The 71,804-nt window shown below is 48.2% G+C and overlaps 1 protein-coding gene across 2 annotated transcripts; it reads right to left on the reverse strand.

Annotated features, from left to right (window-relative positions):
• Window positions 1–3,660: 3,660 nt before the first annotated feature.
• Window positions 3,661–44,055, reverse strand: KCNG3 (potassium voltage-gated channel modifier subfamily G member 3). Of its 2 annotated transcripts, none has more exons than XM_007533882.3 (2): window positions 42,607–44,055; window positions 3,661–5,752 (listed from the first exon to the last, which is right to left on the reverse strand). In XM_007533882.3, exons 1-2 carry the CDS (start codon window positions 43,194–43,196, stop codon window positions 5,107–5,109), a joined length of 1,236 nt encoding a protein of 411 aa, XP_007533944.1. In that variant the 5' UTR covers window positions 43,197–44,055; the 3' UTR covers window positions 3,661–5,106. The 2 variants fall into 2 exon arrangements, with proteins under 2 accessions (XP_007533944.1, XP_016048342.1); XM_016192856.2 differs by having other exon boundaries at window positions 42,568–44,055.
• Between the last annotated feature and the right edge of the window lie 27,749 nt (window positions 44,056–71,804).

Consider the following 71,804-nt stretch of genomic DNA (forward strand, 5'->3'; position numbering starts at 1 on the left):
TCACCCTCTGTGGAAAATGAAATGGCAAAAAAAAAATGTCAGAGAATGTTGAGTCTTGTATACTCCAAGCCCCATTCATATTTTTTGCCCTGGTGGCAAAAAAATAGGAGGAGAAAGAAAAGAATGGAGGCAAGAAAGAAAATAAAACATGCACCCCTTTCTTGTCTTAGAGTTCAGGGTTTACAACTCAAGAGTTCTCTGCTACAAGAGAAGCTCTGCCATCCTCTGTACCATGCAGGAGAGGCAGGAATCCCAGCAGAGCTGCCAATATATATATATATATATATATATATATATATATATATATATATATATATCACTGTATATTAACGCAGCAGATAGAAAAACTGTCATCACTCATGCTTCCTTTCTTTCAAAGAATGAGTTGAATTATAGGTTTCAATGCAATTGACATACTTGAAAGTTGGGGAGAGAAGAAGCTACCTAGGTCAAGACTGAGGGAACTTCTCTTTGCTGCTTTAGCAAGATGCTGCATAAATAAGCAGGAGTTCTCCTTCAGACATGATGACAGCATTACTTAGCCCCCAGCATGTGAGCTCCACACACTATCTATTTTTTCTCTCAGTCACTAACTATCCTTGGTGGAGAACTGATATTTTAAAATAGAAACCAAATATTTTCTCCAAGTTACTAAGAATCCATTTAAGTCAGAGCATAAAGGCAGAGTGTCCAACTCCTTAAATTAAAATCAAATGTGTTGGGAGTCGGGTGGTAGTGCAGCGGGGTAAGCGCAGGTGGCACAAAGCACAACGACCAGCGTAAGGATCCTGGTTCGAGCCCCCAGCTCCCCACCTGCACGGAAGTCACTTCACAAGAGGTGAAGCAGGTCTGCAGGTGTCTGTCTTTCTCTCCTCCTATGTCCTTCCCTCCTCTCTCTATTTTTCTCTGTCCTGTCCAACAATGATGACACCAATAACAACAACAATAACCACAACAATAAAACATGGGCAGCAGAAGGAAATAATTAAATAAATAAATGTTTTTAAAAAGAAAGAAAAATTAAAAAGTTAAGATTGAAAAAAAAATCACAGATGTAGTCTGGGAGGTTGGCGCAGTGGATAAGGCACTGGACTCTCAAGCATGAGGTCCTGAGCTCGATCACTGGCAGCACATGTACCAGAGTGATGTCTGGTTTTTCCTCTCTTCCTGTCTTTCTCATTAACGAATAAATAAAATCTTTAAAAAAAAAGTCATAGGCAATGACCAAATCCACACTAGTAGCTGAAAATTTTTCAGTGTTTATGGCAATATCTGTAAAACTTTCCAGTTCAAGCACAAGTAGGGAATGTCTGCAGGTTAATTCTGAAATGGGATGACATGATCTCACTTGTGGATGATTAAGGAAAGAAAATCATTCATTTCTTTTGGGGCGAGCAGCTGTGCCCAGCGCTGCAGGCAGATGGACCTGGGGAGGCAGGAGGCAAAACACCATCTGAATGAGGGATGCTGAGCAGAGAAAGATGCAAACTTCCGGGACCAAGCTGGAGCCCTTCCAGAACATTCCATGGAAGCCTCGGCCTGAGTGCCTGCTGCCCGACACCATTCTCCACCTGCCCCTCCTCATTACTGCTACACCAACAGTGAAATCACCACATGGGGCTGTGTACTTGGGGACGGGTACACTCAAAACCCAAGTCCCTGCAACCAGGGAGGCGGCTCCACAGGTAGAGCACAGGACTAGCACGTGAGGCCCCGGGTTCAATCCTTGACACCACAAGTGACAGAGTAGTAATCTGGTTACTCTGTTGAAGAGGGATGGAAATTTGAGTTCTCTGTATACCCCTCCTTTCTGACATCCACAAACACATTTGATTGCTATCTTACCTAGTAAGACAAGGTGCCAAGGTGACAAGGGAAAAACTTCATGAGAATACTTAGAACAAAGGAAACACTTTCAATATTTGAGTCCTGTGGCTGGGGAAGCGGCACAGTGGCAGAGTGAAGACACAGAAGTGTATGGTTCTGAGTTTGATCCCCGCTGTTGCATATGCCAGAGTGAGGTGCTGATTCTCTCTCAATAGTAGATGAATTAGCACATATTCTTAAAAGATATCTGAGCAGCCCGGGAAGTGGGCAAGGGGTGGAGCACAGGACTTGCAAGTGTTTTGTTCCTGGCACTGCATTTGCCTGAGTGATGCTCTGGCTCCCTCTCCCTCTCTCTCACTCTTGTGAAATAAATCTTTAAAAACATATATTAGGGAGTTGGGCAGTAGCACAGCAGGTAAAACACACGTGGCTCAAAGTACAAGGACCGGCCTAAGGATCCCGGTTCGAGCCCCTGGCTCCTTACTACCAGCAGAGGCGTCGCTTCACAGGCGGTGAAGCAGGTCTGCCGGTGTCTCTCTTTCTCTCCCCCTCTCTGTCTTCCCCTCCTCTCTCCATTTCTCTCTGTCCTATTCAACAACAATGATATCGATAACAACAATAACAACAACAATAAAACAACAAGGGTAACAAAAGGGAATAAATAAATACATTAAAAAAACATCTATTGGAATCCTCTGTGCCTTCTGGCACTGCACAGTGGATCTAGACACAATGACCCAAGCTCTGCAGAGCAGTTCTCTGAGACGATCCAACCCTGTGGTCACCAGGTGTCCCTGAGAACACGACGTGGAATTGTAGTGAGAGGACGGAGGCATGCCGTGTCCCTTAGGTGACAATGCTCAGCCTTCAGCTCTGGGGCACAGGGCACTATTCAATGCTGAGCGGCTTGGGGTGGGGGGCAACATAGACCAGAAGGCCTCCAGGGTCCTCAGTCCTGATTTCCCACAGCCTCTGACCTCTGACCCATCTGGCTGGCCTGTACACTGCACATTCTGGGCGTGTTTGTGGGGGTCAGGAGCTGCTGGAACGACTCGGTGAAGCTGCTGGTTACTTGGCATGGAGGGCTAGGGGCTGGCAGCTCCTCATCTTCCATTTCTACAGAGAAGAGGAGAAATAAGCTGCTTCTGAAAAAAGCCAATTTTATGCTTTTTTATGTGACTTGTGGGCGTGTGTCCTTTGTGTGTGTACCTGTGAATACGCATGTGCTTCTCCCCTGTGAGTCTCATAGCCACTGGGGGCAGGAATGTGAGTTCTGGGGGTGGGGGGCAGACCTGAGCATTTTGCCAGCTGGGGGGCTCCCACCAGCAAGGTGGGTGGCTGTCCACTCCCCCTGCCAGGCCAGGCATTATCTGTGGGAGCCACAGACCTGTGTCCAGGCAGCGGGAACCAGAAAGGCACAATCTCCCGACGGCCAAAGGAGAGGACAAGCAGATGGGGTGGCAGACAGGCAGGCTCAAGGGCAGCAGTGAAAGGACCCCCCCCACCTGAGAGGGTAAGCAGGGCCCTGAGAGCTGCAGGTGAGTCTGCACCCTCAAGGCTGGCCTGACCTTCTCCGTGCCCATGCAAGGCTGGAGCTTGGTCATGGCAGTGCCCACCGAGCCAACACTTGTGCTTCCTTTTCCTTGAAAACAGAATCAGGTCCAGGCCACCCCGCCCTGAGCCCCTGTGTGTAGCACTTTGACCTTTTTCATATATATATAAATTTCTTTAGGATAGAGGCAGAGAAAAATTGAGATGGGATGGAAGGATAGGGAGAGAGAAGAGAAAGAGAGGCACTACAGCCCCGCTTCACTGCTCATGAAGTTCCCTCACACACACAGGTATGGAGTGGGAGCTTCAGCCTGAGTCCTTATGAACTGTAACAAGTGAGTTCTACTGGGTGTGCCACCACCCGGCCCCAGCACTACTGGTTAAGACCTTTCTGTGCTGGTTCACTAACTCCTTTGCAGCAACCGTGAGCAGAGCTAAGCCCTAACCACCCGCCAGAGCTCAGCACCACCCATCACATGCCCTGGCCACCCAGCTGGCGTGACACAGCACTGCTGACTGTCTACATATATTCACGCACATATAGATGAGGATTACCATATATATACGGTAATCCAGTGACAATGTTTAAATCTGGTTTGGGTATAAAAAAAGGCTACATGAGTCTTTCCTCTGCTAAATTCCATTAAACCCACAGTGTTGTGGGGGGGGGGGGGACTAAGAGAAAAAGAAGACAAAGCTGGGCTGTGACAGGAAGCTGTTGCTAGCCTGGTTGTTCTGTTGGAAATGTGCTGTTTGGACATCTGAGTGTTAGGACAATTATCACCCCATAACTAGCAGCAGAGGATCCAAATAAAAGGAACTCCAGTCAGAGGCTCAGGCACCAACTTCCAGCTCTCTGGAGTCATTTAGTTAAAGAGGGAAAGGAAATCAGAACTGGGAATGAGAGAAACACCCGAGCTCCTGTGAAGTCACAGGAGAAGCTTGAGAACAGGAGGGGAAGATCCCCCAAGCACTACGCTCCTTGCCTCAAGCTCTGCTTCCCAGTTTAAAATCTGGCCACATTTCTCAAGTATTGGTTAAACAGTTCCTGTGCATGACATATGTTTCCAGCATGCTTCTGACATTGATATGCTAAATGATAAAACATGGAGAGATGAAAGTGTGACTCTCCAACATAAAAAAGCTTGCTGACTTCCAAGTTCCTTCTGAATTCACAAGCCGGGAAGGGAGGGGGGCACACTTGGAAAAGAGAAGCTTTTAGCATTAAGACATTCAGATAATCTGCCTTCACAGACGCAGAAAGCCTGAGTCCACCTGCAGAGCCCCTGCTCTGGGAGATAGGGACAGCTCCAGGGCCTGTCCCTGGCCAGATTCCCCATGCGCTGGGGAAAGGTCCTGATCTAGAGATGGGGACAACTCCATGTCCTGTTTTCCCCAACCCCCACAGGAGTCCCTGTGTGCTGGGGGGGGGGGGGGGGGCACAGTTCTGTCCTGGAGGTGGGGCTAGCTCCATGTCCTGCCCCCCTGGCTAGAGTCTCCATGCACTGGGGGGACAGTCCTCTCCTGAGAGACAAGGACAGCTCCAGTGCCTGCCCCCCTGGCCAGAGCCCCTATGCACTTGTGGAATAGTCCTCTCCTGAGAGACAAAGACAGCTCCAGTGCCTGCCCCTCTGGTCAGAGTCCAATGCACAGGGGGTGGGGGCAGTCCTGCCCCGGGAGACTGAGACAGCTCCATATCCTGCCCTCAGCCAGCACTCAGCCAGCACCCTAGTTCAGGAACTCAGCTGAGAGGCTACGGCCACAACGAGCCGACCGGGACTTGAGCTCGTGGTAGCACTGCACGAAGCTGTGGTAGATGAAGGTGATGGGCAGTGCCAGGAGCACAATGCCGCTGACCACGCACAGCCCCCCCAGGAGACGCCCAGGCACCGTCACCGGGTACATGTCGCCGTAGCCGACAGTCGTCATGGAGATGATGACCCACCAGCAGGCAGCCGGGATGCTGGCAAAGTCGCGGTTGGAGGCATCCAAGTCCAGGCCGTGCTCTAGCAGCTGGGACAGCGCACCGAACACGGCCATGGCCACACCGACGAAGACCAGCAGCATGGCCATCTCGCGGTAGCAGCGCCGCAGCGTCAGGCCCAGTGTCTGCAGCCCAATGAAGTGGCGGGCCAGCTTGATGAGCCAGAAGACGCGCATCACACGCAGGACACGCAGCGTGACGCCCGCCCGCTGCAGCTGCGGGTCCTCGCCTGTGACCAGCGTCATGAGTACCGACGCATAGTAGGGTGCGATGGCCAGCAAGTCGATGACATTCAGCGGCCTCCTGACAAAGTCACACTTGTTCCTGGACACAAGGAAGCGCACCACACACTCTGCCGTGAACCAGCCAATGCAGACGGCCTCAATGATCCTGCGGGGATGAGAAGGGACTGTCAGCTTATTGGGCCAGGCCACAGCCGGACACAGAGCACACACACATCCAAGAAATGAGAGACAGACCCACACAACACCACTGCAGACACCAGGCAGCACAGTCCCCCTAGGTGACTCTGCAGGCAGAGCCGTTCAGACTCTCAGGCAAGCCACTTTCTCTCTCTCTCTCTCTCCCTCTCTCTCTCTTCTTTTCTTTCTTTCCTCCAGGGTTAGCTCCTCAGTGCCAGCAATACAAATCCACTGCTCCTGGCAGCCATTTCTTCCATTATTGGATAGGACTGAGACAAACTGAGTGCTGTGGTCTCCCCCCTCCCACCTATGAAACTGCAGGCTGATAGCATGAAGGTCCTTAGAGACTCGGCTGCCCTCTTCTCAGGCCCGGCAGCCTGGACAGCCCTGCTCACCACTCACCCGGCCTTGTCTTGGGAAGCTGGCTTGCAGATGGTGAGCACCCAGCCCTGGCATGTGCTACCAGAGCCACAGAGATCTCTGGGCCCAGGCTGGCCTGGGTGGCAGATGGGGCATGGGGAAGAGTGTGTGACTCTCAGTGCTCTGCACCCCACACTGAGGGCCCTGTGCCCCCTTGACTGGAACTGAAATGCACTGATTCCCCCTGAAAACACCCCATTTCCCTCTGGCCAGGCATCCAGCTGCCCCCACCTGTCAGCAGGCATGGGTGTGGTCATTGGGCAGGGGTGTGGCCACTGGGTAGAGGTATGATCAGTGGGCAGGGTATGGTCATTAAATAGGGGTGTGGTCAGTGGGCTGGGTTATGGTCAGCAGGAGGCTCTAGGGCATCACAGTCCTGACCACCAGTACTTCAACCAGAGCACAGTTTCTGCTCACCACAAGTGGCTGAACACTTGCTGCGTCATGGTCCCCCCCCCCCCCCCCCCGCAGCCACAGCCGCTCAGACGGAAAACTGGAGTGGGGCTGGGGCTGGTTAAGCATACATTATCATACTCAAGGACCTGGGTTCAAACCCCCACTCCTTACCTGCAGGGGGGAAGCTTCATGAGTGAGTGGTGAAGCAAATGTCTCTCTCCCTTTCTGTCTCCCCATCCCCTCTCAATTTCTCTCTATCCTATCTAAAAAATAAAAGGAAAAAAGTGAAAAAGAGGGTGGGGATGTGAGTGATGTACAGCCACCTGGGCCAGTGTTTCACTGAAGCCATGCCTACAGATGCAGCTCCCTGAGGTCCATGCCAAGGGATGTACTGGGAGGCCCCCAACACCCCTTTTTTATTTTACCCCAGACAGCCAGGTCAACTCTCAGTGCCTGACACCCCCAACTTTCTAGTACCTTCACCCCCAAAGCTGCAGAGAGAGCCAGTTCACCCGAGTGCAGGGCAATCTGTGCACTGAGTGACAAGTACTGTCTTCATGGCGGTGCACCAAGTCCTGGGGAGGGAGCACATGCTCCCAGGCAGAGCTGGAGCAGGCTCCCTGGATCCAGACACCGCTGCCAACACCCCTCTCCTGACAAAGACTGAGGTTTGCCCGCTGGCTCAGAAGAAGCGCCAGCCTCCTGCTGCCCAGCTCTCCCCACCCCAGGCCCCAAGCAGGCCAGGATGGCCCTACCAGGCCTCTCACCGACTGACTGGCGCGGGCTGCAAGCCTTGCTCCCAGGGCTGTGGAGATTTCCAGCAGGAGCAGACTCAGGACTGGAAAACTGCTTTGGCATCCCCAACTTCCCCCTCACTCTCCTCCTCCCCAGCCAATGAGCCATCTTGTTTTGGAAGCACTTCAGAGTGGACTGCAGGCATCAGACAACACTCTCTCCACACTCGAGTGGTCATTAACCAGGCCCGGTGCTCGCTTCACTGGCTCCCTTTGAGGATAGCGTGACCAGCGGTGGACAGCACCAGCCCTGAGTGCTAATTGCTCTGAGTCTTCTGACTGTGCAGCCCTGGATCCTCAGTTCCTATGGAGACAGGGCTCCCTACCACCCAGACATGCCTTGCTTATGCATCCTGGCCTCCATCCTCACTCCCCAACCTTAACTTTCCAGGGGCTTAGTGGCTGCTCACTGGAAGAGGCTGGTGGAGCTCAGGCCTGGGAGGACCCCCTCATGTCCCTCCTCCCCTCCCTCCCCATCCAATCCTTTCTCCTCCCTTCCCCCTCCCCCCTCCTCTCCTTTTCTCCCTTCTTCTCCTCTCCCCTCCCCTCTCCTCTTTCCTGCCCCTTTCCTTCCTTCTCCCCAGCCAGGAAGGCCTCCTAAGTGCCAGAAAGCCTTGCAGCCTTTCCTTAGAGCACACCACCAAAAACAAGGTGGAATTCTGCCAGGCCTTAAACTTATACCATACACAAAAATGAACTCAGAGACCTGAATGTGAGGCCTGAAACTATGAGATCCAGGAAGAAAGCAGGGGCCGTGGGGGGGGGGGGGGGCAGGACTGAGCAACCAGGGACTCCTTGGCTGTGACTCCAAAAGCAGACACAAAACAACAGGACTCCATCACACTTCAAAGCTTTTGCTCATGAAGAGCACAAGCAACCGTGTGCAAAGGGACACTCCAGGGTGAGGGAAATACTAGCAAATCATCTGTTTGAGAGGAAAACATAAGCCTCAGCTCCTCAAGAGCAAAGAAATGAAGTAACCCAGTGAGAATTGAGCAAAAGACATGAGTAGACATTTCTCTGAAGAAGAGAACACAGGGGAGTTGGGCGGTAGCGCAGCGGGTTAAGAGCAGGTGGCGCAAAGCGCAAGGACTGAAATAAGGATCCCTGTTCGAGCCTCCGGCTCCCCACCTGCAGGGGAGTTACTTCACAGATGGTGAAGCAGGTCTACAGGTGTCTATCTTTCTCTCTCTCTCTCTCTGTCTTCCCCTCCTCTCTCCATTTCTCTCTGTCCTATCCAACAACATCATCAATAACTACAACCATAAAACAACAAGGGCCACAAAAGGGAATAAATAAATAAATAAATAAATCTTTTTAAAAAAGAAGAAGAGAACACAGATAAGGAAGAAGCTGGTGGGGGGGGGTGGGTGCTGCCATCACCAGAGAAACACAGATCATACAGCATGGAGACAGCACCCCACAACCAGAAGGAAGTCCACGATCAGAAAAAAACACCCAGACCAGAGGCCCGCAAGTGTCCTCAAGGGCACAGTGGCCTAGGAGCCTTTGTGCAGAGTGGAGAGAGAGGACAGTGGGGTGGCTGCTATGGAAAGGAGAGTGGAGGCTTACCCGCCCCCCCCCCAAAAAAAAAAAAAAAAAGAAAAACAGGACTGCTTCCTTTTTTTCAAAGATTTATTCATGGGCTGGGAGATAGTATAATAGTTTTCTGCCTAAAGCTATGAGGTCCCAGGTTCAATCCCTAGCACCACCATCAGCCAGAGCTGACCAGGACCCTGGTGTGTGTGTGTGTCCATCTGTCTGTGTCCTTCCCTCCCCCAACTGTGTGTATGTGTGTGTTTCTCTCTCTCATAAAAATAAAGATCTAGTCATTTCCATGTGAGGGAGACCAGAGCCTTTCTCCACCCCAGCAAATGAGGAGCACAGACCCTCTGGCAGGCACTGCACTTCCCCCAGCCCTGAGGACAGACCTGAATGGGGGCCATTGGTGCCACCCGTGAGTGAGTCTAAAGAGCTGAAAACAGGGTCCCCGAGGGGACTTCACACCCCACACTCCTGTGTCACAGCAGCTCCAGTGGCCCAAGAGGCCACCAGGGGGATGGGAGGGGATGACAGGCTACAGAAGTGTGGAAGTTGAGGACAACTGTTGCTGAGCTAAGCAGCCACAGAAGGGCTTTGTGCTTCAGGAGACAGAAGGGGGCACCGAGGCCAGCCAGGGCTGGTGAGAAAAGGCGGCTTTGTGTGTGGGGTATAGGGCTGCATATTCACAAGAGGAGAATGGTCTGGATCTGCTGCCCAGTCACGTGAGCACACCTCGCCCTGCTGGACTGCACAGCGAGAGCTGGCAGAGGCTATGGCTGGGTCTTGGCATCTTTTTTGCACTTGGAACTGGGGAATGACTAAGGACCTCACGTTGCACAGTACCATCAAGCAGATGCTCTGGCCCAACCTTCCTTCCCTCTATATTCTGAGAGAGATAGAGATAGAGAGAGATGACAGACACCAGAGCACCACTCCACCATCCACAAAGGGGCCATCAAAGTGCGTTTGACTGGATACAGCACCACTCTGCCCCCATTATTTTCTTAATATGTCATAATATTGTACTTGCTTTTGAGTGTAACTTTCTTATAATTATGCATGTGTGGAAATATATAGGCCGTGTAGTATAATGACTATTTCAGCTGATTTTCTCTTTTTCTGTGTGTGTGTCTAGTTCACTTAGCTTTTCAGGACAGCTATCCAGGAAAAGAATCATGGGTTATTTTCATATTTTAATTTCCTAATTATCTCTGTAATATTGAATTTCAGTTGAGTTCTGCTGGGCAGAAATGACAAGAGCAATCTTCTTGTTTCTCTCTGAAGCCAGGCAGTGCCTGAGGGGGGGTGGCGGGAGGAAGAGGGGGTTAGTGTCCTGTGTCCCCTTCCCCATACCCTAGGAGGCAGCACAGCCATAGGCGCAGGACTGGGGGAAGGTTCTCCTCACTTCTGCAAGGACAGTACAGTGACAAGCACATGACAGTTGTCCAGTTCCAGTCAGTGTTGGGAGTTCTGATCAGTAGCAGGATGTGGGGGGGGGGGGAAGTTGCTCGGTGGCAAAGCACCTGCCTTGCCCTCAGGAGGCCTTGGCCCAGGCCTGGCAGTATGGAAAGACAGAAACAAATACAGCCTGTGGATGGTAGAGGGGAGGGGTGTCCTCCCCTGCCCCCTCTCTCCTCCTCCTCTCTCTCTTTCTCTCTCTCTCTCTCTCTCTCTCACACACACACACACACACACACACACACCAGCTGTGAGGATGAATCATCAAATACAAGGGGGGAACTCCAACTTGTAAACCAGAGGTCCCCGAGACCACAGGTTCAATCCCAAGGCCCACCCTATGCCAGATCTGAGTGGAGCTCTGGTCTCTCTTTGTGTCTTCCCTTATAACAAATAAATCTTTAAAAAATTTAAAAAAAAATTTTTTTTTATTTATCTTATTTATTTATTCCCTTTTGTTGCCCTTGTTGTTTTATTGTTGTAGTTATTATTGTTGTTGTCGTTGTTGGATAGGACAGAGAGAAATGGAGAGTGGAGGGGAAGACAGAGAGGAGGAGAGAAAGATAGACACCTGCAGACCTGCTTCACCGCCTGTGAAGCGACTCCCCTGCAGGTGGGGAGCCGGGGTTCGAACCGGGATCCTTATGCCGGTCCTTGTGCTTTGCGCCACCTGCGCTTAGCCCGCTGTACTACAGCCCGACTCCCAAATCTTTAAAAATTTAATAAATTACTTTTAAACTGAAATAAGACTTTATGGCTCAAGTTTACAGGAATAAAAATGGAAGACAAGCTCTTTGAAGACATGTGATCCCTGAGTGAACAGATAGACACCAGAGTAAGCCGGACGGCACCAGGGCACCGACTGAGGTAGAAGCAGTACACTATTGGTTTATGGACAAAGCCTCAGGTGCTGAGATGTTGGGAGACAGAGAAACAGGCAGCCCTTGTCCCCACAACTGCCTGTGTCTGAGAACACCACTCAACTCCCACCCTCGTGGGTGGAAGGGCCATGACACCAGCAGGGCCATTTCAGGCTGCCATAAGCCTAGGGACACCGTGAAATGACCAATGGTGATGACCCTGTAGCTTCAGGGAGCCTACCTCTGGGCTGGGCTCCCCTCCAGTAAGAGGACAGGCTTTTGGCATGGCAGAGAGAGAGGGCAGGAACTCCCCGCCTCCACCCTCCCCCTCTCAAGAAGTCTGCCTTGTTCCCCAACAGCCACTGAGACACAAACTGTAGGAATGAAGGAGGGTGGCTGACAGCATCTGCCAAGCCCACACTGTGACCCCCAGAGGTGGTGTGGTGGGTAAGGCACTGGGCTCTCAAGCATGGGGGTTGATCCCCAGCATCACCTGTGTCAGAGTGATGCTCTGGTCTCCCCCACCTTATGAATGACTAAACAGATTTAAAAGAAAAAAAATACTACAGATGATCCTGGTGGCACAAGCCTGCACCACCTCCACACACCCTCAGTTACACAAGCCTGTGAGCCCCTCCTTCTGCACACCCCCCAAACAGAACATGGACCCCCAGGAAACAGGCAACACACTGAGCTTCGCAAAGTTACTGGGAGGAGGCACTCAGGATGGAGAGGAGCAGCTGTGGGCTCAGCCATGGAGGGGCAGTCAGGCCCCGGAGTGGACGCTGCTGGACGCTGAGCCCACTGAGCAGGGGCCGGACACAGAGAAGCCACATTGCCAGGCATGTGCTCACTGGATGTGCCAGGCTTAGAGTGCTGGCCCGGGAGCTGGCATCAGTGCTCCCCAGCTGCTTTCTGCTTCTCTCTTGGTACCACTTTGTCCCCTCTGACCCACTGGGATGCCATCTCTGCAGACACGCAGCAGGGTGTGGGTGTGTATCCAAGCAGAGAGGCCACTCAACCCTCTCTGGGGATGGGACAGGGAAGTCTGTGTGACCCTGGGGTCTGTCTATTTTAAGATTTTACCCAAGGAGGGGGCATAGCCTCACTCTGGCATATGCAGTGCCAGGCTCAAACTCAGAGCTCATGCAGGTGAGTCCTGTGCCGCAGCTCTCAGATGCTTCTGTCACTCTGCTGGGCCTTTCAGTCATCCCAAGAAGTATCCTTCCCAAGCCCCCCAGCTTCCTCTGCACCCTGAGCAGACAGCACCCCAGCTGCTACACAGCTGCTCTGCAGAACTTGTGCTCTCCTGGCAAGAGGCACCAGCTCCTGTCAGAGAGCAAAACCATGTCCACACACTTCTGTCACACGGCAAAGGGACCAACAATAGGGAACCAAGGCCAGGATGGCCACACCACTTGTTCTGCAAGGTGCAGGGCCTTCCCAAGGTACATCATGTGCCTCCTACGAAGTGCTGGCAATGCACACAGTACGTACAAGCAGTACACACGGTGCAGTGTGGACAACACACAAGATCAAGTGTCTGCAATGTTCTCAGTACAGTGTGTGTAATGTCCACCACACAGTGTATCTAATATACATGATACAATGTGTATAATTCACATGCTACAGTGTCTATAATATACATGAGGGAAATGCCTGGTTGAGTACACATGCTACCAGGCACAAGGAGCTGGGTTCAAGTTCCTGGCCCCCACTTTCAGGGTAGAAGTTTCAGAAGCAGTGAAGCAGATCTGCAAGTGTCTCTCTTTCCCTCTCCCTCTCTATCTCCCCCTTCAACATCCATTTTTCTCTGTCTCTACCAATAAATAAAATATAAAATATATGTAATGTACATGATGCAGTGCATATAACACGCACAATGCCATGGAGGCAATGTACTTGATACAGTGTGTGGAGCCTACAGGATACAGTGTGTGTGATGGTTTACAGTGTACATGACACCTGCAGGTTCCGTACATGATGGTGCACATAACAGGAAGCATGCACTTGTACACTGGCTCTAGTGTAACCAATGTAGAGCATGTGCCTAGTGAAATGTATGCTGCGTACACGACAGTGTGGGGTGTGTATGAGACAATAATGCCGCAGGACACGATATGTGACATGTGCACGATAGCACATGCACCACGATGCCCACGATGCAGTCTAAGTTGTGCGTATAGTGCAATGCACAGAGTGCCTGGGTGCAGGCTCCAGGGGTACAGCACTCCAGCTGGGATCAGTGTGCTTCTGGGAAAACCCACAGGCAATCACTGTAAATAATTCTTCCCCTCTCTAACGCCTTTTGGCATAATCAATTCCATTTTTGACCCAAATACATGAATTAAGTGCCATTCAGTAGAAGCTGATGCATGGATGCTGATGGAACCCTGTTGTGCTCCTGAGAGCAGGGAGAGATAGCATCTAGAGCCCAGGACAGAAATGGCCATGCAGCCTGGGAGGCTGGGAGGTGGCAAGCAGGCTGGACTCTGGGCTTAGGAGCATGGGTTCAAGCCTGACTCTGATACATGCCAGGGCAGGTCTCTCTCTCTCTCTCTCTCTCTCTCTCTCTCTCTCTCCCTCCCTCCCTCTCTTTCTCTCCTGTTTATTTGTGGAAATGAATGAAAAATAAGCCTCAAAGAAAGAAGAAATGGTGGTGGTGCTTAGTCAGTGTGGCCATTTGTTTGCTTTTAACTGATCAGATGAGATAAAAAGCTTAACTCTGAGGCCCATTCAATAGACAGCTGAAGACAGGGCAGCAGCAAGAACCCAAGCCCTCAGCCCCCTTGCTCTTCAGCCAGACTCACGCTCTGCAGAGTGCACTCATGGCCGCTCCCTCCCTCCTCAGCTCTTTTGAAGTAAGCCCCAGATGCAGGTGTCTCTCCTACAGGAATTCTCGACCTTTCTGGTGGGTCCATTAAGTGTTCAGAGGGAGACAGGAGGCCTTGTGGTCTCCTGAGACCAAGCAGTGCAGGCAGGTGGTACGTTACAGAGGGGACAATAAACACATCAACTTGAATGTGAACCTGTACCCACCCATCCATCCGTCCATCCATGTAGCTACCCATCCACCCACCCATGCATTCTTACACCCAGGTACCCAATCTATCAATCATCCAGGTATTCACCCATGCACCCATGTACCCAAGCATCCATTCATGACCAAGTTCACAAGTGTCCACCAAGCACAGAGAGCCAAGCACAGAGAGCCAGAGAAGAGTCTCAAGCCAGCACTGAGGTTGTGGGCGATGCCTTTACTGGGGGAAGCTGACTAAAGGGACACCAGAACTCTACCAAGTTTACAACTTCCTATAGAGATCAAATCCTTCAAGACAGGGAGGCTGAGCAGGAGGGAGGGAGGGAGTTAGGGAGGGAGAGAGGGAGGCATAGACAGATAGATGGATGACAGAAGGGATGGATGGGATGAATGGATGGGTGGGCAGACAGATGTATAGACAGATAATCACTATGATACCTAATCATGACTTATACTAAAGTATTCAGTAACTATGTTGTTTAAATAAATTTCAGTATAATAAATTGTATCATGGTGGGAGTATATAGCATAATGGGTATGTAAAGAGACTCCCATGCCTGAGACTCCAACGTCCCAGGTTCAATCCCCCGCACCACCATAAGCCAGAGCTGAGCAGTGGTCTAGTAAAAATAAATACAAATAAATAAATAGGGAGTCAGGCGGTAGTGCAGCGGGTTAAGTGCAGGTGGCGCAAAGCACAAGGACTGACATAAGGATCCCGGTTCAATCCCCTGGCTCTCCACCTGCAGGGGAGTCACTTCACAGGCGGTGAAGCAGGTCTGTCTTCCCTCCTCTCTCCATTTCTCTCTGTCCTATCTAACAACGATGACATCAATTACAACAACAACAATAACTACAACAATAAAACAACTAGGGCAACAAAAGGGAATAAATAAATAAATATTTTTTAAATTTTTAAATAAATAAATAATAAAAAGTAAAAATAAGTAAGTATAGCATTAGTGAGCCCAGCCTTTTACCAGTCTCCTGAAATGTCTAGGAAAGATATACATTTGTTGTGCTAATTAAAAAATTAAAGATAATGCTTACAAAGGGGAAACAGCATAATGTTCTGCATAAGATTTTCATGCCTAATCTTCTGAAATCTCAGGTTCAATCCCCAGGACCACCAAAAGCTAGTGCTGAGCATTACTTTTGGGGAAAATAAATAAATAAAATGCACATGGGCTGGACAGGGGCATACCTGGTTAAGCGCACGAATCACTATGCACAAGGACCTGGTTTGAGTCCTTGCTCCCCACCTGCAAGGGGATGCTTCACAAGTAGTGAAGTAGGTCTTTCTTCCTCTCTATCTCTCCTCCTCTGTCAATTTCTCTCTGTCCTGTCAAATAAAAAAGAGAAAATGACAGCCAAAAGCAGTGAATTCATAGTGCTGGTATCAATCCCCAGCAATAACCCTGATGGTAATAAAAAATTTTTTAAATTAAAATGCACTATAACCCTTACTTTATACTACACACAAAAATTATTAAGAAGGGTTATCACAACCTGCGCCGCCATGCCACAGTAAGCTGCCACTGGCTTTCTGTTTCAGATTGTGTCCAGAGACACCAACTCCAATATCTGTTGAGACCTTTCCTAACATATGGGACTACCTAGTTCAATTTCAGATTGCACATTCTCTAACAAAGTTACAGAGCCCAGATATAGGCTAGGGACTAGGGGGCTGGGTACATATATACACATATCCATAAGTTAAGGGCAGCTATACACCTCAAAGGAAAAGTATTTAATAGTCCTCTGTGACTAGACTTTGACCTAATAAGCTTGGCAATCTAGTAGAATGACCTAGAGAAGGCACCATAATTTTTTAACCAAATATTCATTACTTAGGCATAGACACCTTCCACTCCTACCCCCTACATCACTTTCCTCAAACACTCTATCTACTCAACTACTCAACTACACAAAAGTAAGATATATCTCCTAGTATTTTCTGGCAGCATCAGCATTACTGTCACTCCATGATAATATTTAAGAGAAACACTGTATACAACTAGCCAAGAGATAAATATACTGGCAATATATTTGTATATGTATATATATACATATATATATATATATGTATGTATGTATGTATGTATCTCAATTAAAGGCAATTATTGTTCCTAGGACAACATTTATTAGAATCATCAGACAAATAAATGCAGTAAAACTTGAGGTTAACTCAGACTCCACTAAAATCCTAGGTGTATTTCTTCCCCAACTTGAGGCCAGACCCCATAAACCTAATACTGGTTTGGATACAGCAAATGGCACTTAATGCTTTAACAACTGGGAGAAAGTCTAAGCTTGTCAGAAACAAGGGACTACAAAGGCTGGATAAGGGTAAGAAACTGGCTCACTAAATGATGGCCTTTTTGGTCAATACCAGGCCACCCCATCACGTAGGGCCCTAGTTAGGGAATCTTTGGTTTCCTCTATAAATATGATGAGCCTAGATCTCTGATAGATTCCTCTCTCCACCATCATTGCTCACTTCAGGAAAGTCATCATAAGCCCTTTTGTGATTCTCTCCAGGAACTTGCCCTCACTATAAAGCAGAAATGGTAAGGACTACCCCACTCTCCAAAAGGAAGCTGGGTCATCCTACCCTGCCACTTGAGTAAGACTGGTCCTGAAATGAGTGCAGCCTAGAATGTTCCCAGTTGTGATCATGGACTGTGAGCTCAGACAGGCAGGGACTCGGAGGTTATACAGGTTCCTGTGCTAAATATGAATATACATGAGCTCTGAGTCAGACTGATGTAGTAAACAGTTAATTGGGGGCCAGGCAGTGGCACACCTGGTTAAGTGCACACACTACAGTGCGCAAGGACCCAGGTTCAAGCCCCTAGTCCCCACCTGCAGGGGAAAGCTTCACAAGTGGTGGAGCAGGGCTGCAAGTGTCTCTCTGTCTCTCTCTCTTTCTATCTCCCCCTCTCCTCTCAATTTCTTTCTATCTAATAGATAAATAAAAATTAAAAAAAAACTTTGGGGGCCAGGTGGTAGCACTCCTGGTTAAGTGCACATGTTAACAATGCTCAAGGATGCAGGTTCAAGGCCCCGGTCCCCACCTGCAGTGGGAAAGCTTTGTGAGCAGTGAAGCAGTGTAGCAGGTGCCTCTCTGTCTCTCTCCCTCTCTATCATTCGCTTCCCTCTTGATTTATGGCTGTCTCTATCCAATAAATAAATTTTTAAAATATTTATTTATTCCCTTTTGTTGCCCTTGTTGTTTTATTGTTGTAGTTGTTACTGATGTCATTGTTGTTGGATAGGATAAAGAGAAATGGAGAGAGGAGGGGAAGACAGAGAGGGGGAAAGATAGACACCTGCAGGCCGGCTTCGCCACCTATAAAGTGACCTTCCTGCAGGTGGGGAGCTGGGGGCCCGAACTGGTATTCTTGAGCCGGTCCTTGCACTTTGCACCACCTGTGCTTAACCCGCTGCGCTACCTACTGCCCAACTCCCCCAATAAATAAATTTTAAGGGAGTCAGACAGTAGTGCAGCGGGTTAAGTGCAGGTGGCACGAAGCACAAGGACTGGCATAAGGATCCCGGTTCGAGTCCCCAGCTCCCCACCTGCAGGAGAGTCGCTTCACAGGAGGTGAAGCAGGTCTGCAGGTGTCTGTCTTTCTCTCCCTTTCTCTGTCTTCCCCTCCTCTTTCCATTTCTCTCTGTCCTATCTAACAATGACGACATCAATAACAACAACAATAGTAACTACAACAACAATTTAAAAAAACAAGGGCAACAAAAGAGAAAATGAACAAAATATATTAAAAAAAGACTCTAAAAAAAAAAAAGACTTTGGAGTGCCAAGCATGAAAGTCTTTAAAAAAAACAAAAAAGCAGGGAGTCGGGCGGTAGCACAGCGGATTAAGCGCATGTGGTGCAAAGCGCAAGGACTGGCTAAGGATCCCAGTTCGAGCCTCTAGCTCCCCACCTGTAGGAAAGTCACTTCAAAGGTGGTGAAGCAGGTCTGTAGGTGTCTATCTTTCTCTCCCCTTCTCTGTCTTCCCCTCCTCCCTCCATTTCTCTCTGTCCTAGCCAACAACGACGACAACAATAATAACAACAACAATAAAACAACTAGGGCAACAAAAGGGAATAAATAAATAAATAAATAAATATTAAAAAACAGTTAATTGTACTCATATATTTTCTTCAGGTATGGGAGCTACTCTATACCCTAATCCAACTTTCTAGTTCTGTTCTCAACTCTGACAGCATTTTCCTTCCTCCATGTTAGCTATCAAGCTCAAGCAAAGATTACTACAGTCATGAGCCCCTAGGAACATACCTAAAATGGACTTCCTAGCATTTTTCCACCCCAAAATTTCTATTTTCATCTATTCTATCCCTACTTTTTGGTTTCTGTTCATTAAACATTTTGTTCTGCTCTATATCTTACTACCTTATAGCCACCAAGTTGCAGATTCTATTATGATTCCATCCTGAACAACCTGGGCAGACCACCTCACCAATGTGCCCCAGAACATCACCTCTCCAGAGCCCTATCCCACTAGGGAAAGACAGAGACAGGCTGGGGGTATGGATCAACCTGCTAATGCCTGTGTCAAGCAGAGAAGCAATTACAGATGACAGAACTCCCACCTTATGCACCTAAAAAAGAATTTTGATCCATACTCCTAGAGGGGGAGAAATGTTAGAGGAAGATGACTAGAGAGCTCTGAACCCCAGTTCCAACAGGACCCTAAGAGAGAAAAGGAAAAAAGGAAGAACATTTGGAAGTAGCAATAGGTGTAGGTATGACTTAGAAAGGAAGAAAAGGCAGAACCACAGAAGAAAAGGGGTGTGTGTATATATATATTAATCAACTCCACTCCTATCTGTGATCTTGGTAGAATGACTGCAGTTTCCAATAGAGGGAATGGGGACACAGAACTCTGTTGGTTGGAACAGTGTGGAAATATGCCCGTTACTTTATGGTTTTGTAAATCAACATTAAATCATTGATAAAATGAAATAAATTATTAAGAAGGAGCACAAAGCACAAAAGATAAAAAACCATAAAGATTTTAGGAGATGAAGGAAACATCTTCGTGAAAAGTGGTGGGCAAACTTCCTTAGGAAGTAAGTAAGTAAGGACATAAAGTGTGAATGGAAATAGTGAATTAATCTTGGATATAATTTAAAACTTGAGCATAGCAAACACATCACTAAGAAAAGGAACAGGGGGACTGGGTGGTGGCACACCTGGTTAAGTATACATATTGCTATGAGTGAGAACCGGAGTTCAAAACCCCTGTCCCCACCTACAGGGGGGAAACATCACAAATGGTGAAGCAGGGCTGCAGGTATCTCTCTCTCTTTCTCTCTGTCTCCTTTCCCTCTCAATTTCTCTGTTCTATCAAATAAAATTAATAAAGTTTAAAATAAGTAAGTAAATAGGCACGGGAAGTGGTGCAATGAAGTGTCGGGACTTCAAGCATGAGGTCCCTCAGTTCTATCTCCAGCATCACGTGTGCCAGTGGGATTCCTCTGTGTTCTTCTTTTCGTCTTAATAAATACATTTTTAGAAAAGAAAATGAGTGGTCTGGGAGGTGGCGCAGTGGTAAAGCTTTGGACTCTCAAGCACGAGGTCACGAGTTTGATCCCCGGCAGCACATGTGCCAGAGTGGTGTCTGGTTCTTTTGCTCTCATCCTATCTTTCTCATAAGTAAATAAAATCTTAAAAAAAAAAAAAAAAAAAAGAAGGAAAGAAAGAAAGAGAGATAGAGAAAGAAAGGAAGGAAGAAAATGAATAGGCAAGTCAAAGAGAAACATTCACTAAACTTTTATCTAACAGAAGACTGGTATCCAGGATGTATATAAAAATTCGTAAAATTCAACAGTAAAGACAAAACTTCCAGCTTAAAGGCACGCTAAGCATCTGAGCAAGCATTTCACATGAGCCTAGAAGCCCATGAAAAGATGACAACTTTCTCATTATCAGAGAAACATTAAATGCTGTGGAAGTAGCTTACAACACACCCAAGAGAACAACCCAAACTCACAGGATTGGCAACACCCAGTGTCACAGGGTATGTGTGACCCAGCCACCCCTGCGTTGCTGGAGAGCAGGAGACTGGAACAAGGGCTCTGAGATCAGGCCTGGCAGGGGCCCCAGTGCCCTGGATGGACGTTGATTGCGCCAAAGCATGAGGCCATCAGCGAGGCCGTTTCCTGCACTGTGTCCTCATGAGAGCGAGCTGTGTGTATGACCCAGAAACAGAGTGAAGGGGGCAGGGAGGACACTGAGAAACCAATGAAGTAATAAAAAGAACACAAAGATACAGAAAGAAGAGGGAATGAAACCAAAGGCTGGCTCTGAGGGCCAGGGAAGGAAAGCTTGTCCGGATCATCATGGGCGCTCTGTGCTCATAGCAGCAGGGGCACTGCCTCAGTGAGCAGACATGCAGACAAGGACCGACGGACCTCTGGGTCATTGAGGGAGCCAGGTCAGGACTTCTCCACCATGCTGGAGGAAGCTTCCAGAAGGGAAAGTAAAACAAGGTCCCTGGCATCACAGATGACTATAGGTAGATCAAAGACCAAGTTTAAAAACTTAAACAGTTACAAATGTTAACTTTTATGGAACATGAAAGAACTCATGCTTTTGGTGATATGACTGCTTCCTTAAATAATAACAACAAACTATAAAGGAGTCTATTGGTATATCTATCATGAAATGCACAGCTTCTGGGTGGGATATAGTTCAGCATTAGAGCAAGGATTCACAGGTACTGCAGATGCCACAGCTGAGCAGTGCTCTAGCTTCTTTCTTTCATAAGAAAAATTATTGTAATTGTAGCCAGAAGAATGACCCACCAGGCAGAGTGCAGGACTAGTGCACTGAATACCCCAGGTTCAATCCCCAGATTCCCATATGACTGAGCAGCATATCTCTCTATCCTCTCCCCTCCCACACATATATTAATTCATAAGCAAAATAACTCTTTAAAATAAGCAAATTAACATGTAAAATAATGGAATACACTGCCCAGCTGCTGTCCTCACACAACACATGGGGTAGGGATAAAGACTTCAGCTGCTGACTCCTTAGGGCACAGAAAAACCAGCCAAGGACACAGACACATCACCCACAGGAGCAGACTCAAGTGGCACATGGCACAAGTCAGGGGACACGCTCTTCCTGGTGCAGCGGGAGACACACATGAGCATCCAGGGAGGCACCTGCTCCCACTGGCACAGACAAAATTACAGACACTGATCCCCCCAGAGGTCAGGTAAAAGGCCGGAGTGATGCCCTCACTCTGGAAAACAGTCTCCATCTCTTAAATCAAACAGCACTGACCACTGTGATCTAGGAAATTCCACACCAAAGGATTGGTCCAGGAGAAAAGAAGACATCAAAATACTCGTACACGAGCTCTTGCAATGGGGCTATTCACCACTAAACACAGGACATAAGCGCACACACACACACACACACACACACACACACACACACACACGCACATACACACACACACACACACACACACACACACACACACACACACGCTACTAGTCTCAGAATGTTGCAGCAGTGGGGCACAAGACAAGTAGGACTGAGGTCCTGGGTTCAAATCCCAACACCATAAGTACCAGAGTGATGCTCTGGTTTTCTCTCCTTTTAGTAAATTAATCTTGGGGTCTGAGAGAGCACAGAATGGTTCTACAAAATCACTTTCAGGCCTGAGACTCTGGAGTCCAAGATTCAATCCCCAGCACCACCATAAACCAGTGCTGAGCAATGCCCTGGTTAAATAAATAAATAAATCTTTAAAATAATAACAAAGACAACAGGGGGGGCATATAGTGGTATAACTGACTGAACACACGTATTAGAATGTGCAAAGACCTAGGTTCAAGGGGCAAAAGTTTTCTTTTTTTTTTTTTTTATTTTGCCTCCAGGGTTATTTCAGTGACTGCACTACAAATACACTGCTCCTGGTGGCCATTTTTCCCATTTTGTTGCCCTTGTTATTTATCGTTGCTGTTGTTATTATTATTGTTGTTATTGCAGTTGTTGTTGGATAAGACACAGAGAAATTGAGAGAGGAGGGGAGACAGAAAGGGGGAGAGAAAGATAGACACCTGCATACCTGCTTCACCACCTGTGAAGCGACCCCTCCCCCTGAGGGTGGGGAGTCACGGGCTCGAACCAGGATCCTTACGCCGGTCCTTGCGCTTCACACCATGTGCCATCAACCCGCTGCACTACTGTCCGACCTCCTAAACAAATCTTTTTTTTTTTTTAAATATTTTATTTATTTATTTAATAATGAGAAAGATAGGAAGAGAGAGAGAGAATAAGAACCAGACATCACTCTGGTACATGTGCTGCTGGGGACTGAACTCAGGACCTCATGCTTGAGAGTCTAGTTCCTTAGCCTCTGCACCACCTCCCAGATCACTAAACAAATCTTTTTAAGAGAGGGAATAAGATGGGCTGGATGGTGGCACACTCAGTTGAGCACACACATTACAGTGCACAAGGACCCAAGTTCAAACTTCCAGTCTCCACCTGCAGGGCAGATGTTTCATGAGTGGTGAAGAAGTGCTGCAGGTTTCCCCTATCTCTCTCCTCATCTCTCCTTTGCCTCTCATTTCTTTCTCTCTTCTTTCTTTCTTTCTTTCTTTCTTTCTTTCTTCCTTTCTTTCTTTCTTGTCTCCAGGGTTATTGCTGGGGCTCAGTGCCAGCATTATGAATCCACTGCTCTGGAGGCTATTGTTAACCTTGTTGTTTATCGTTGTTGTTGTTATTTTTGCTAGATAGGACAGAGAGAAATTGAGAGAGGACAGGAATAGAGAGGAGGAAAGAAATATAGACACCTACAGAACTGTTTCACCGTTTTTGAAGCGACCCTCTGAAGGTGGGGAGCCAGTTCTGAAACCGAGATCCTTGTGCCGGTCCTTGCACTTTACACCATGTGTGCTTAACCCACTGCGCTACCACCCAGCCCCCTACCTCTCAATTTCTATCTCTATTCAAAACCAACAGAGAAGGGGGAGGGGGAGGACAGGGGAATAGTTGGGAATCAGAGTTGGGTAGGAGGCTGCTGGATGCTGGTGTGGTGTACATGGGGAACCCTAGACTGACTCCCCAGTACCACACAGAACAGATGTGCAGAAATAAAGCAGCAGCTTTTGTCCAGTCATGGAGATTGGTGTTGGTAGCTGTCACCGCTCTGACAGGGGCCTTGGACACATCTGAGTAGGGGGACGGTGGCAGTGAGGGGACGGTGGCAGTGAGGCCCCAAGCTGGGCCACCACAGGCTAGTCCCAAGCTGGAAGCAGGTAAGTGTCTGTGTGTGTGTTGGGGGGGGTGGTGGGTTGTGGCAGGTGGGAAGTATCTTCTCAGTGGGATGAAAATGTTCTGGAACATTCTGTAGATGCCTGCACACCATGACGACTATAGTAGAGTCAGCCTATTGTTCACTTCATGGAGGTGGGTTCAAGGGTGCCCTGTCTGTACACCTTTCCTGAAGGAGGAGGGCCAGGTGGTGGGGCCTCCTCAGAGAGCACAGGGAAGCACAGCACAGCCCAGAGAGGAGCTGCAGCTGCGGGGGTGAAGAGAATGGCAGTGGAACATGCCCTGGGGCTAAGGCAGCCGGGCACAGAGAAGCAGCCTGGCCTCCAGCCGGCAGACCCAGCATGGGGCAGGGGTGTGTGTGAAGGGGACCCTAAGGGGAGCAGAGCAAGTTAGGGTACCAACCCTCACCCATCCACCTGCTGTGTCAGTGGACAGCGAGATGGGCCTCACGCCTTTCTCTGACTTCTTCCTTCCCTTTCCTTTCTTTTATTTTATTTACTTTTGGATAGAGATAGACAGAAAATGAGAGAGAGGTAGAGATACAGAAGAACAAAGAGAGACACTTGCAGGCCTGCTTCATCACTCGTGAAGATTCTCCAACCCCTGCAGGTGGGGGTTGTGGGTCTGATGTGTGCTTGAGCATGGATGGCTGACCCACACGGAAGTCCATCTATCAGTCTCCCTTGGCATGCCAGCCTTATGGTCAAACGAGATGTGGCAAGTGTACTCGGGGGAATTCCAACCTTCCTATCAGCCTCGCCGCATCACCTACCCCTCCCCCCTTTCTGGTGGGCTTCGCCTTCCTTATATTTCTATTTTCCTGTTCCTGCATCACCATCCATACCCTCATTGCCTTGCTCTCTTTTCCCTTATAAGGAGATATTGGCCCCATTGGTCATCTGGCTACTTCCCCTGCACAGCTACCCCTTTATAAACTTGTAACTGCATCAATAAAGATGCTCTGTTCCTGGCAATGGGACCCTAAAGAGGTTTGATTATCGTCTGCTGCCATGATATGCTGGAAGATCCCTTTAGCAAACTCACTCCTGCCTCATTCCCGAGGAACCCTGACATCTGGCGCCCAACCTCATGGGACACATTTCCCCCACTGGGAGCACTCCACAAGGCAGAAGAGACCCGATAGTGGCAGTTCCCAGAGTTCCGGACTCGGGATATTGGGCTCCTGAGACCTCAGTGGCTCCTAAGCCCTCAGTGGCTCCTAAGCCCTCAGTGGCCCCAGTCTTTCAAGGCACCACAGGTCCTTTATTTTCTATTCCTTTTATTTCTGAGGTAAGGGAACCATCACAAGGGACATGATACGAGACACGATAATTTAGGATCTGTGGCCAGGGCACTCCCTGGCATGATTCAAAGGTTGCATCCCCTCTGTCTGCCCCCGACTGCCCGTATGAGTGGTGGATCTGCTTCTCACCTCTCCTCTTAAATTAGGCTTGTGTCTAGGGACTGCACGTTGGCCAGCCCCCAAACACCTCTTTTTCTGCCTATCATGGGCAATCTTCCCACAGCCAATGGAACCCCCAACTTAGGTGCCTTCATGCCCTCCTAGAAACTCACGGATTAAGCTCTCTAGAAAACAAGCCATTTCTTTCTGGGATGTTGTCACCTGAGTTGCTCCTTGGCTATCCAGAGATAACATCTATGAATCAGACACCTGGGTCCAGGTAGTTTAGCTCACAAAGAGGAAACAGAGAGAATTCTTGAACTCCCTTTACATTTCATGGCCATTGTCACAGCTCTCCACCAATGCACCAACCCCACTGAATCAAAGCCCCTGCCCCAGACAACAAGCCCTCCCCCATTAATGGAAAGGTTGAATAAGACTCTGATGAAGAGGCAGTGATAACTCAAAGATCAGATGGCTTGTCTTTCTCAGGCCTACAAGGCACCTCAGACCCCTATGGACCTCCCTCCATCCAAATCAAAATATGCTCTCCTGCCACCTTATGCCGAGCCTTCCACTCCCTCTTGTGATCCCCCATCTTTGCTGACCACTCCACCTTCTGACACAGAGCACCTGTGCCGCCTCCAAGATCAGAACCTTCACAGCAATCCCATTTCTTTTATTAATTAATTTTTTAGGGTTTGGTGAGCTCTCTCGACAACACCTTGCCCTTGTGGATTGTAAGGAATACCTGTGGTATGAGTAATACCCCAAAGTGAGCAAAAGGCCTTGAATTGTTGGCCAGTAAATACAGGACCATTATCAGTTTTGACCTGTAAGGGGAAGCCCATAATAGCAAAACAAGATAACACATGGGACACAAGTTTCTTGCCATTTTCACCAGTTTGAGCTGTAGCCCAGATAAACTTGGAGTATGTATCTATAGTTACAAAGACATGCTTTTGCCTGTCAAACTGTGGGCTGTGACCCCAGGGGCTTGGATCCCGGGTGTTCTGATAAAGGAGGCACAGGAGGAGCAGGTTTTAATAATGCGTCTAAGCTGGGCTATAGGAATGTCTGGAAAACACACTTGTAAGCCTTTAAGGTTGGTATGGGTACAGCAGCAAGAACGGGTCTTTGGAGAGAGGCACACACCAAAGAATGAGAGGCATTGGGGGGTAGTTCGAAATCTAAATTTTTGTAAATTTTGAAAAGATTAAGTGTAGCCAAGACTATGGCTAATTGTATGTTGTGGGAGTATATAAAAACTAGGGATGTGAGCGACCTTAGGGGTCAGTACACACCCACGAGTAAAACATATGAATACTGTTGTCGTCACATAAGCTGAAATTGAACTACATATACGGGAACTTCTTATATTAAAATCTTACCATATGTGCAGTTGGTTCTTCATGTGAAGGCTCATCACAGCTATAATTGTTCACTTGTGAAGAAAAAACTTGTGCCAAGTTAGAAGTTCACTAGAACTGATAACTCAATGATTAGAATTGGCTTAAATATCTTTATACAATTTTGGAAGGCCTTTTTAATAATAAAAGGATTATCATCTCTTTAGTATGATATAAAGCTGCTTAAATAATTAAAGCACAATATTATAACTTAGTTTACTGCTAGGATCTAGTAATTTATTTATTATACATTTATCAAAGGTTTGCTTAATTACTTGTTCATAGTCTTATATTTTAGCTGTATATTATTTCTTATGTAACACCCTTTGGATGAGTAAGGTTGAATATAAAACTTTACTAGATCTTACACTTTAAAATTCTGACATAAGCATGTTTGTTGGAAAGGCAGAGGCCAGCAAAAAGCTTCATTTGCCCTGGATATTTATAGTCTTATTAAAAAAACCCTTAGATCTTGAAGGGGCCTTAGTTAAAACATAGTCCTTGAAGGCCAAGAAAAATGGCTGGTGTATAAGCTATAGTTTTTCTCTGGCTCACAGAGCACCCCCACACACACACTGCATAAGGAGGGGGCGGAGCTAGGGGAGAAGGTTAGTGACATATAGGCTATCAGAAAATATTGAAAAGGTTGCTGATGTGGTGAAGAGCATGACAGATGGCATATAATTTTTTTAATTGAGGGGAACTGTCAGGGAGTTCTTAAAAGAGAATCTGGGGGGAAGACGTTGGTGGCATTAGGGATAGGGGAATCCTGGAAGAGTTTGGGGTCCATGTAGGGCAGATGGGAGAGGTATTAAAAACCAGCAGCTGGAGAGGCAGGGAGGGGTCATATGTGGCTGGCTCCATATCTCACAGGGCCTGATTTACCTGTTTGAGAGCTTCAGAGGCACTGGGTGTCAGACACCTGCAGGAGGCAGGATTCTTACTGCCTTTGAGCAGGTAGAAATAGGATTGGTATGAGGTCCCTCCCATACAAGAATGTAAAGTCCTTTAATTATATGCAGGAGTAGGGCAGCTATCACTGCCTCCAGGCAAATGGTAGGACTATTAGCCATGCCCTGGGGCAGGACCACCCACTCAACTGGTCCATCGACCCCAGAGTTGAGCACTGCGATAGAGTAAGCAAAGTGTTTGCAGTTGCAGGGGTGTAGGGGTATGGAGAAGAAACAATATCAAATGTCTAAAGCGATGACAGGAATCTCGGTCGGGATGGCTGAAGCAAGAGGTAAGCTTTCTGGGGGGAACCCCAGATGTGCATCATCTTATTGACCGTGCGGAGGTCTTGATGTAAGCATCATTTTCTGGATTTTTCTGGATGGTAAATACTGGGGTATTCCAAGGGCCACAAGAATGGCAGATGTGCCCTAGAGCAAGTTGCTCCTGGATCAGCTCTTTAAGAGTGGACTATTTCTCCCTAGGTAGAAGCCACTGTTCGACCCAGACTGGGGAGGACCTTCTGGAGTCAAATTAATAGGCATAGTTAGAATGGGATTGCCGTGAATGTTCTGATTGCGGAGGCAGCACAGGCACTCCATGTCAGAAGGTGGAGTGGTCGGCAAAGATGGGGGATCACAAGAGGGAGTGGAAGGCTCGGCATAAGGTGGCAGGAGAGCATATTTTGATTTGGATGAAGGGGGGTCCACAGGGGTCTGAGGCGCCTTGTAGGCCTCAGCAACGGGACCCTAAAGAGGTTTGTGTATCATCTGCTGCCACGATATGCTGGAAGACCCCTTTAGTGAACTCGCTCCTGCCTTGTTCCCCCCAGGTACCCTGACAGGGGGTCAGTGATTTGAACCTCCTCTCCCCTCCCCTTTCCTTTCCTTTTTTTTTTTTTTCCTTTCCTTTCTTACCAAAGCCCTGCACAGCTCTGGCTGATGGTGGTGCTAAAGATTGAACCTGGAACCTCACAGCCTCTGGCAGGAGTCAGTTTGCATCACCACAGCGCTATCTCCCCAGCCCCTGGCATACCTTATTTCTTGAAAACCCTCCCTGCACACAACTGACCTCTCAAGCCTGAAAGGAGATGCCAGCTGGCCCTCTGGTGCTGCCACACATGGATGTGGCAGGACTGGTCGGGAGAGTCCTGGCTGGGGTCCTGGCCAGGAGGAGGGCCAGGAGAGAACCACATAGACTCCTGTAGGACTTTTCTGCCCAGTTAGCTAAACCTGTTTCTAGCAGCAGAAGGTTCCCATGCAGACTGATAAAGGAATACTTGTCAATCATGTGACAGAGACCAACCTCTAGGGCTGTTTTCATTCTTCCAGACAAAAGTGCTGAGAACAAGCAGAGGGGAATGAAAGGAGCTATGTGACAGGAATGTTCTTCAACTCTCTGCCGCCTACCAAATCTATGCCAAAAAAACTGTATTTTGATCTGCCATTACCTACTATAAAATTATCTTCGTGCTTGTGCTGCATTTCCAAAGACAAAGTGTGACTTGGATCTGAGTCTGACGAGGCCATCAGGCAAGTTTAAACCAGGATACACCCCAAAGGGCAACCAGCAGAGTCTGTGGAAGCCGCCAAGGCTCAGGGCACAACAGGGAGCCTCCTCACCTGCTGAAGTATTTAGGGACAAAGTATCACCGTGTTTGCAGCCAACTCAGAATTTCAGCCAAGCAGTGATTAGATTGACAGGTGATAGGTAGACAGATGAGAGTGCTCCCATGAGAACACATATAGCACTGAGGTGACATGAAAGACATAAGACCACTCACTGGGTCATTCTTGCTATTTTCCTTTAGACTTGATATTTATAAAAGTCAGAAAAAATATTGTTACCAACCTGTCTACTGTGGAAGCAATAATGATTCAGATTCGTTAAATGAGAAAACAAGCGCCCTCCTGAGTGTCAGCAACTGCACTATAAACCACTTAACCCCCTCCCCCACCACACCAGTCTAGTGAAGGAGAAAAAGCAATCATGTGGGGGGCTATGCAGTGGTGCACCTGGTTGAGTGCACACATTACCATGCTCAAGGACAAAGGTTCGAGCCCCAGCTTCCCACTTGAAGACAGAACACTTCAAAAACAATGAAGCAGGTCTGGATGTGTCTCTCTGTCTCTCTTGCCCTCTAGTCTCCCTCCCCTCTCAATTTCTCTTGGTCCTATCAAATAAAAATAGAAAGGAAAACAAAAACAAAAAAAGGAGGGGAGGAGAAAAAATGGCCTCCAGGAACAGCGGATCTGTTGTGCTGGTACCAAACCTCAGAGACAATCTTGGTGGCAATTAAAATAAATAAAATATTTAAATTTGGGGAGTCAGGAGGTAGTGCAGCGGATTAAGCACATGTGGCGTGAAGCACAAGGACCAGTGTTAAGAATCTCAGTTCGAGCCCCCAGATCCTCATCTGCAGAGGAGTCGCTTCACAGGCAGTGAAACAGGTCTGCAGGTGTCTATCTTTCTCTCTCCCTCTCTGTCTTCCCCTCCTCTCTCCATTTCTCTCTGTCCTGTCTAACAATGATGGCATCGATAACAACAATAACTACAACAACAATAAAAAACAAGGGCAACAAAAGGGAAAATAAATATAAAAAATTAAAAATATAGTTAAATTTTTTAAATAAAATAAACAACCACCTGACTTACAGAATGACAAACTGAGCTGGCACCCTTGTTCTTGTCCCAGAAGTCACCATTTCAACACACTGGCCAACAGAGCCGCTGGGACTCAGAGCCAGGAGTCCCCTCACACCAGACCACTGGGGCAGAAACCTATTTCTGCGTGACCATCTGCAGCAGACACCACGTGTCACCATGTGCCGTCTTACATCCTCCTGGAGCCCAGAGCTTGCTCACTCAGCAGATAGACAAGGTCCCCAGTAGCAGAAGGTGCAAAGTCAGTCCTCAGCCACAAGCCTATCATTGCTTCAGCAGAATGGAATTGTGCTTTCAATTCAAACCAGGTGTAAGAGCACCTCCCTGTGACAGCCTTGCCACCTGCACACTGCAGACTGGAGGTGGAGGTGTAGCCAGAGAAAAGTGGGAGAGGGAGGGAGAGAGAGAATGCTGAGGGGAAACAGAGACTTCGGGCACTGCTGCTCCATGAAACACAATACTTCTGCACTTTCTTGTGGTGCTCTCAGAGCTCTAGAAGATTCTCATGCCCATCCTGTTTTATTACCAAGGAAAGCAGTTAGAGGCAAACTCTGGCATCCCACAGGACTTGAGGTGCTATCCTTTCAGACACCTCACTGTACCCTCCCTTTGGGTGGCTGTCTGTCCTCCACCCAAAGAGCATATGGGGGCCAGGTGCCTGCATGGGGAAGAGGTGCTGGAGTCCACTGGGGTCAAGGCTAGAAAACTGGTCCCTGTTGCTGTGAGCTCTGGGGAAGGAGGCCCCCTGGAGAAGTCACACTGGTGAGAGCGCCAGGGACACAAGGGCCCAGGACGTGAGGTCATGCAGAAGTGGGTAACCAAGGCCAGTCTTATGGGAAGACAGAAAGGAACAAGGGCTCAAAGACAGTTCACCTGGTAGGTGGACTGCCTTCCAGCCCTGGCACCACACGGGAGCACCACAGACAACACTAGGGGAGCTCCATGGATGGCGGAGCAGTGCTGTGGGGTCTCTCCTCAGTCTTCTCTCTCCAATGATTATGGAATGAGAATGCGGTTGTACTGTGCAGTCCTTCCACAGGTAGAGTTCATTTAAAAATATTCAGAGATCAGCTACCTTTGGTTACAGAAAGAAAAGGGAGGGGGGAATGGGTGCCAGGAGTGGCAGAATCATGCAGGGACCAACCCCTGCCGACTTGAAAAGAGAGAGAGGAGGGAAACAGAAAGAGAAAATTAAAAGATCACTATCACTATTTGACATATACATGTGTGTGCTTAAATGTGCAGGGGAAAGTTCTGGAAGAATGCCTGGAAACTGAGTGATAGGACCAAGGAGAGAGGAAAGGGGTGTGCTTCTCCCTCACTTCTTAACTCTTAGAACTTACTTGGTTTCAGGGGCACTCAGTTCAGCACACATGTAAAGTGCAGGGACCTGGGTTCAATCCCTTAGTTCCCCACCTGTGGTGGGGGGGAGGAGAAGCTTAACAAGTGGTAGAACAGTGCTACAGGTCTCCCCCACCCTCACTTCCCCCTTCCCTTTTGATTTCTGACTCTATTCAATAAACATTTTTAAAAATGCTAAAAAGAATTTACTTGTTTTTCAATGAGCAAAGTTTTCTTCCCCATTTTGTTGCCTTTGTTGTCACTGTTATTGTTGTTGTCATTGCTGCTGTTTTTGGGTAGGACAGAGAGAAATTGAGAGAAGAGGGAAGACAGAGAGGGAGAGAGAAAGACAAACACCTGCAGACCTGCTTCACCACCCATGAAGCAACCCTCCTTGCAGGTGTCAAGCCGGAGGTTCCAACTGGGATGTTTTTTTTTTTTTAATTTCTTTATTGGGGAATTAATGTTTTACATTCAACAGCAAATACAATAGTTTGCACATGCATAACATTCCCCAGTTTCCTATATAACAATACAACCCCCACTAGGTCCTCTGTCATCCTTCTTGGACCTGTATTTTTCCCACCCACCCACCCCGGAGTCTTTTACTTTGGTGCGATATGCCAATTCCATTTCAGGTTCTACTTGTGTTTCCTTTTCAAGCGGGATCTTTACACTACACTTGTCCTTGCACTTCGCGCCATACGCACTCAACCTGCTATGTTACCGCCCGATGCCCATGAACAAAGTTTTTTTTTTAATATTTATTTATTTATTCTCTTTTTCTGCCCTTGTTGTTTTATTGTTGTAGTTATTATTGTTGTTGTCATTGTTGGATAGGACAGAGAGAAATGGAGAGAGGAGGGGAAGGCAGAGAGGGGGAGAGAAAGACACCTGCAGACCTGCTTCACCACCTGTGAAGCGATTCTCCTGCAGGTGGGGAGCTGGGGGCTCGAACTAGGGTCCTTACGCCAGTCCTTGCGCTTTGCACCACGTGTGCTTAACCTGCTGTGCTACCGCCCGACTTCCGTGAACAAAGTTTATTGGGGGTCAGGGTAGATAGCATAATGGTTATGCAAACTGGCTCTCCTGCCTGAGGCTCCGTAGTCACAAATTCAATCCCCTGCCCCATCATAAGCCAGAGCTAAGCAGTGCTCTGATGGAAGAAAAAAAGTTTTTTTTTAATTCTTTGTTGTTGTTTATGTTTTATTATTTGTTTAGGATAGAGAGAAATTGAGAGGGAGAAGGAAGTAGAGAGAGAGGGAAGATACAGAAACACCTGCAGCACTGCTTCTCCACTGATGAAGTTCCCCCACCTCCACAGATGGGGACTTAGGGGCTTGAACCTGGGTCCTTGTATATGGTAGCATGTGTGCTCAGCCAGGTGTGCCGCCACCCAACCCCTCAAAGTTTTCATTTTTTAATCTTTATTTATTTATTGGATAGAGATAGGCAGAAATCGAGAGGGAAGGGGACAGAGAGGAAGAGAGACACTTACTGCACTGCTTCACCGCTCGTGAAGTTTTCCCCTGCAGGTGGGGACCGGAGACTCGAACCTGGGTCCTTGCACATTGTAACATGTGCCCTCAGCCTGGTGCGCCACCACCCGGCTCCTAAAGTTTTCATTTTTAAAGAATGTTGAAAACAAGTTATGGAGCCAGCTGGTGGTGCACCTGGTTAAGCGCACATGTTACAATGCACAAGGGCCTGGGTTCAAGCTCATGGTCCCCACCTGCAGGGGGAAAGCTTTGCAAGTGGTAAAGCAGTGCGCAGGTGTCTTACTCTCTCTCTCTCTATCTCCCTCTTCCCTCTTGATTTCTGGCTGTCTCTAGTAAATAAATAAACAAATTTTTTTTTCTTTTTTATATTTATTTATTTTCCATTTTGTTGCCCTTGCTTTTTCTTGTTGTTGTTGTTATGCTTATTATAATTGTTATTATTGATGTCCTCATTGTTAGGATAGGACAGAGAGAAAAAGAGAGAGGAGGGAAAGACAGAGGGGGGGAGAGAAAGATAGACACCTACAGACCTGCTTCACCGCCTGTGAAGTGACTCCCCTGCAGGTGGGGAGCCAGGGGCTCAAACCCAGATCCTTATGCCAGTCCTTGCGCTTCGCGCCGCGTGCACTTAAACCACTGTGCTACCGCCCTACTCCAAATATAATTTTTTTTTAAAGTTGACTACCAAAGGGAGAGGGGTAGCACTTGGAGTGGAGGTGAGGCTGCCACGGAAGTCCTCTGAATCCTGAGCTCAGAGCGGCAGTGCGTGTTGCAGGCCTAGCTGTGGGCCAGGGCAGGGGCAGCTTCAATCCTATCAGACATCTATTAATTACTGGCTTCTGAAAATATCCCCCTTATCTGCAAAGCAAAAGCAGAGACTTTCATCTCCAGTTTCAAAGATGGCTTTTTATTTTTAAAGGGCTTAAGATCTACTGGGCTTACATAATATTGACTGAAAGGCATCAGCACCCAGCCAGCTGAGTTCTTGATGTTTCCACTGCTCAGTGTTTTGTTTCCATTCTCTGGTTCTTTCAAAACTTGGGCTAAAGATAATATATCCAGATATTTAAACATCTTTAAATCTCTTCAAATTCTTATCACCATGACACAAAGCCATACAAATTAAATATCAGAATTCCAACAGGAAGCCATTTTTAGAAACAATTTATAAAGAGCAGATTAATGTAACAGTCAGGCTTAGGAAGTGCAAAGCTAAGAGAGACACCGCAGAAGGGCTAGAGACAGAAGCCAAGAAGGGGAAAATGGGGGGAGGAGGAGGGGGGAGGATGGGAAGGAACAGAAGGACAACACTCCCAGCCTGGCCACCCACTGCCTCGGTGCTAAGCAGACAGAAACTGGCTAAGAACAAGGCAGCAACTTCATAAGCTGAATGGATGACTGTCCATGTATTATAGTGCCCCAAAGACACAGGTCTCCTTGGCAGTGTTGGGGTGATGCAAACTGGAAAGCACCCCTGTCCTCTGCCTTATTCATCAGAGCACCCTCCTGAGATGATGGCAGTCAGAAGAAATGTTCAGGGGGGAAAGGGGGTATCCACCAGAGACCTTTGACCCAGAAGACCGTGGTCCCAATAATGGCTTTGTTGCACAGAAAGGAGAAGCATACCCACTCCCTCTCCCAGAGACCCTTGGGAGCTCCCGCTTACAGACCTTCTCATAACACCCCAAATCAGAAGTGGGCCACATGCACAGTCACAACAGGTATGACCAGGAGATGAAGCAAGAGGAAGCCCCAAGTTCAGGGTCAGTGCCACTTTGTCAGATCAATATGGGGGGGCACCACCAGAAGAGTCCAATTCAGTGCCAGGAACCAGCCTCCACTCAGCGTCTGCCATCAGTTCTGGTCCAGCCTTCTGAGCCCTCATCCTCCCGACACAAACCACACAAATACACACACACACCCCTAACCTCTGGCAGCCCAGAGCTGTGCTCCCCCACCCCACCCCGCTCCTGTTACACCTAGAACAAGTTCAAGCTCCTCCCTCTTCTCCCTGGGCCCTGGGATCTCCCCCATCCCTATCCTCTCCCCATCCCTGGAACTAGTGGCATCCAGAGGCCCCCCGCAGCCTTTCCTCTACTCCACAAAGAAGCCACATTCACTGCATCTGCTGGGGCATGCTCCTTGTTCTTCTCTCCCTTTGCTAAGCCCTGGCTCATCTCTTCCCTTGGGCCTCAGCCCGGGTTGGTGGCTCACTTTCAGTGGAGCTTCTGCAGTCTTCTGTCCCCAGCAGAGCTCTCTGTCACTCTAGAAGTTTCTCTATCTCCCCACAGGCTTGGGGCCCCACACATGCTCCAGCCCTGACTCCCAGCACTGTGGCCAGGGGACCTGAAGAGAGGTGGATGAGGGGTGGGTTTCATCTCCCTCTCCACGCACTTCCTCTCAACACAGGTCCTGTCAGCACAGCTGCTGGGCTCCAGGCAACAGCCAAGCTGGCAGAGTGCATATGTTACAGTGCACAAGGACCCAGGTTCAAGTCTCCAGTCCTCACTTGCAGTGAGAAAGCTTCACGAACAGTGAAGCAGGTCTATAGTATCTCACTGCATCTCTCCCTCTCTTTCTCTCTCACCTCTGTATCTCCTCCTCCACTTTCAATTTCTCTGTCTCTATCCAAAATAAATAAATAAATAAGATGCTTACATATATGTAAAGACTCAAAACCAGGCAAGCAAATCAAAGCCACCGGGCACACTTTTCCTCTCTCAGCAGCCCAGAAAACCCTGTCAGCATGTGAAGCACCCCCTCATGTGGTGTGTGCATTGAGTATCCAATGCAGGAACTCGCCGGGATACTACTGATACCAGTGACCACAGGGACACACTGTCATAAAAGCAAACTCATGCGCAAGTAAAGGACAGCACTGAAGCACCTCTCGCAGATGAGGAAGAGCGGGAGTGTGTAAAAAAAACAGCAGTGCCACATGGTGGAATACTATACGGCTGCAGAAAAGAACTGGATGGCTTTCTGTACACTCAGGAGCAGTCTCCACAGATGTGGGCTACAGAGCAGCATAAGTGTTGGAAGGGTTGGTTTTACAAACAGAGGTGATATGACTGCAGATACAGACCAGATCTCTGAAATCGTGCACGGGATACTATGATTTAGGAGTTGATGACATCCCCTCAAGGGAAAAGAATATGGTTGTTGGGAGACAAAAAAAAAAGGCTTGTCCATGCAACTCTGGATATTTACTTTTTTATTTATTTATTGGACTGAGAAATATAAATCAAGAGGGAAGGGGGAGATAGAAATGTAAGAAGACAGATACCTGCAGCATGGCTTCACCACTTATGAAGCTTTCTTCCTGCAGGTGAGGAGCATGGAAGCTTGAAGCCGGGTTCTTGCACATTATAACATATGTACTCAACCAGATGCACTACCACCTAGCCCTGGCCTAAAACCATTATTCACATGATTATTAGCCATTGCAACAAAATCTATTTCAGAGCTTCATATGGATGACCTCTGAAGATTTCTCCCAGACTTCAAATTATATAACAGTTTAGCCTAAAATTTCAGAGTCCAGCAGTGCAATGTCAGACCTGTAGTGGGGGGAGTCAGGCAATAGCACAGCGGGTTAAGCGCAGGCGGTGCAAAGCACAAGGACCGGCATAAGGATCCCGGTTCAAGCACCCGGCTCCCTACCTGCAGGGGAGTCACTTCACAGGCAGTGAAGTAGGTCTGTAGGTATCTGTCTTTCTCTCCCCCTCTGTCTTCCCCTCCTCTCTCCATTTCTCTCTGTCCTATCTAACAACAACGACATCTGTTGGTATGCTTCTAAATTCTGCTTCTAAGACCCCTTCTGTTGCATTGCTTGACATTGTAGTCTATTTACATAATCATTGTTTTCATTGGTTTAATCCCCAATGGTTCACATGCTATTTTCCTTCTCCCCACCCCCTATCCTATGTACTTCCTCTTCCTGACACTTCCGCCTCAGGAGACATAAAAGACAGGGCTTTCTAATGAAGAGAGATTAGAAGAGATTAGATTGTTGAACTGCATCCTTACTCATCAATAAAGATTGAACTGCGTTCCCAGCTCAACCATGAGTCCCTTATCGTCTGTCTCCCGCCCGCGAAGCTAGACTGGCAAATGGCACCTGAACAGGGACTGGCATATGGCGCCCAACCAATGTGGGACCTAACCCACCCATCCCCCAGATAAGTAAACTTGGCTACCCGTCTGCCATGGGTTGCCTTTCTACTTAAGAAGAGGTTTCCCAAAGCCTCTACTCTTTCATCATGAGACAGTTTCACTTTCTCTGGAACATTTTGCTATGGGCCACACTTTGGTTCCCTGACCTTTCCCTGCTTTCAGTTGTGTTTCATAAGAGAGTGATTTGAATGACTGAATTTTTGTATGACATTGACTTTACAAAAGAAAAAAATGCTGGATGCAGCCATGATTTCAAGAGACATCCAGAAACAGTCCAAAAAAATGTTTTTTTTCTCTTTTGATTTTTTACATCTTGGAAATGTTTAATCTTGAAAACTGGATGAGTATGGGTGGGGTGGATAACACCAATGGTTATGCTAATGATTCTCATGCCTAAGGCTTCTAACCATGGTTCTTCTATTGAGCTTATGCTGTTTAAACAACCTTAAAAAGTTTTGTTTCACAAGTAAGTGAATTACAGTTGTCGTCTTCACATGAAAAACCATCTGCTCAAATGGAACCCCTGGAAATCCATTTGGACCCCTGTTCTCTGACATTGCCCACAAGATGGCATGACTACAACGCACCTCCCAAAACCAATGATGTGACCTCACACGACCTGAAGAAACTGATTCACATACTCCAAAGCTCACTCTCTACAGAAAAGTGGAATTACAGTGGCTGACCTTCCCCATCGAGGCAGACATGCAGCATTTCATCCCCTGGCATTTCATCCGTGGTCATCTGCTTTGGACTGACACTTCTATTGAGCTTACTGACACACCTCTTGGACACTTTACACAACTTTACAGCAGTTTCCCTTTACGCTGCTGGGTTTCTCAAAAACTGACTGCAGCAGTCCATGGACTTTGCAGCCTGCAGCCTTGGGGACTCTATAGGCCACGCCCCCTAGCCTGTAGGCTCTGCCCCCAGAGGCAGGAAATCCCCCCCTCCTTACTAGGTCCTGCCCACAGAGGCAGGAAAAGCTCTTTGAGGTGTGAAACGCCCCCAGAGACAAGAGATGCCCACAGAGGCAGGAAATGCCCTTTCGCCTGTTAGGCCTTGCCCTTTGAGGCAGGAAATGCCCCCTCAGGCCTCCCCTTGGCATCACACTAGTTCTTGCTGCTCTCTTACTTGTTCCTCCATGTCTTGTGCCAGTTCTTTTGAAAATGCCTGTACGATACAGGTTTCTGTTCACTCCACACTCCTGATACTATGGAGTATCTTTAAAAATATGGAGTATACTTTAAAAATATGGAGTATACTTTAAAAAGAAAGGGGGAAATGTTGGTGTGCTTCTAAATTCTGCTTCTAAGACCCCTTCTGTTGCATTGCTTGACATTGTAGTCTATTTACATAATCACTGTTTTCATTGGTTTAATCCCCAATGGTTCACACGCTATTTTCCTTCTCCCCACCCCCTATCCTACGTACTTCCTCTTCCTGACACTTCCGCCTCAGGAGACATAAAAGACAGGGCTTTCTAATGAAGAGAGATTAGATTGTTGAACTGTGTCCCTGCTCATCAATAAAGATTGAACTGCGTTCCCAGTTCAACCATGAGTCCCTGGTCGTCTGTCTCCTGCCTGCGAAGCTAGACGGGCAACTGGTGCCCCGAACTGGGACCGGCAGACATCAGTAACAACTACAGTAATAAGTACAACAATAAAACAACAAGGGTAATAAAAGGAAATAAATAAATAAATATATTTTTAAAAACCTGTAGTGGGTTCCAATTTGTGGTGCTGCGTGACTCAGCTTCTATGGGCTAGGCCAGCAGAAGGCCAGGGGGTCAGCACTGAGGGCTTCAGGCAGTCAGTGGCAGGGTGCTTCTGGCCCCTCCTGCAGGAGTGAACTGGGCTCTTCCTACCCCTTCCTGAGCTATCACTTTTGCCCCCTGCCCACCACTACCTCAGTGCCCCCTAGACCCTCCTTCTTCCAAGAGCTCCACCAAAGCCTACCTCCTGTGCCCATACACTGCCTCCCTCAACAGATGGCTCCTGCCCTGAGTCTGCATAACCCCCTCACCTGGGGCCTGCCGGGGCAAGGCTGCCCCCACAGAGGACTCTCTTCCCACCCTTGCCACCCACTACTGGATTCAGATGGCTGGATAGGCCTCCCCACAACCTCCCACCTCTGGCTTCCTCACAACAGTCTGGCTCTTACAGAGCCTGGCCTCGGCCCACAGTGGCCACCTGTCCCCTTTTCATCACAAGAAGCAGCAGCTTGGGCCAGGTGGTGGTGCACCTGGTCATGTGCAAAGACCAGGGTTCAAGCCCCCAGTCTTCATCTGCAGGGGGAAGCTTCATGAGCAGTGAAGCAGGTCTGCAGGTGTTTCTCTGTGTCTCTCCCTCCCTATCTCCCCTCCCTGCTCAATGTCTCTCTGTCTCTATCCAATAAATAGATAAAATAAAAAGAATGGTGGCTCTGGGTGTGGTTCAGTGGGTAGTGCCCCTGGCTTGTGGACATGAGCTTTACCCTTGACATCACAGGTGCCAGAGCAGCCCTCTGATTCATTCTCATTCCCTCCCCCCCCCATAAACAAACAAATTAAGAGAGAGAAGCAGGGGCAGCAGGAGGAGGGCCAGCAATGCCCTCACCACAGCAGACAGCCTGAGCACAGGTGCAGAGAGCAGCTGGCACAGCCCAGACTGGCTGATACACAACTTCACTCATGCAGCAGCTGGGGGGAGGGGGCCTTGGGGCAGGGGTCTAAGCCTGACTCCCATTACCACACACACCAAAGAGGCTGAGTTTCTCTCCCCCTCTCTCTGTCCCACCCCCACCTCCCTACCCAACTCGTGAAATTGATGAAATAAAGCTAGGAAGGAAGGGAAATAGCTCCCTTGGATAGTGCACTGCTTTGTTATGTGAAGGAAGCAGGTTCAAGCCCAACCCCCACCATATAGAAAGGTTTGATCCAGTGATCTCTTTCACTCTTTCTGGTCACTGTCACTGTCTCTATCTCTGAGAGAGAGCGAGCGAGCGAGAGAGAACACAGAACTTTGGTGGTGGAAGTGATGTGGAACTATATATACACTTATTATGTCATAAGCTTGTAAATCACTAACACAATTTTTATAAAGAAATAGGTTGAAAAATAAATGAGTGAATGAGTGAGGGGAAAAATCAACTTTTCTTTTATAGGCTAGAAATATGGATGGACCTGCCAACATCCATGTCCAGAGAAGCAATTATATAAGCAGAACTCCCAGCTTCTGCACCCCCCAAAAGACTTCTGGTCCATACTCCCAGAAGGGGGAAAATGATAGGGGAAGATGGCCAGATGGCTCTGAGCCTCAATTCCATTAGGACCCTAAGAGAGAAGAGGGAAAAAGGAAAGACATTTGGAAGTAGCAATAGGTATAGGCGTGACTTAGAAAGGAAGACAGGACCACAGAAAAAAGGGGCAAACATACATAAAAATAGATAGTTATGAGGAGTCAGGCAGCCAGTTAAGCGCAGGTGGCCAAAGCAAAAGGACCAGCGTAAGGATCCCAGTTCGAGACCCCGGCTACCCACCTACAGGGGAGTCACTTCACAAGCGGTGAAGCAGGCCTGCAGGTGTCTCTCTTTCTCTCCCCCTCCCCCTCTCTGTCTTCCCCTGCTCTCTCCATTTCTCTCTGTCCTATCCAGCAACAACAACAATAACTACAACAATAAAAAAAAACAAGGGCAACAAAAGGGAATAAATAAATATTTTAAAAATAGATAGTTATAGAAATAATAGTCAACCCGTATCTGTGAGTGAAGGGTTGGGCTCTCAAGCACAAGGCCCCGAGTTTGATCCCCATCATGACATGTATCAGAGTAATGCTCTGGTTCCCTCTTCCACTCTTTCAATCATTAATAAATAAACTTTCAAAAAATACAATAAAAGCAAGAAAAGGCGACCTCCAGCAACCCCAAACAAGCAGGGTTAGAGAGGCCTCCTCACTGCCCAGTACCAGCTGGGGGCCTCTGTGAGGGAGGAGGGTGAGGGAACATGGGCCCTGGGCACCCCATCACTCAGATACCGGCAGAGTCTGGGCCAGGCCCAGCAGCTCTGCCACACCTGCCCTCAGAGTCACGCTTCCCATCGTGCCACTGAGCCAGGAAATCATGCTTCTGCCTGAAATACTGGGTATCCAGGAAACGCTCTGACTCTGGTAATTATACACACACCGGCCCCAAGTACCCGCCAGCATGGTTGCGCTGCCACCCTCCCTGCCTTCTCTGCCCCTGCCTTTGCGGGCCTCTCTCCCCTGGAAAGTATCACTTTTACACCTGTGCCCCTCTCCCTGAGCACAAGCTGACACACTCAAGGCCTCCAGCAACCACCCCCACCCCCAACCCCCCTACCCCAAGTCAAAGAGACCACAGGCTCAGCCTGCCCATCACTCCTCAGCACTGCTGAGACACAGCTCAAAGATGCTTATTCTCATTCAGACACCAACACAGCACCCCACCCTGCTCCAGCCCCCCCCCCCCACACACACACTGTGCTTAGCATCCACAGGCCTCAGTGCTACCCAGACGGAGCCCCTCTCCCCCTGCACTTGGTCAATGTAGGCTCACCCACTGGGAGAACTCAGTCTCCTGGCTTATACGGGGAGGGGGTGGAAAACTGAGCCCCCTGACCTTGGGATTCCACAGCACTGGGGAGTCCTTCCAAGGCCAGCTGTGTGTGGTCGTCTTCCCTGGCTTCGGGCCTCAGGGAGCTGGGAGCCTGCAAGAGAGCCTGTGGACTCACAGCTGTCCACCGCCTAGGGCTCACCCCAACCCCTGGCAGACCCTCGCACCACCCCCTCCCCCATCCCCAGCACCTTCCCCAGGCAGGTCTCTCAAATCGACTCCTGCCTGGGGTCCCAGGAAAGCGCCTCTCCAAAGGACACCTGGCACCAAGCTGGCTTCAACTTGATCCAGAAGGGACCCCAGCAGGGTCAGAGGTCAAGTGGAACAGAACAGCCCGTGCTCTGCTGAGCCCTAAGAGGAACCCCCTCCCCCCACAACACACACATAACGGTCACTCTAAGCGCAAAGTCCCTGAGCCCATGGAGACCAAGGGGTGCGTCAACCAGCTCCAATCTCAGCGCGAGAAGGAGCGGGGGGGGGGGGGGGGGGGGGAGAACTAGTGCAGAACTCATCCCCACCTCCCGCTCAGAGACTCTCTTCTCGGCTACAGTGTGGGGACCGGGCTCGGGCTAGGGAACACGCCTCCATCTTTCACCCCAAATTGCTGCGAGCGGCCCCAGCTCCCCACCCCCTCCCCCCCACAGGCCCTCGCGGCCTGGACCAGGGGGGTCGGCGCTGGACATCGCGGGGGGGGGGGCGCTTGCTAGACAGGTCAGGGAAGACCGGGAGAGTCGGGGCACCCGGGACGCACGGATGGGCAACGGTGGACAGACACACGGACGGTCGCACAGACAACGCACACGGTAGACGAATCGAGCGCACTATGGACCGACTGGGCGTACGGACAGACGCACGGACGTAAGGCCGGCAGGATGCTCGGCTGGGGGCCTACCCGGAGGGGTCCCTCCCGGGGCGGGGGCCGGCGGGATACCTGCTGCGCTCGTCCAGGCTGCGGTTGTCAGCGGCCGCAGCTCGCCAGTCGGGCAGAGTGCTGGCGCACAGTACCACCATGGACACGATGACGAAGAGCACCGACACGCCGGCCAGCACCTGCGCGGCCAGCGACGATGTGGGCTCCTCGAAGGTGCGCCGCATGCGCTCCAACCAGCGCGGGGGGGCGGCGGGCCGACCGGGGGGCGCGGAGGGGGCGGGAGGCGCGGCGGTGCGACCGCAGGCGGCGAGGCGCTCGTCCAAGCGGCGCTGGCAGCAGCCGTCCAGGTGCGCGCCGTCCAGCCCCCAGTAGAGCAGCTCGCTGTGGAAGGACAGCGCGCACATCCGCGGCGCGCAGCGCAGCCTCCCCCGGCCGCGCGCATAGCGCAGGATTAGCCCGAAGGCCTCGGGGTGCCGGTCAAAGAAGTATTCGTTCCGCTCGCGGTCGTAGTCGTCGCACACCTGCAGCACGTCCCGCTCGGCCAGCCCGTGCAGGCGGCTCACGCGGCGCAGCGGGAAGTCCCGCAGCCGCTCCGGGGGCAGCGAGTAGCGCGCGCCGCCCACGTTCAGCACCACGCGCCCCCGAGCCATGCCCCCCAGGCTCCGGGCCGGGACACCCCGGGGTGGCCGCCGGGGAAGAACCCGGGGTGGCGGCGGGCAAGGGCCCCCCCCCGGAGTGTCCGCGGCTGGGGAATCCGGGATGGCGGTGGGCAGGGGAGCCCCGGGGTGGCAGTGGGCAGGGAAGCCACGGGGTGGCAGTGGGCAGGGGGCCCCCGGGTGGTCGCGGGCAGGTGTCTGTGCGCCCAGAGAGGGTCCCTTCGGTGCCGCGGGGCCTCTTCCAGGTGGCGGCTGCTCCCCCCCGTCCCTGCACTGCGCGCCGAGGGATCCCGGGGACTCTAAGGGCCTCGTCCAGGTGTCCGCGCCCTAGGGGTCCCCGGGGACTGGGCCGGTGGCCTCGTCCAGGTGTCTGCGAGCCAAGGGGTGGGGGATCCCCGGGACCTGTGTCTTCCAGCGGCTTTGCCCACCCCCCCCCCCACTGCGCTCCTGAAGTGGCCCTCCGGGGCCGGTGTGGGCTAGTCCAGGTGGCGGCGCAGACGCCCCCGCACGTCCCGGGGCGTCCCTGGGGATCCCGGAAACCCTCTTCACGGATGCGCCGCTGTCCCTCCGTGGGGCGAGGGCGCTGCTCCTAGGCTCGGGGTGCTCCTCCAGAGCCGGGGCGTCCTCTCACCGCGGCCGCGGCGCTGCCCCCAGAGGCCCACGGTCCCTCCTCCCGGTGGTGGCACTATCCCCCGCGCTCGGCGGACACCGATGCACTCGGGGTCCCCTCGCCCCAGCCACCGCCCCGCCGCCGTCCGGAGGCGAAGTGAGCGCGCTTAGAGCTGGGCGCCGGCTGCAGGCGGGGCGGGGCCTCAGCGTCCCCTCCCGCTCCCGCTCCCCCTTCCCTGTCCCTTCCCGCCCCCCACCCCACCTCCCGCCTCCTGCTCAGCTGCCCGCCTCCTCCGCCCGCACACCCCGCTAGTAGGGCTGGGGTTCCCCTGGCTCCCCGCCCCTGACGCCGCAGCCGCCGGGGCGGGGCTGAGGGAGGGGGGCCGGGGGCGGGGATGGCCGGTTCTGGCTCCCGAGCGCCCAGAGACTCTCCGAGAGCACCCCGGGACTCTGACTGCTGGGGGCTCTGCGCCCCTCCCTGCCCCTCCTCCAGCGGCCCGACCCCTGCACCCTCCCGGTGCGCATAGCCGGATCCCGTTTTCTTGGGGGATTGGAGGGGGCCTGGAGAGGGAGCTGGCATCCAGAGGGCACCTGCAGGGAGCTCCCCAGGACTGGGGTACACCGGGTAGGACAAGCCCCAGACCACGGCATTCCGGAGACATTCGCTGGTGCCCCCCCCCCCTTTCACGCAACCTCCACTCCCGCGCACTCCAGGGCTCCGCGGGGCTAGCTGTCTGCAGAGCGGGACGAGGACCCCATATTACAACCTTACAGCCCGCGGGGACCCCCCCCCCAAAGAGATGAAGGCGGGCCGGGCGCGGTGACCCGCAGGGAGGCCCAGCAACCCCCCTCTGTCCCCCACTGTCCCCCGCTTTCCCTTCTGTCTCCCGCTGTCCCCCGCTGTCTCCCGCGGTGCAGGGCTGCCGCGTGTCCGCTAGAGGTCCCCAGAAAGTGGCCTTTGCTCCCGCCTCAGTGGATCCTCAGCAGGAAGGCGACACCCAGAATCCTGCCCTCTCCCCTTCTGTCCCCTCCCGTTTGTCCTGGGCTGGGAGTGCTCCTCTGCGGGATGGAAAGCTCAGCGGGAGTGCTCCCCAGGTCTGGGATGCGGAATGTGGGGTGTGGAGGAGGCTGAGCCCTGGCGTGGCTGAACGGGGGCGAGGGGCCCTCCGGCGAAGCTAACCCCCCCACACACACACCCCGCAGAGCGGCCCCAGAAAAGTGGCAGCTACCAGGCCCCAAATGGCTCCCTGGAAGCTCAGACCCGGAAAGGTGGCTTTGCCCTTTGGGCTGCACTGAGGTAACTAAGAGACAGAGACCAGTGGGGCGGAGCAGGGGATCAGGATGGATCTGATGGAGGAGATACAGACTGAGGAGACCCGCGCCCCCGCAGTCCTGAGCCATCTAGAGAAAGTCCCTCCCCAGGCAGCTGTCAGATACACCTAGAAGCGTCACCAGCAGGGGATAGCGGAACAACTCGGTCCATTACCTGCTCCAAGACTGACTCGCTCCCCCGCCTCACACACAGTGTTCTCTACTCCAAATCCCTTTAAAGTCTCTTGATTGAGCCCGTGGAAGAAATATCACATTTTAAATTAAATCTGATCCTGGAAAATAAATTGATTCGATGACAATGTGCGTGGTGCCTCCGAGGTATATTTCCATAGTGTTTCCTAGACGTTTAAATCACTTCATCTGTTCCAAGAATGAGATCCTTTGGGGCTTAAATGCCACCACTGCAAAACAATGAGGCCCAAATCACTGAAAACAAAACGTGGGGTGGCTGTGGCTGGGTCTGCTGTCTGGCTGGAGACGCTCCTCAGAACACTCTGTCCCCTTGAATAGGAGAAGCAGCTTGTGTTGGACTCACTTCTGCATGGGGGGGTGGGGAGGGCAGGGCCCCTGGCATTTGGATCTGATCTGGAGACTAATCAAGGCTGAAGGACAGGTTGGGGGTTGAGAGTTTGAAGAACCCACCATGTTTCTAGTCTGAATATGTCGATTTGTTTTAGCAGGTGTCACAGAGCTTCACACAATCACTTGGCCAAGGGCCCCAGCCAGACGCAGCACAGGAGGAACAAATCTGGAACCTGAGGTTCTGTCCCAAGCTCTAGGAGCTCAGTTCCAGGGCCTGAGACACCCCGTCTTCCACTTGCTCTCTCTGCTTTCCAGCAACTTCTCAAGGGTTCCCCAATCCCAAGCATGTCCCCCCTCTGTTTATACAGATGAGGGACAGTCAATCTCACCCACTGGCAGAGCTGTGGTGTCCAGTCAGCTTTCCTGGGCACTGGCCCACCCTCAGACCCCAATCTGGAAAGTGAGGAGTCACAGACAGGGGACCTGTCACCTGTGCCACTCTAGTGTCCTGGCCTCCTGCTCTGTGGCAGGCGGCCAGAGGCCAGCAGAGGGAGCACTGTCTCCCTTCAGCCTCCAGTGTGCCGGCAGCACACGTGCCCCAGCAAAGGGGCAGAGTTCCTCGGTTCTGGGGAAGGGGGGGGGGGGCTGGGCTTCCAGTCAGGCCTGAGCAGGGGGTGGCAGAGACAGACAGGAGGGGACGTGCACAGTGGTGACATACAAGTTGCACATGACTCAAACAGGCACAGAGAGGTCAGTGACTGAGTGGGGGAAACACTGCCTCCATGAGGGTATTTTCTAGGGTTGTCGCACCATCCCCTCACTGTCCTTGGTGACAAAGTGGGACTCCCCACCCCACACTCCATTTGCACAGGAAGGCCCCCACTTCCCTGTGTGTGTGGGGAGGGATATCTGCATCAAGAAGGAAAAAGGGAGAATTGCCACACCCTTGTTTTGACTTCAGGTGGCCCTGTGCGAAGGCAGCCTCCCCAGACAGTAACCTCTGTTTCTCCCTCCCCCACACACACCTTGATCTATGTAGGACCCACCGGGAGCCCAGTCCCTACACCCCAAGTCCATGCAACTCCCCTGCCCCAGGAGACTGCCCCAACCTCCCTCCCGCCCAGCCCCTAGGGCATCTTCCTGGGGCAGGAGGCCATGGTAACACAGAGGAGAGGCTGAACGAGACAATCCTTAATGGAGGTGACACTACACCTGAATCATGACAAAGAGCAAGGCTGGGAGGCAGACTGAGGACCACGACAAGGGAAGCCGCCTGAGGCAGCTCAGCGGTGGGACACAGGACTTGAGGCCTGAGGCTCCAGACCCCCCCACACACCAGTACTGCTCTGACTTCTCTTTCCACCCCCCTCACCTGCTCCTGGGAGAGCACACACATTAACATGTGCACCTGGGAGAGTACACATATTACCATGTGCACCTGGGAGAATACACACATTACCATGTGCAATGACTCAGGTTCAAGTTCTCAATCCCCACCTACAGGGAGGAAGCTTCTTCACCAGTGGTGAAGCACTGCTGAAGGTGTCTCTTTTTCTCTCTCCCCCTCTCCTTTCCCCTTCTCTTTCAAATTCTCTCTGTCTCTAGCCGACTAATAAATTTTTAAATTTTTTTTTTAAAGGAGATTCTCAAGGCTAGGTGGTAGTGCACCTGGTAAAGCATATATGTTACCATGTATGAGCACCCAGGTTCAAGCCCCTTATCCCCACCTGCAGGGGAGAAGCTTCATGAACAGTGCTGTAGGAGCATCTCTCCCCCCCCCTTGATTTTATTTACTTATTCATGAGAAAGAGAGAGAGAGAACCAGATATCTGGTTCATCTGCTGCTGAGGATCAAACTCAAGACCTCGTGATAGATTACAACACTTCAACCACTCCTGGAAATCCTGGATAACACTATCTCCCTCTCTATCTCCCCCTTCCCTCTCAATCTCTCTCTGTGTCTACCCAAAATAGAAAGGCAAACAAATGGGGAGTCGGGCTGTAGTGCAGTGGGTTAAGCGCAGGTGGCGCAAAGCACAAGGACTGACATAAGGATCCCGGTTCGAACCCCGGCTCCCCACCTGCAGGGGAGTCGCTTCACAGGCGGTGAAGCAGGTCTGCAGGTGTCTATCTTTCTCTCCTCCTCTCTGTCTTCCCCTCCCCTCTCCATTTCTCTCTGTCCTATCCAACAACGACAACAACAATAATAACTACAACAATAAAACAAGGGCAACAAAAAGGAATAAATAAATAAAATAAATATTTAAAAAAAAGAAAGGCAAACAAATGACTACAAGTTACAGTGGTTTGGTCACGCATGCACCAAGCCCCAGTAATAATCCTCGTGGCAATAAAGAAAGAATGAAAAAGAAGAGATGCTCTCATCACATTGCCTCCTACCTCTTCCTGCAGTTCACCCATCCGGCCCCCACCCCTCCTGCCCCCCTCCCCCTTTGGGCTTGCATCTGCTGTGTCCTCTGCCAGGACCTTCCCTGGAGATTCTGCAGCCCAGGTCCCAGTCCAGCTCCTCCTCCAACTCAGGCAAATCCCAACTCAAAGCCACCTCCTCCAAGAGGCCTTCCCTGACCTCCCAGTCTACCACCCAACCCTAGCTTCTAAAGTGCCATCACAGCCACCCACCTGATTCCTGTCCCTCTGACCACTGGAACCCTGTCTAAATCTCTCCCAACCACCCCCCCACACACACACAACTGCCATTCTGAAGACAATGTTAGCCTCCTTGTTCAGGCTCAGTACCTATTTTGAGGGAAGAACTGAAAAATAGTGGGGGTGATTTTTGTGTCACTTTCTTGAGAAATAGTTTATTTACAAGACTGTTGTAATAGCCTGGGAGGTGGCACAGTGAAGAAGGCATTGAACTCTCAAGCATGAGGTCCTGAGTTTGATCCCCAGCATCATATGTGCCAGAAGGATTCTGGATTTCTTTTCTCTCTCTTCTCTCTCTCTCTCTCTCTCTCATAAACAAATACATTTTTAAAAGATCTGCCACAGGTGTACAATTTCACATCTGCTTATGCCAGGTGTCAGCTCACCACACCCTCCTCCAACGTGTCCTCTTCTCCCCCACAGGGTTCTTACCTCCCTCCCTCCCTCTTTCCCAGCCCCCCTCTGCTCCACCCCTTATAGAGAGAGCCCTTGGCTCTGCTGCAGTGACCCCATGTGGAGAAGTGTCATGTCCCCTTCTTGTCTTCTGAAGTTCCACCCATGAGTGTATTCATTCTTCTCTTGACTTACCTCAGTATGATTCCTTCAAGTTCCATTCGTGTTGTAGCAAAAGAGAAGATTCATTTATTTTAATCATTTTTATTTTGCCATTGCAAGAGTTTCACCTCTCCAGATGGACTTTTTCAGATAAAGATAGACAGACAGAAAGGGAGAGACACCATGGCATCAAAACTTCTTTCAGTGCAGTGGGAGGTGGGCTCAAACCTGGGTTTTCCTTCTTTTTTAAATATATCTTTTATTTATTTTATTTTGATTATTTTATTTTGAGAAAAAGATACAGAGAAAGACCATATCTCTTCTCAGCTCTGGTTTATGGTGGTGCTAGGGATTAAACTTAGGACCTCTGTGCCATAGGTATGAGAGTCTTTTGCAGAACCATTATGCTCTCTCCTTAGCCTGCTTTTTCTCCTTTTAAGGATTTATGAATGAGAGAGAGACAGAGACAGAGACAAAGAGGGAGGGAGGGGAGGAGGGAGAATATGGCAGAAGCTTTGCCACTTGCAATAACAGGGATTGAACTCAGGACCTCGTGCTTGCAAGTTCAGTGCTCCACTCAGTGTGCCACTACTTCTCAAGCTGCAATTTCATTTCTTTTTTTCTTCTTTTAAAATCTATTCTATTCATCACACAGAAGAAAGGAAGCTTCACATGAGACAGAGAAAAGAAAGAGAGAAGCCAGCACCCCGACACATGTATTGTAGCCAAGGCTCAAACCACATAGTTTTGATTATAGTGGCACTGTAATATAGTTGGAAGTTAGGAAGTGTGCTGCCTCCTGTTGTTAAAATTTCGGAGGCTCTAGCCGGCCGGGTTGGCTTCACGGGCGGGTAACAGAGACGCGGAGACAATGGCTGGGCAGGGAAGCTGTATTTCTTTATTCAGGAACAACGATTCATAAACTAAGACAAACTAATCACCAAACAGAACTTGGCTGTCTCTTTGCGGCGGCTCAAGCACTCTCTCTTACTCTCGAACTCAAGAACTGTCTCTTACTCTCGAACTCTGCAACTCTGGAACTCTGGAACTCTGGCGGGTTTTCTAGGGGCGGGGCCAAGCGGGCCCTCGAAATTAACTGGACTGATCTAATTCTCTCCGTGGGAGAGAACTAGAACCCAATGTAAAGCATACAACAAAATCGTATTCCGTACCCACACCACGCCCGGCTAGCTCAGTCGGTAGAGCATGAGACTCTTAATCTCAGGGTCGTGGGTTCGTGCCCCACGTTGGGCGCCAGATGTTGTTGTGGTGGTCTGGTGTCGGGCTGCACCGCGGAGAAGAGAGCGGACGTCCAGAGCAAAGGGGTACACAAATCTTTATTATAGGATGGGGGGGTTTGGTTCAGACCACGTGGAGCCAGCCGGCAATGGCCGACCACAGGGGGAGAGCAGGGAGCGAGACCTCAGAGAGGGGGAGCTGAGAGCCCAGAGGGGGGGGGGTGAGGGGGCTTTTTATTGGGCGACAACCAGGAGTGACGTGTAGGGCCAGAATTGGTTGAAGGGGGCAATGCTAGGGTTTCGCGCGGCGGCGGAGACTGCGTCAGAATAACTCCTCAGCAACAGCCTCCATCCTTATTCATTATTTTAGATTGTTTTGGTAATTCTGTTCTCCTCCTTCTCCTTCTCCTTTTCCTTTTTCTCCTTCTCCTTCTTCTCCTTCTCCCTCTTCTTTTACCTCCAGGGTTATCATTGGAGCTCAGTGCCTGCACTATGAATCCACTGCTCCTGGCAGCCATCTTTTTTCCATGGTTGCGGTTGCTATTATTGCTGCTGCCGCTGCTTCTGTTGTTGTTAGATAGAACAGAAAGAAATTGAGAGAGATGAGGAAGATGGAGAGGAGGCAAAAAAGATAGACATCTGCAGGCCTGCTTCACTGATTGTGAAGTGACCCCCCTGAAGGTGAGGAGCCAGGGGGTCAAACTGGGATCTTTGTGCCGATCCTTGCACTTCACACTATGTGTGCTTAACCCAGTGCACTACTGCTGTCACCCCCTCAGACAAAAATTCTCTTAACAAAAAATATTTATGTACTTATTTCTTAAGTGGAAACAGAGAGAAATTGAGAGAGAAGAGAGAGAAACCTATATCACTATTCCACTGCTCATGAAGTGCCCCCCCCATAGGTGGGGACATGGAGGCTTGAACTTGGGTCCTAGAGCATGATAATGTGTGTTTTCTCCATGTTTGCCACCAACAGCTCCTCAGACAAACTTCTGTAACAATTGTTTTATTCTATTTCCTTAAAGAAATCCAATGGGTGTTTAATAGAGATTGCACTGAATGCTTGTATTACCCTAGGTAGGGTGGTCATCTTAAAGATATCAATTTTTTTATATTTATTTATTTTCCCTTTTGTTGCCCTTGTTGTCTTTTATTGTTGTGGTTATTATTGTTGTTGTTATTGATGTCGTCATTGTTAGATAGGACAGAGAGAGAGAGAAATAGAGAGAAGAAGGGAAGACAGAGAGGAGGAGAGAAAGACAGACACCTGCAGACCTGCTTCACCACCTGTGAAGTGACTCCCCTGCAGGAGGGGATTTTTAAAAAAAATTTTTTTTTAACCAGAGCACTGTTCAGCTCTGGCTTATGGTATTGCGGGGGGATTGAACCTGGGGTTTTAGAGCCTCAGGCATGAGAATCTGTTTGCATAAAAATTATGCTATCTATTCTCTACCCAGGATATTAATTTTTAATACCAAGATTATTGCTGGTATTTAGTACCTGCACAACAAATCCATCATTCCTGGAAACCATTTTTTAAAAGACATTTATTTACTTATTTATGAGAAAAATGGGAGGAGAGAAAGAATTAGACATCACTCTGGTACTTGTGCTGCCAGGGATTAAACTTGGGACCTCCTGCTTGAGAGTCCAATGTTTATCACTGCACCAGCTCCCTGACCAGCTATTTTTCTTTCTTTATTTGACAGAGAAAGAGGAGGGGGATATAGAGAAGGAGAGAGACAGAGAGAGTCCTGCAATACTTGCTTCACAGCTCATGAAGCCACCCCACTGCAGATGGGGAGCAAGGAGCTTGAACCTGGGTCCCTGCACTTGGTAAAGTGTGCATTCAACCAGGCCCACCATCACCCAGCCCCTAGGATGTTGATTTTTAAAGTATGATAGGAGCTGTGAAATCATGCAGGAATAGAAGTCCCAGCAAAGCCTTGGAGGGGGGATGACATGCATTTTAAGGCCAATGAGGAAAATGGCAGGGGTGGGGGTCTGTATCCCAAGCTGAAGATGGTTGTGGGTCTGGGGCTTCAGGAAAAGAGAAGGCCAAAGACCAGATGCCCTGTGAATAGGTGTTCGTCCTGCTATTTAGAGAGACTTCCCTGCCGAGAGGCTATTTCTGGAGCTAGCAAGATAACTTCGCAATGAGTGCCACCCAGGTTTGAGTCCCCCACCCCCACTGCACTGGAGGAGGCATCAGTACTGTGGTGTCTCTTTCTGAAAAAGTCAGCCTGGAGATATGAAGCCCTGAGAATATGATGGGGGGAGGGAAAAAAAAGAAACACTTGGGGGTACAAAGGGTGGCTCACTCAGGAGTGTGTGTGTGCATCTTACTATATGCAAGGCTGCAGGGCTGAGACCCAGCACCATGTGGGAATGCCACAACACTGGGGGAAGCTCTACGGGAAGTTGAAGAGTGCTATGGTCTCTCCTCCCCCAGCCCCCACTATCTGAAAGTGAAAGAATGAGAAGATCTGCCCCTGGGGGTAGTGCCTTGCTCATGCACAGTCCCCAGTGTGGCTAAGAAGCCCCTGGTTTGACTCTTCTAGCAACTTCCGGCGGTAGCCTCTGTGTCCCCTGAGCCAACAGGGTCCCCTGTGACCTCACTGAAGACCCTCCAAATGCACAGTGATTGGTTGGAGGGTGGGGAGACAGAGTGGGCCAGTTCAGGACAGCTCAGACTCACTTCCAGACGTTCACGCTGCACCCTTCGTTGGTTACCAGGCAACCACGGGCAGCTGACAGTGGGCAGCCCACCCTGGTGGACAGGGGCTTTGCTGTGCACGCACAGGGTGCAGGAGCAAGATAACAGGCAGCAGTCTGGCAAGAGACCAACAGACTTAAGACCCCAGCTGGGAGCCAGGGCCCATCCAGAGCCCAGCATGCCCAGTCCCTCTATCCTCTCATATAAATAAGCCTTTAAAAAATAAAACAGAGTCCCAACTATGACACCATCTCCCCAGACAATAACCTGGGTCCACCTATATATTAGATATCAGGCACAGGCAAAAATTAGTAAAGGCATGGGCCCTTTAGAATATACCTAAAATAGACCTACTAGCTTTTTCCAAAACGGAGACCCCAATTTTCATCTACAATATTCTTGCCTTTAGATTCATGATTAATCAACAATTTTTTCTGCTTTTTTTTGGTCTTTTTCAGACACCAGGTTCCAGATACCATGATGCCAACCTGACTTCCCTTGGGCACAAGACCCCATCAATGTGTCCTGGAGCCCCACCTCCCCAGATCCCTGCCCCACTAGGGAAAGAGACAGGCTGGGAGTATGGATTGACCTGTCAACACCCATGTTCAGCAGGGAAGCAATTACAGAAGCCAGACCTTCAACCTTCTGCACCCCATAATGACCCTGGGTCTAAACTCTCAGAGGGTTAAAGAATAGGGAAGCTATCAGGGGAGGGGATTGGATATGGAGGTCTGGGGTTGGGGCAATGTGTGGAAATGTACCCCTCTTATCCTATAGTCTTGTCAATATTTCCATTTTATAAATAAAAATTTAAATAAATAAATAAATAAATAAAATAGGGGCTACATGGCAGCATGCTCAACAGTACACACAGGTTACCACGGTGAGGACTCGGGTTCAAATCCCCAATTCACACCACCTGCAGGGGAGAGGCTTCATGGGCAGAGTGGCCTTCTCTACACTCATGGCCTCCACTGTCCTGTAGATGGCAGGAACCTGCCCCATGGGCCAGGCTCACCTTCCCAAGGCACCCAGCCCTGTACATGGTGTCCTTTCGCCCAGCCCAAGGAAATCCTGATGAAGTACCTTGGTCTATTCCAGGCAGCCGAGAAGGTCCCCTCCCTCACCCCATCCATCCCTCACAGAGCCAGGGTGGCTAAGAGGCCCAGCCTCCTGCACAGACACCCTGTTTCTTGGCACACGAGGCCCCTGAGACTCCCACCCTCTGCAGTGGGGAAGTGGCACAATGACTTGAGCCCTGGACTGAACAAATGAGGTCCAGTCAGCTAGTAGCTCACCTGGACAGTGTGCTGCTTTGCCATGTGTGACCCAGGTTCCAGCCCATCCCCCACTGCACTAACGGAAAGAAGCTTCACTGTCCTGAGCTCTTTACATTCTTCACTGTGTCTCATTGTCTGTCTGTTTCTATCTTAAAAAAGAAATCTACAGAACACAGAACCCCCCCTCCCCATGGTGCATGGTGAAGCCTGAGGAGGGGAGGAGGCATGGGGAGTGAGGAAGAGCAACTCAGAACAGAACCAGTGAGGGCCTCTAGGAGGGAGCAGTCCCCTGTTGGGAGGGGTGGGTGTGGCCCTGATATGTTGTGCTAGGGGCTTGGGGACAGCTGGGTGGTCTGTCCTGGCCAGGAGGTGGCACAGTGGGTGGAGCTCCAGGTCCTGAGTGCTGGTCCAGCATCACTTAGAGCCATCTCTCTCTCTCTCTCTCTCTCTCTCTCTCTTTCTTTCTCTCTTTTTCTCTCTCTCAAATAAAGGCTGGGAAGATGGCATAACAGTTCTGCTAAGAGTTATTCACATCTGAGGCTCTGATGTCCCAGGTTCAGTGCCCAGATCCACCATCAGCCAGAGCTGAGCCTTCTCTCTCCAGGCGGCTGTGAGGTGGGATCCTTCTGATTTGGGGGGGGGGGGAGGGAGTGCAGAAAGCTCACAGGGAGGGGGCATTGAGACCCTGCATGAGTTGGAGGAAGGGTGTTCTAGATGGGGGTTGGCCTGAGGTTCTTTCCCACTACACAGCCCACCAGTTGTAAGAACTTTGAGCCAGAATTTATGGTCTCTCCTCTGAAAGAACCCAAGACATGAAAGAAGAATCAGTATAGGGCTGGAGAGAGAACTCACTGGGCAGAGCACCTGCCTAGCCATGTGCACAGCCCAAGTTTGGGTCCTAATACCACCTGAGAGTGCCATGGCACCAGAGGAAGCTCTAGTGTCTTGGGCAGCCCCCTGAGTCTCTTTCAATGTCAAAGTGGCCTGGAGTCATGAGACTGCCTGGTGGAGGCCCCACAAAAACACAAAGGCAAGCCGAGGAAGAGCCCAGAGTGACACTGATCTGGTGAAGACCTGTGCTTCCCCTCCTCCCATTCCTCCAATGGATAGGAGGTGGAGGGAAAGGGCTTGGAGTTTAATAAGGAGCCATTAACGCCAGCTAATAGCCTGAATGCCAGCTGGGCACTCCAGGAGCTAAATGGGGATGGGGGAGTCACCTGGGCATCTCCTCTGCAGCTTCCTGCCTGGAGTAAGGGAATTTGGCGGCCTGGCTGGACATTAGGGGTCTGTCTACTGTCGGGCAGCCCCCCTGCTCTGATGCTGTGGTCTATTTACATAATCATTGTTTTGTCTGAGACCCGCCCTGCCTGCAGGGTATTGGTTAATCCCACTGGCTAGAACCTTCGCAACAGCTGCTATAGAAGCTTTCTATCTTTGAGCTCTTTTCTCCACCCCTTCTCCTAGCCATTTCCTTTTCCTATTTGCCACTTCAGGTTAAAGATATATATAAAGGTGTTGTCTCTGATCAATAAAGGCACTGCATTGCGTTCCCACTCCGCCACAAGTTCCTAGTCTCTCTCCCACGTGGCTAAGCAGCAGCCCAGGTTGGTTCCGGTCGAGTTCTCTCCAACCCAGAGAGCACGTGCCCAGGAAGAAACACCCTCACACTAGCCCGGCAGTCCGCTGTTCTTGAAGGGGCCAGGTCTCAGTGACATGCTCTCAGAGGGAGCGGGGCCACAGGTCAGGGGACACACACAGACACAGATACACATATACACACACACAGACATAGACACACAGGCACAGATAGACACACACACATATACATATACAGACATAGACACACAGACACACAGAGAAATACACACTGAGCCATATACACAGAGACATGCATCCTCATACAAACACAGGCACACAGACATATGTGTACATACACACCAAGTATACACACTTTTATGTACACACATGGGGTGGCTGGGGGCTGTAGGAATCACACTGGGACAGAGTACCCACCCTGGAGCCTGAGACTGAGTCAGGCCATGACCCATGGACACAGCAGTGGACAGACCCAAGGATGGTGGTGTGACTTCAGGAGAGGCTGAGCTGCTGGTGGCATATTTCTGCAGAAAGACTCATGCCTGAGGCACCTAAGTCCCAGGTTCAAATCCAAACACCAACATAACCCAGAGCTGAACAGTGCTCTGGGTAAAATAAATAAATAAACAAACAAATATCCTTACAGGGTGATGTGGTCGCACACTCAGGAAAGCAGCACATCACCATGAACAGGGTCAGCCAATCTCCTTTACACAGGAGGGGACCCAAAGGCCAACTGGCACTCCAGTCATGGGGTGAGGTGCAGGCTCAGTGGGCTCCACTCAAGAGAAGTACGCGGTGGACAAAGCCTTGCACTGTCAAACATGAGGCTCTAGGTTCAGAATCAGCCACTGCGGGGGGCCAGCTGTAGTATAACAAATTAAATGCACATAGTGCAAAGTGCAAGGACCAGCACAAGGATCCCTGTTCCAGTTCCCAGCTCCCCATCTGCATGGGAGTCGCTTCACAGGCTGTGAAACAGGTTTGCAGGTGTCTATCTTTCTCTCCCCCTCTCTGTCTTCCCCTCCTCTCTCCATTTCTCTCTGTCCTATACAACAACAACAATGGAAAAAAGATGGCCGCCAGGAGCAGTGGATTTGTAGAGCAGGCACTGAGCCCCATTGATAACCCTGGAGGCAAAATAAATAATAATAATAATAGAATATGCCCTGCTTTTTCCAAAGCAAAATTCTATTCCTCTCATTGGTTAATAAAAGGTATATGTTGGGGGCCAGGTGGTGGCACACCTGGTTGAGCACACACACTACAATGCACAAGGACCCTGGTTCAAGCCCCTGGTCCTTACCTGTAGGGGGAAAGCTTTGCAAGTGGTAAAGCAGGGCTGCAGGTGTCTCCTTTTCTCTCTCCCTCTCTGTCCAATAAATAAAGATAATTTTTAAAAATTTAAAAATGTATATGTGTAGGGGGAAAACATAAAAGAATAGAAAAGAATGCTACACTGAGGTACCTTCACACCTGAGAGAATGGCTTATCATCAACAAACCCAAAAATGGCAGGTGTTAGAGAGGTTGTGGAGAAAAAGGGAACTCTGCTACACTGCTAGTACAGCCTCTTTGGGAGACTGTCAGGACAGTCCTTAAACAAATGAAAATGGAATTTCCTTACAATACAGCAATACCACCAACTCTTTAGCATTTATCCAGTGGACACTCAAACATTTATTAGGAGGGACATATGCACCCCTACATTCATAGCTGCATTATTCACAATAGCCAAAAAGTGAGAGCAGCCTAAATGCCCATCATCAGATGACCAGCTAAAGAGGTTACGGGATATGGCAGTCCAGCAGTAGCAGCAGGTTAAGTGCATGTGGTGCAAAGTGCAAGGATCCTGGTTCCAGCCCCCGGCTCCCCACCTGCAGGGGAGTCGCTTCACAGGTGGTGAAGCAGGTCTGCAGGTGTCTGTCTTTCTCTCCCCCTCTCTGTCTTCCCCTCCTCTCTCCATTTCTCTCTGTCCCATCCAACAACATCAACAACAATAATAATAACACAACAAAAATAAAAAACAACAATGGGAGTCGGGCGGTAGCGCAGCGGGTTAAGCTCACATGGCACAAAGCACAAGGACCAGCGTAAGGATCCCGGTTCAAGCCCCCAGCTCTCCACCTGCAGGGGAGTTGCTTCACAAGCGGTGAAGTAGGTCTGCTGGTGTCTGTCTTTCTCTCCCCCTCTCTGTCTTCCCCTCCTCTCTCCATTTCTCTCTCTCCTATCCAACAACAATAACTACAACAATAAAACAAGGGCAACAAAAGGGAATAAATAAATAAATAATAAAAAGATCTTTAAAAAAAAGAGAGAGAGAGACTCTCCTGTCTGATGCTCCAGAGTCCCAGGTTCAATCCTCAGCATCAGCCAGAGTTGATCAGGGCTCTGGTAAAAAAAAAAAAGGCAACAAAAAATAAAATAAATAAATAAATATTTAAAATGAAGAAGAAGTTATGGGATATATACTCCATGGACTACTGCTCTGTGATCAAAAAATATGGCAGTGTTGTTGTTAAAATTTGGAAGGCTCTTGCCAGGCCGGCTAGCTTCACGGGTGGGTAACAGAGACGCGGAGACAATGGCTGGGCAGGGAAGCTGTATTTCTTTATTCAGGAACAACAATTCATAAACTAAGACAAACTAATCACCAAACAGAACTCTGCTGTCTCTTTGCGGCGGCACAAGCACTCTCTCTCTTACTCTGCAACTCAGGAACTCAGGAACCCTCCAACTCTGGCACTCTGAAACTCTTCCACTGTGGAACTCTCTCTTACTCTCTAACTCTGAAACTCTCGAACTCAGGAACTTAGGAACCCTCCAACTCTCTCACTCTGGAACTCTGGCGGGTTTTCTAGGGGCGGGGCCAAGCGGGCCAGTGAAATTAACAGGACTGATGCAATTCTCTTGGCGGGGGAGAACTAGAACCCAATGTAAAGCATACAACAATTGCCCCTTTTCTTTTTAACTAAATGACTATAGTATCAAGGGTGTGGGGTGAACAGAAACCTATATCGTACAGGCATTTTTTAAAAAAGAAACTGGCACAAACTAAACTTTATCAGCTTAAAAAAAAACATTTCTTGCCTCTGGGGGGCTACTTGCCTCAACGGGCATTTGCATGGGGGCGGGGAACGGCCTAGAGTCCCAAAGGCAGCTGGCTGCAACTTACTTACTATGAAACAAAACTTGTTATTAGCATATCTACTGCACGATCCAACGTTTCTAATAGAGAAGGAATTTGAGACTTTTACATATCAACAACGTCTTTTAACCTTTTGTTAGACCCATTCAAGATGGAGACACACCCTAGATGTGGGCCAGAGAGGAAACCTCAGGCATGAGAATAATTAGCATAGCCATTGTGCGATCTACCATTTCTAATAGAGAAGGTAATGGAGCGTTTTACATATCAACAAGTCTATTTAACCTTTTGTTTAGACTAACTTAGTTAAAATATATTGATTGTTAACTAATTTTTACCTTAGACTTTAAATGTAAGTTAATCTTATCTTTATGAGAATTACATTGAAAACCTTTTTCATTTAACTTTGACTAGTAAGAATTTAGCCTTAAAGCTACTGTTTACCAAACTTTAAACATACACATAAACATGGTCATTAATACACAAGGAGAGAAAACTTTGTTACGAAGACGTCATTTTAAACACAAATTTAAATCTATACTGTCTTAGTGGTTGGGGGGGTCACCATTCGGAGGTGGCTTCCCGCACAGCTTCACTTTTAGGAATTGCAGGTTGTGATCTCTGCACAAATCTCTGCGTACTCCAGCTTGTCTGCCTTCAGACCGGACCGGCGGCTGGAGATCTCGTGTGCCCAGTTTCGGCAGGGAGCCCGGGGTTCCGGGAGGCCCGGGATGGTTCCAGAATTTATAGAAAGAGGGCAGGCAGGCCAGTTTTGCAGAAGGCGTGGGCATAGGTGCCCAGGGGTGGCGGCCATGATAGGCCGCCGCGGCCCTGCCCCATGGCCCTGCCATGTCTGCTGCCCTGTTTGCAGTGGCCGAGCAGCGTGGAGGGATCACGCGTCCAGTGCCCTGCGCCACGCGGTGGAGAGCTGGCTCCTGTGGGCTGTCCTCGGGCTCTTGCGTGTTGGCCTCGGGCTCCAGGGGCTCTTGTGTGCTGGCGTCGGCCTCCTGTGGGCTGCGGGGCTGCGGGCGTGGTGCGCGGGGTTGTCTGGGCGCAGCTGGCTGGCTGGCTGTTTAACCAGGTGGAAACAGCAGCTCCGCGCCTCGCCTCCCGCCCGCTGGCTCTTCCCGCTGGCTGTTCTGAGTTCGCCCGAGCGAGTGGAAACCACAGAGTGGTCCAGAGATAAATGTTCCAGAAACAGCAAAACAGTCTCGTGAAGAAAGAGCAGAGGCCTTTGGAGATCTCGTCACAAGCAGAAGAGAAGGCCATAGTGCATAGGTAGCCAAATTGTCTTTACTTATCTGAGAGATGCGCAGGTCAGGTCCACGTGGGCGCCATTTGTTGTTAAAATTTCGGAGGCTCTTTCGGGCCGGGTTAGCTTCACGGGCGGGTAACAGAGACGCGGAGACAACGGCGTCTCCATATACAAATACAGCAGGGCAGCTGTATTTCTTTTTTTTTTTTAATTTAAGAAAGGATTAATTAATAATACCATAGGGTAGGAGGGGTACAACTCCACACAATTCCCATCGCCCAATCTCCATATCCCACCCCCTCCCCCGATAGCTTTCCCATTCTCTATCCCTCTGGGAGCATGGACCCAGGGTCATTGTGGGTTGCAGAAGGTAGAAGGTCTGGCTTCTGTAATTGCTTCCCCGCTGAACATGGGTGTTGACTGGTCAGTCCATACTCCCAGTCTGCCTCTCTCTTTCCCTAGTAGGGTGGGTCTCTGGGGAAGCGGAGCTCCAGGACATATTGGTGGGGTCTTCAATCCAGGGAAGTCTGGCCAGCATCCTGATGACACCTGGAACCTGGTGACTGAAAAGAGAGTTAACATACAAAGCCAAACAAATTGTTGAACAATCATGGACCCAAAGCTTGGAAAAGTGGAGAGGAAGTATTAGGGAGGTACTCACTGCAAACTCTAGTGTACTTCTGCTTTCTTACTTTGGTGCCATACTCCAAACTCAGTCAATTTCTGCTTTGCGTTTCTACTTCTTTTTTTTTTTTTACATGCATAACATTCCCCAGATTCCCATTTAACAATACAACCCCCACTATTTCATTCATCATTTTTCATGGACCTGTATTCTCCCCACCCACCCACCCACCCCAGAGTCTTTTACTTTGGTGTAATACTCCAATTCCATTTCAGGTTCGACTTGTGTTTTCTTTTCTAATCTTGTTTTTCAACTTCGGCCTGAGAGTGAGATCATCCCGTATTCATCCTTCTGTTTCTGACTTATTTCACTCAACATGATTTTTTCAAGGTCCATCCAAGATTGGCTGAAAACGGTGAAGTCACCATTTTTTACAGCTGAGTAGTATTCCATTGTGTATATATACCACAACTTGCTCAGCCACTCATCTGTTGTTGGACACCTGGGTTGCTTCCAGGTTTTGGCTATTACAAATTGTGCTGCTAAGAACATATGTGTACACAGATCTTTTAGGATGGATATGTTGGGTTCCTTAGGATATATCCCCAGGAGGGGAATTGCAGGGTCATAGGGTAGGTCCATTTCTAGCCTTCTGAGAGTTCTCCAGACTGTTCTCCACAGAGGTTGGACCAATTGACATTCCCACCAGCAGTGCAGGAGGGTTCCTTTGACCCCACACCCTCTCCAGCATTTGCTGCTGTTACCTTTTCTGATGTGTGACATTCTCACAGGAGTGAAGTGATATCTCATTGTTGTCTTGATTTGCATTTCTCTGACAATCAGAGACTTGGAGCATTTTTTCATGTGTTTCTCGGCCTTTTGGATCTCTTCTGTGGTGAATATTCTGTCCAAGTCCTCCCCCCATTTTTGGATGGGGTTATTTGTTGTCTTGTTGTTGAGTCTGGCAAGCTCTTTATATATGTTGGTTATTAAACTCTTATCTGATGTATGGCATGTAAAGATCTTCTCCCATTCTGTGAGGGGTCTCTTGATTTGGGTAGTGGTTTCTTTCGCTGTGAAGAAGCTTTTTAATTTGATGTAGTCCCATAGGTTTATACTTGCCTTAGTCTTCCTTGTAATTGGATTCGTTTCATTGAAAATGTCTTTAAAATTTATGCGGAAAAAAGTTCTGCCAATATTTTCCTCTAAGTATCTGATAGTTTCTGGTCTAACATCCAAGTCCTTGATTCACTTGGAATTTACTTTTGTATTTGGTGAAATACAGTGATTCAGTTTCATTCTTCTGCATGTTTCAACCCATTGTTTCCAACACCATTTGTTGAAGAGACTCTGGTTCCCCCATATAATAGTCTGGGCCCCTTTGTCAAAGATTAGATGTCCATACGTGTGGGGCCTCATTTCTGGGCTCTCAATTCTATTCCACTGGTCAGTGTGTCTGTTCATGTTCCAGTACCAAGCAGTTTTGATGACAATGGCCCTATAATACAGTTTGAGATCTGGCAGTGTGATGCCTCCAGTTCTGTTCTTTTTTCTCAAGATTGTTTTGGCAATTCTAGGTCTTTTCTGGTTCCAGATAAACATTTGTAGCATTTGTTCTATTCTCCTAAAAAATGTGCTTGGGATCTTGATGGGGATAGCATTAAATTTGTGGATGGATCCGGGTAATATATTCATTTTGATGATGTTAATTCTTCCAACCCATGAACATGGAATATCTTTCCACTTCTTTGTGTCTTTTTCAATTTCTTTGAGTAGTGACTCATAATTTTCAGTATACAAGACTTTCACTTCTTTGGTTAGGTTTATTCCTAGATATTTTATTGTTTTTGTTGCTATAGAAAAAGGAACTGATTTCTGCATTTCAATTTCTTCTAACTTAGTGTTTGCATAGAGGAATGCCACTGACTTTTGAATGTTAATTTTATAGCCTGACACATTACTGTATTGCCTGATGATTTCCAAAAGCTTCTTGCTGGATTCCTTAGGTTTTTCCATGTATACTATCATGTCATCTGCAAATAAGGAGAGTTTGACTTCTTCTCTTCCAATCTGTATGCCTTTAATTCCTTGCTCCTGCCTGATTGCTATGGCAAGAACTTCCAACACTATGTTGAATAGTAATGGTGATAGTGGGCAGCCCTGTCTAGTGCCTGATCTGAGGGGAAATGCTTCCAGTTTTTTACCATTGAGTATGATGTTGGCTGTAGGTTTGCTATATATAGACTCCACTATCTTCAGGAATTTTCCATCTATTCCTATGTTTTGTAGTGTTTTCATCATAAAGGGATGTTGTATTTTGTCAAAGGCTTTCTCTGCATCTATTGATATGACCATGTGGTTTTTGGTCTTGCTTTTGTTGATGTGGTGGATCACATTGATTGATTTATGTATATTAAACCAACCTTGCATGCCTGGGATAAACCCCACTTGGTCATGATGAACAATTTTTTTGATATACTGCTGTATCCGGTTGGTTAGAATTTTGTTCAATATTTTATTATCTATGTTCATCAGAGATATTGGTCTGTAGTTTTCTTTTTTGGTTGTGTCCCTGTCTGCTTTTGGTATCAGGGTGATATTGGCTTCATAGAAGCTGGCAGGGAGTATTCCAGTGTCTTCAATCTTCTGGAAGACTTTTAAAAGTAGAGGTATTAGTTCTTCTTTGGAGGTTTTGTAGAATTCATTTGTAAAACCATCTGGTCCAGGACTTTTATTTTGGGGATGATTTTTGATAACTGTTTCAATTTCATTAGCTGTGATGGGCCTGTTCATGTTATCCACTTCCTCTTGACTTAGTTTTGGAAGTTGGTAGGTATCTAGGAAATCATTCATTTCTTCCAGGTTCTCTATGCTTGGTGGCATATAGTTGTTCATAGAAGCCTCGCATGTTATGTTGAATTTCTGCAGTGTCTGTTGTGATTTCTCCTCTTTCATTTACTATCCAATTTATTTGGGTCTTCTCCCTTTTTTGTTTTGTGAGTCTGGCTAAAGGTTTGTCGATTCTGTTTACTCTTTCGAAGAACCAACATTTACTTTCATTGATCTTTTGTATGGTTTTCCTATTCTCAATGTTATTTATTTCTGCCCTAACTTTAGTAATTTCTGTCCTTCTGGTTGCTTTAGGATTCCTTTGTTGTTCTTCTTCTAGTTCTTTGAGATGTGCAATCAGGCTGTTTATTTGTGCCTTTTCTTGTTTCCTAATGTGTGCTTGTATAGCTATGAACTTCCCTCTTAGGACTGCTTTAGCTGTGTCCCAAATATTTTGATAGCTTGTGTCTTCATTTTCATTGAACTCTCGAAACATTTTGATTTCTTCCTTGATTTCCTCTTTGACCCAGAAGTTGTTAAGAAGTGTACTGTTGAGCTTCCACATTTTGGCACTGTTACTAATCTTTTGTTGATTGTTAAGTGTTAGTTTAATTCCACTGTGGTCTGAGAAGATGCTTGGGATGATTTCAGTGCTCTTGAATAGGCTGATGCTGTCTTTGTGGCCTAACATATGGTCTATCCTTGAGAATGATCCATGTGGATTTGAGTAAAATGTGTATTCCAGTTTCTTGGGATGAATGACTCTGAAAATGTCCAATAGTTCTAGTTTATCTATGTCTTCATTTAGCTCCCTTATGTCTTTACTGATTTTCTGCCTGCATGATCTGTCAAGTTGAGAGAGTGGGGTGTTGAAGTCCCCTACTATGATTGTGTTACTGTTAATATATTGCTGTAGCTCTTTCAGTAGAAGTTTGATGTATTTAGATGGCTTCTCATTGGGTGCATAGATATTAATAATTGTTAAATCCTCTTGATTGACTGATCCTCTGAGCATTAAGTAGTGTCCATTCCTATCTTTTTTAATCTTATCTATTTTAAAGTCTATCATGTCAGATATGAGAATAGCTGTTCCTGCCCTTTTTTGTGGGCCATTGGCTTGAATGATAGTTTTCCATCCTTTCACTTTAAGTCTGTGTTTGTCTTGTTGCGTTAGGCGAGTTTCCTGTAGACAACATATTGTTGGGTTGTGTTTTCTGATCCATCTTCCTACTCTGTGTCTTTTAATAGGTGAATTCAGGCCATTGACGTTTATTGATATCAAAGATTGAAGATATTTTAACGCCATTCTTGTAGATTTTTAGAGTGTTTTGATATATCTCCTATTTGTGGTGGTCTGGTTGTTTATAGGAGACCTTTCAGAACTTCTTTCAGGGCAGGCTTGGTGATGGTTGCTTCCTCCAACTGTTGCTTGTCTGAGAAGGTTTTGATGCTTCCATCTAGTCTGAATGACAATCTAGCAGGATATAGTTTTCTTGGCTGAAAGCCTTTCTCATTGAGCACTCGATAGATATCTTGCCATTCTCTTCTGGCCTGTAGTGTTTGTATGGAGAAGTCTGCTGCTAATCTTATGGGTTTTCCTTTGTAGGTGACTCTTTGTTTTTCTCTTGCAGCCTTGAGGATCCTTTCTTTATCCTTATTCTTTTCTAATCTAAGTATGACATGTCTTGGTGTCTGGGTTAATTCTGTCTGGGACCCTCTGGGCTTCTTGAATCTTTATGTCTTTGGTGTTGTCTAGACTAGAGAAATTTTCAGCTATTATGGCCTGGAGAACGCTTTCTTCCTCTCCTTCTCTTTCTTCCTCTGGTAAGCGAATAATGCGTATATTGTTTCTTTTGAAGTCATCCCATAGGACTCTGTTGTTGTTTTCAGTATCTCTTAATCTCTTTTTGAGATCTCTTACTTCTTTTTTAGTTGTCTCTAATTCATCCTCAATCTTGCTAATTCTGTCTTCAGCCTCATTGATTCTATTCTCTCTGCCCTCTACTGTTTTCTGGAGTTCATCTATTTTGTTGCCCTGCTCTGATACTGTTTTAGCTTGTTCAGCTAGTTGCCTTCTTAGCTCAGCGATTTCAGCTTTCAGCTCTCTAATAACCATGAGATAATTAGAATTTTCTTCCATATTCTCATTTGTTGTTCCTGCATTTCTGATTACAATTTTTTCAAATTCTTTACTCACTCCTGTTATTATTTCTTTAGCTAATGTTTGGATGTTGAACTCGTTGTTTTGTGCTTCACCCTCTGGAGGACTTTTAGCTGGACTCTTGTCCTGGTTCGAGTCTCCAATATTTTTTCTTGTTGTTTTAACCATTTTATATAAGTTAACAGTTTTTTCAATCCCTGAGTTGGAGTTCAGTGGTGTAAAAGCCTTTTTTTTTTTCCCCTGTAGGCTATGGGAGCCTGAGGGCTTTTAAACTATCAATAGGCTTCTTAGCTTAATCACTGACTCCTGACCAAGAGATAAAGCAGGGTGTGGCAGAGATAATCCAGTGGTTATGCAAAGAGACTTTCACAGCCCCTCAGCTATGCCACCGAGGTATAGGTCTTCTCCTGAGTTTCCCGGTTATATCTCTGTCCCCTGGTGTCCCTCCCTGTTGCTGCTCCAGATTCTGAGGGTAGTAGCAATGGAGACTCAGAGTTGCACTTGGTGAGTCTCTGGGGAGTCCTTTCCTCCCTTCAGCTGTCCCCTTGTTGGTGGAGCAGACTGGAGGTGGTTTCTCCACTGACAAACTGTCAAACTGTTAGCAGTCACTTAATCTCTCCTTAGGCCCCTCTCTCCTCTCTGTCATCAGCCACGCGTGTTTGTACTCACGGGTGATTTACTGGGTTTCTGTGGTCATTCTAGTCCTGTCTTGTTTCGGTCCGGGTGGTCTCCTTTGGTATTCCTAGTTGATCCGGGAGAGGAGAGGAGAGGAGAGAAGGCGATCTGCTGCTCGTAGCTCCGCCTCCGGAAGTCGAATGGCAGCTGTATTTCTTTATTCAGGAACAACGATTCATAAACTAAGACAAACTAATCACCAAACAGAACTCTGCTGTCTCTTTCCGGCGGCGCAAGCACTCTCTCTCTCACTCTCTGGAACTCAGGAACTCAGGAACCCTCCAACTCTGGCACTCTGAAACTCTTCCACTGTGGAACTCTCTCTTACTCTCTAACTCTGAAACTCTCGAACTCAGGAACTCAGGAACCCTCCAACTCTCTCACTCTGGAACTCTGGCGGGTTTTCTAGGGGCGGGGCCAAGCGGGCCAGTGAAATTAACAGGACTGATGCAATTCTCTTGGCGGGGGAGAACTAGAACCCAATGTAAAGCATACAACACAGTGTGTTCTTTGGGACAAAATGGATGGAACTGGAGGTGATTATCTTTAGCAAAATAAGAGATGAAAGACAGCTATCAGATCATTTCACTCATATGTGGAATCTAGAGTTCTGATTTACATGAACTTGACCAAAATATATATAAAACAAAACAGACACAAGCAAATCATTTTTTAAAATTTTTTGCTTTTATTTCCCTTTTGTTGTCCTTGTTGTTTTATTGTTGTTGTAGTTTTTGATGCCATCGTTGTTGGATAGGACAGAGAGAAATGGAGAGAGGAGGGGAAGACAGAGAGGGGGAGAGAAAGACACTTGCAGACCTGCTTCACCACCTGTGAAGCAACCCCTTTGTAGGTAGGGAGCCGGGGGCTCGAACCAGGATCCTTATGCTGGTCCTTGTGCTTCACACCTAGTGCACTTAACCCGCTGCACTATTGCCCAACCCCTGCAAGAAAATTGTTTGTAAGAATTGTGAGAACTTGCAACTTGGAATGTTCCTACTAATGACCACAGAATGCAAGTTCAGACCTACAGGGATGTAAAGGTTACATAACTTCTATACTGAAGATGGGTCCCAGATCAAATCGATGGGGGTTACAGTCAACTATATATACACTTTTCCCATGTTTAGGAGCTACTCTCTTCCCTGATCCAGCTTTCTAGCCCTTTTTCCAGCCATGACATCATCTCCCCAGACAATAACCTGGGTCGACCTGCATATCAGATGTCAGGCTCAGGCAAAAACTAATAAAGGCATGGGCACTTTGGAATATGCCTAAAATAGACCTACTAGCTACATTCAAAACGGAGACCCCAAATCTTCATCTACAATATTACAGCCATTAGGTTCATGATTAATCAACAATTTTTTTTACTTTTTTTGTTGTTGCTGTTCTTTATTTTATTTTTTTTATTAGTGATTACAAATTTACAAAATAACAGGGGTACAATTCCACACTGTTCCCACCACCAGAGTAGTATTTGACTTTCTGTAGCACAGGGCAGTGAACTTTTTTCTGGTTTCATAACATGGTGATTGTTAGAAAATGAACTGGAGGCCAGGCAGAGGCACACCTGGTTAAGTGCACTGGTTACCTACCACATGCAAGAGCCTAGGTAGGAGCCCCCCCACTCCACATCTGTGAAGTAGTTAGATGTCTATCTTTCTTTCTCCATTTCTTTTTTTTTAATTTCTTTATTGGGAAATTAATGTTTTACATTTGACAGTAAATACAATAGTTTGTACATGCATAACATTTCCCAGTTTTCCATATAACAATACAACCCCCACAAGGTCTTCTGTCATCCTTCTTGGATCTGTATTCTCCCCCACCCCCCACCCCCATCCCACCCCAGAGTCTTTTACTTTGGTGCAATAAGCCAATTCCAGTTCAGGTTCTACTTATGTTTTTTCTTCTGATCTTGTTTTCAACTTCTGCCTGAGAGTGAGATCATCCCATATTCATCCTTCTGTTTCTGATTTATTTCACTTAACATGAATTTTTCAAGATCCCTCCAAGATTGACTGAAAATGGTGAAGTCACCATTTTTTATAACTGAGTAATATATATATACCACAACTTGTTCAGCCACTCATCTGTTGTTGGACACCTGGGTTGCTTCCAGGTTTTGGCTATTACAAATTGTGCTGCTAATAACATGTGTCCACAGATCTTTTTGGATGGGTGTGTTGGGTTCCTTAGGATATATCCCCAGGAGAGGAATTGCAGGATCATAGGGTAGGTCCATTTCTAGCCTTCTGAGAGTTCTCCAGACTGTTCTCCACAGAGGTTGGACCAATTGACATTCCCACCAGCAGTGTAGGAGGGTTCCTTTGACCCCACAACCTCTATAGCATTTGTTACTACTACCTTTTCTGATGTATGACATTCTCACAGGAGTGAAGTGGTATCTCATTGTTGTCTTTATTTGCTTTTCTCTGACAATCAAAGACTTGGAGCATTTTTTTCATGTGTTTCTCGGCCTTTTGGATCTCTTCTGTGGTGAATATTCTGTCCATGTCCTCTCCCCATTTTTGAATGGGGTTGTTTTCTTGTGGTTGAGTTTGGCAAGCTCTTTATATATTTTCTTTATATATTTATTAATATTTATATATTAATATATAAACTCTTATCTGATGTATGGCATGTAAAGATCTTCTCCCATTCTGTGAGGGGTCTCTTGGTTTGGGTATTGGTTTCTTTTGCTATGCAGAAGCTTTTTAATTTGATGTAGTCCCATAGGTTTATACTTGCCTTAGTCTTCTTTGTAATTAGATTCCTTTCATTGAAGATGACTTTAAAATTTATGCGGAAAAGAGTTCTGCCAATATTTTCCTCTAAGTATCTGATAGTTTGTGTTCTAACATCCAAGTCCTTGATCCACTTGGAATTTACTTTTGTATTTGGTGAAATATAATGTTTCAGTTTCATTCTTCTGCATGTTTCAACCCATTTTTTCCAACACCATTTGTTGAAGAGACTCTGTTTTCCCCATTTAAGAGTCTGGGCCCCTTTGTCAAAGATTAGATGTCCATACGTGTGGAGGCTTACTTCTGGGATCTCAATTCTATTCCACTGGTCAGTGTGTCTATTCATGTTCCAGTACCAAGCAGTTTTGATGACAATGGCCCTATAATACAGTTTGAGATCTGGGAGTGTGATGCCTCCAGTTCTGTTCTTTCTTCTCAAGATTGTTTTGGCAATTCTAGGTCTTTTCTGGTTCCAGATAAACATTTGTAGCATTTGTTCTACTCTCTTAAAAAATGTGGTTGGGATCTTGATGGGGGTAACATTAAATTTGTAGATGGCTCTGGGTAGTATATTCATTTTGATGATGTTGATTCTTCCAACCCATGAACATGGAATATCTTTCCACTTCTTTGTGTCTTTTTCAATTTCCTTGAGTAGTGACTCATAATTTTCAGTATACAAGTCTTTCATTTCTTTGGTTAGGTTTACCCCTAGATATTTTATTGTTTTTTGTTGCTATAGTAAAAGGAATTGATTTCTGGATTTCAACTTCTTCAAACTTAGAGTTTGCATAGAGGAATGCCACTGACTTTTGAATGTTAATTTTGTAGCCTGACACCTTACTGTATTGCCTGATGATTTCCAAAAGCTTCTTGCTGGATTCCTTAGGTTTTTCTATGTATACTATCATGTCATCTGCAAATAGGGAGAGTTTGACTTCTTCTCTTCCAATCTGTATGTCTTTAATTCCTTGCTCCTGCCTGATTGCTATGGCAAGAACTTCCAACACTATGTTGAATAGTAATAGTGATAGTGGGCATCCCTGTCTAGTACATGATCTGAGGGGAAATGCTTCCAGTTTTTCACCATTGAGTATGATGTTGGCCGTAGGTTTGCTATATATAGACTCCACTATCTTCAGGAATTTTCCATCTATTCCCATTTTTTGTAATGTTTTGACCATAAAAGGATGTTGTATTTTGTCAAAGGCTTTCTCTGCATCTACTGATATGACCATGTGGTTTTTGGTCTTGCTTTTGTTGATGTGGTGGATCACATTGATTGATTTATGTATATTAAACCAACCTTGCATGCCTGGGATAAACCCCACTTGGTCATGATGAACAGTCTTTTTAATATACTGCTGTATCCAGTTGGCTAGAATTTTGTTCAATATTTTATTATCTATGTTCATCAGAGATATTGGTGTGTAGTTTTCTTTTTTGGTTGTGTCCCTGTCTGCTTTTGGTATCAAAGTGATGTTGGCTTCATAGAAGCTGGAAGGGAGTATTCCAGTGTCTTCAATCTTCTGGAAGACTTTTAAAAGTAGAGGTATTAGTTCTTCTTTGGAGGTTTTGTAGAATTCATTTGTAAAACCATCTGGTCCAGGACTTTTATTTTTGGGATGATTTTTGATAACTGTTTCAATTTCATTAGCTGTGATGGGCCTGTTCATGTTATCTAGTTCCTCTTTACTGAATTTTGGAAGTTCATAGGTATCTAGGAAATCATCCATTTCTTCCAGGTTCTCTAGCTTGGTGGCATATAGGTGTTCATAGAAGTCTCACATGATATGTTGAATTTCTGCAGTATCTGTTGTGATATCTCCTCTTTCATTTATGATATGATTTATTTGGGTCTTCTCCCTTTTTTTGTTTTGTGAGTCTGGCTAAAGGTCTGTCAATTTTTGTTGACTATTTCAAAGAACCAACATTTACTTTCGTTGATCATTTGTATGGTTTTCTTATTTTCAATGTTATTTATTTCTGCCCTAACTTTAGTTTGTTTTTTTTCTGCCTCCAACCTGCATCACAAATCCACTGCTCCTAGAGACCATTTTTCCCCTTTTGTTACCCTTGTTGTTTTATCATTGTTGTGGCTATTATTGTTGTTGTTGCTGCTGCTGTTGTTGGATAAGACAGAGAGAAATCGAGAGAGGAGGGGAGACAGAAAGGGCAAGAGAAAGATAAACACCTGCAGACTTGCTTCACCGCCTGTGAAGTGACTCCCCTGCAGGTGGGGAGTCAGGGGCTCAAACTAGGATCCTTATGCTGGTCCTTGCACTTTGCTCCACGTGCGCTTAACCCACTATGCTACCGCCTGACTCCCAACTTTAGTTATTTCTGTCCTTCTGGTTGCTTTAGGGTTCCTTTGTTGTTCTTCTTCTAGGTCTTTAAGATGTGCAATCAGGCTGTTTATTTGTGCTTTTTCTTGTTTCCTAATGTGTGCTTTTATGGCTATGAACTTCCCTCTCAGTACTGCCTTAGCTGTGTCCCAAATATTTTAGTAGCTTGTGTTCATTTTCACTGAACTCTCAAAACATTTTGATTTTTTGGGGTCGAGCAGTAGTGCAGCAGGTTAAGCACATGTGGCACAAAGCACAATAACCAGCGTAGGATCCCAGTTCGAGCCCCGAGTC

This window comes from Erinaceus europaeus, chromosome 3, assembly GCF_950295315.1.
Source record: "Erinaceus europaeus chromosome 3, mEriEur2.1, whole genome shotgun sequence".
NCBI lineage: Eukaryota > Metazoa > Chordata > Mammalia > Eulipotyphla > Erinaceidae > Erinaceus > Erinaceus europaeus.

Bases quoted from the DNA above. Each gene is read 5' to 3' on its own strand.
- KCNG3 (XM_016192856.2), bottom strand. From the start codon at position 43,196: ATGGCTCGGGGGCGCGTGGTGCTGAACGTGGGCGGCGCGCGCTACTCG. The intron at 5,753-42,567 runs GTAGGCCCCCAG...TCATCCCCGCAG, and splicing joins CCCGGGAGGGACCCCTCCGG to GATCATTGAGGCCGTCTGCA.